The sequence below is a fragment of the Rutilus rutilus genome (genome assembly GCF_951802725.1).
Source record: "Rutilus rutilus genome assembly, chromosome: 7".
Lineage (NCBI taxonomy): Eukaryota > Metazoa > Chordata > Actinopteri > Cypriniformes > Leuciscidae > Rutilus > Rutilus rutilus.
The window spans coordinates 6869059-6940279 of record NC_140221.1 but is presented as its reverse complement, the minus strand read 5'-3'; the positions used below and the strand labels follow the sequence as shown (position 1 = coordinate 6940279).

Below are 71221 nucleotides of genomic sequence, written 5' to 3'. Positions count from 1 at the left end.
AGTACCTGGTAATGTGGGAATGATTCTGTCATTTGCGTCAATGTCTCCTGCCTCAATAGGGAACATTTCCTTTATCGTTTTCTGTAAAGGAAATTTTTTTGTCAAAAAAACAAACTTTTGCATTCAATTTTATCTATTGTTGCAGACTGATTACATGTTGCAGAAAAACATTCAGTAAAAGTTTACAATAAAGTTCCATTTGTTAATTAGTTAACATGAACAAACAATGAAAAATGCTTTTATTAATCTTAGTTATTGTTAATTGCAAATATTTCCTAATACATTTTTTAAACCAAAAGTTGTTTATTTAAAGGGATACTCATACACTCACCCTCATGTTGTTTCAATCCTTTATGAATTTCTTTCTTCTGCTGAACAGAAAGGAAGATATTTAGAAGAATATCAGTAACCAGACAGTTTCTGGTCTCATTGACTTCCATAGTATATTTTTTTCCTATTATGGAAACCAATGAGACCAGAAACTGTCTGGTTACTGACATTCTTCTAAATATCTTCCTTTCTGTTCAGCAGAAGAAAGAAATTCATAAAGGATTGAAACAACATGAGGGTGAGTATATATGATGGCAGAATTGACATTTTTTTGAGTATCCCTTTAATGGTTTGGACCTAATAATGAATAGTTTGTATTACTGTATAATACTGTAACAAATGTATTGCTCATTGTTAACTAATGTTAGTTAATGTCCTAATGGGTCCTTATTGTAAAGCGTTACCATACTTCTATATAAATGTGACAAAGCGCGACTACAAATACAGGAAATGCTTGCAGCAATGAAAATTAAATCAGTTAGGTAAAGGGAAATGTAACACTCTACCACCATACTTTCAATTGCAGAAAACTGAAAAAGAGACTTACATGAAATGTGTGGATTTCTGGATAGCGTCTGTACACCAGCTTTTCAGACTGATCACTCCATTTAACCAGGAGCATGTACACCTTTAGAAGAAAAAATATATATATATTTTGTCTTATAGAAAAAATACTCTGTGATAATTGTAATCATCATAGCACTTGTTTATTATGTATAGCGTACAGTGTCAATGCACCACAATAATGTGTAAAATATGAAATATCATATGTGAAATGCTGATTTTGGAGTAGTTTACTTACATAGTGCTGGCTAGGATAGAATCTTTTCTCAAAGCCCAACAGCTCCACATGTCGCACATAAGATTCAGCCATCCTGCAGAACAGAGTTATGATCTGAGCTGTTATGATCTGAGCTGTTATGATCTGATCACCGCTGGGGTTTATAGAGTTATATGGACTATGACTGTGGGAGGGGCGACCTGCACCAAATACTTCCTCCTTCCACAAACCCTGATGAGGAAATACACATCGAAAATTCCAGAAATAGTTATGTGTTTAACATTTTACAGTAAGTGTAGTTAACGTTATGTATGATAATGAACAAATGATGAATATGATACGATGTACCCTGCACACTATAATACAAAATAGTATGTAATGCATGCGCAATGGAAAATAGTAAATCACATTTAATCAGAATCAGAATCAGAATCAGAATCAGAATCAGAAAGAGCTTTATTGCCAAGTGTGCTTGCACCCACAAGGAATTTTTCTTGGTACTGAAGCTTCCAGTGCACATATACAAATACAAATACAACAAGAACATAGTAATACAAATTCTAAGAATGAAAATATATAAAAAATAAATAAAAATAGTATAGAAGTAAAAAAGTAGGGTCACAGTTGGGTTTAGTCTGAATAAACATTTACAGATTATGAACATATTTACAGTATTTTGAGTAGTATGAATAATATAAATATCACCTGAATTAGAGAATATTACACTAGACAGTGGGAGTCTAGCGCATGTTACAGATTATAAACATATTTACAGTATTTTGAGTAGTATGAATAATAAGATATAAATATCACCTGAGTTTATTGCACTAGACAGTGGGAGTATTGCACTTACAGGCATATGCTTTGGGGGGCATGTTAAGTGTTCAGAAGGGAAATGGCCTGTGGAAAGAAACTGTTCCTGTGCCTGGAAGTTCTTGTGGCCAGTGATCTGTGTCGCCGTCCTGACGGTAACAGTTCAAACAGGGGGTGTCCAGGGTGAGTGGAGTCTGTGATGATTTTACCTGCTCTCTTCCTCACTCTGGAAGAGTACAGGTCCTGGAGGGTTGGCAGGGGGGCACCAATAATCCTCTCTGCAGTCCGGACTGTCCGTTGTAGTCTCCTGATGTCCGATTTGGTAGCTGAACCAAACCAGACAGTGATGGAAGTGCTTAAGACAGACTCAATGACGGCTGAGTAGAACTGGATCAGCAGCTCCTGTGGCAGATTGAACTTCTTCAGCTGGCGAAGGAAGTACAGTCTCTGCTGGGCCTTTTTCACAATGGAGTCAATGTGATTTGCCCACTTCAGGTCCTGGGAGATGGTAGAGCCCAGGAACCTGAATGACTCCACTGCTTCCACAGAGCTGTTCATGATGGTGAGAGGAGGGAGTGCTGGGGGTTTTCTCCTGAAGTCCACGATCATCTCCACTGTTTTGAGTGTGTTCAGCTCAAGGTTGTTATAGCTGCACCAGACAGCCAGCTGTTCAACCCCCAGTCTGTAAGCAGACTCGTCACCATTTTGGATGAGACCGTTGACAGTGGTGTCGTCTGCAAATTTCAGGAGCTTGACAGAGGGGTCTTTAGAAGTGCAGTCATTAGTGTACAGGGAGAAGAGCAGTGGGGAGAGAACGCACCCTTGGGGGGCGCCAGTGCTGATGGTGAGGGTCCTGGATGTGAGTTTCCCCAGTCTCACTAGCTGCTGCCGGTCCGTCAGGAAGCTGGAGATCCACTGACAGATTGTGGATGGCATGGAGAGCTGAGTCAGTTTGGCTGTGAGAAGATCAGGGATGATGGTATTGAAGGCCGAACTGAAGTCCACAAATAAGATCCGTGCATAAGTCCCAGGTCTGTCAAGATGTTGCAGGATATAGTGCAGTCCCATGTTGACTGCATCATCCACAGACCTGTTTGCTCTGTAAGCAAACTGAAGGGGATCCATCAGGGGTCCGGTGATGTCCTTCAGATAGGCCAACACCAGTCTTTCAAACGACTTCATGACCACAGACGTGAGAGCGACAGGTCTGTAGTCATTAAGTCCAGTGATTTTAGTTTTTTTGGGAACCGGAATGATAGTGGAGCGTTTGAAGCAGCAGGGAACTTCACACTGCTCCAATGATCTGTTGAAGATCTGCGTGAAGACTGGGGCCAGTTGGTCAGCACAGGCTTTTAGACAAGCAGATGAGATGCCGTCTGGGCCTGAAGCTTTCCTAGTCTTCTGTTTTTTGAAGACTCTGCTCACGTCCTCCACACAGACCTTAAGCTCAGGTTGGATGGCAGAAGGGGGGAGGAGAGGAGTTGCAGGAGGTGATGGTGGATGTGTGAAGTGCACATCAGGGCGGGTGTGAGGTGTGAGTCTGGGCTTCTCAAACCTGCAATAGAATGCATTGAGAGTGTCAGCCAGTTGTTGATTCTCCACAGATGGGGGGGATGGTGATTTGTAGTTGGTGATGTTCCTCAGGCCTCTCCAGACTGATGCCGGGTCGTTGGCTGAAAACTGGTTTTTCAGCTTTTCAGAGTAGCTTCTTTTAGCAACTCTGATCTCCTTTGTCAGTTTGTTTCTGGCCTGGTTATACAAGATTGTATCCCCACTTCTGTAAGCATCCTCTTTGGCATGACGAAGCTGTTTGAGTTTCCCAGTAAACCATGGTTTATCATTAGTGAATGATAAGAATGTCCTGGTAGGAATGCATGTATCCTCACAGAAACTGATATATGATGTTACAGTATCTGTGAGCTCATCCAGATCGGTGGCTGCAGCTTCAAAAACAGTCCAATCAGTGCAATCGAAGCAGGCCTGTAGATCCTGCTCTGCTTCGTTGGTCCATCTTTTTACAGTCCTTAATACAGGTTTAGCTGATTTCAGTTTCTGCCTGTAGGTCGGTATAAGATGAACCAAACAGTGATCAGAGAGCCCCAAAGCTGCCCGTGGGACGGAGTGATACGCATTCTTTATCGTGGTGTAACAGTGGTCCAATATATTACTGTCTCTGGTAGGACATGTAACATGCTGTCTGTATTTTGGCAGTTCACGGGAGAGATTTGCTTTGTTAAAATCCCCAAGAATGATTAAAAGAGAGTCTGGGTACCTTTGTTCCATTTCAGCTATATGTTCAGCCAGCTGTTGTAGCGCCGCGCTCACACACGCGTCTGGAGGAAATCATGAAAGGAATCATGAAAGGAAAGAAAGAAAGAAAAGGTAAAGATCTCCACAACATTATCGGGTGACAAATGTGCACCTAAAAGGTGCTATTTTTAAATGCAGGAACATTTAGGAACATAGAAGGAAACCAAACAATTACAATATTGTTCAAGGATTCAGCTTTTTATGATTAAACAACTTTAATTCCTAATTAAAATGACTGTATTGGTCTTTCTTTTTGCTAATTACTTACAAAGCACTAAATGGGACATTCTACCAGACACGTACATTATCTGTCCTTGGATTGTTTCAGTGAATAAAAAAGTATTTCATCCAAAAATTTCTAAAACTGGCTCATAGTTGATTTCTGTGAGTTGTTCTGTAAAGGAATATGTCATTCATTAGGTTCTCAGATATTTTTTTCTTTTGAAAATTACAAATCCTGTCCATGCCCTTGTCCTCAGCCAAATTGGAGCTACAGCCTTCATAGTTTTGTTATGCTACAAACTGTTATTTAGAAAAAAAAACTCATCAATAACAAGTTTAAGCTGTTATCATTTACATCAACTGATCAAAAACATAAAATTATATATAAATTCTACAAATAAATTCTATTTTACAACTGTCCCCATGTTTTGGTCAGTCCTGTCACGTTTACATAAAACTCTACATAAAATGTGTGAAATACGCCTTTAAGGGTATCACTCAGAGGAAGTGACATCATTTGACCCAGGTGAAGCTTACATTGATTAAGGCTGAATTCTTTCATTGAATTGTATGATTTTAAGCTTGTTTTTGTATGTTTTTTTTAGGAAGACGAGCTAAAGGGTCAGGCCCTGTCACGGTTAAACATTCCAGAAAATAATGAAGATGTTTTAAATCCAAAACATGTCTAAAAAGGTTACTGAAATTCCTTGCTTGCATGTTAACAGTTTTTATGCTAGCATACTAGCAGGCTGAGTAATGGCAGTTTACAATGGCCAACCGTCAGGCCCTGTCACATCAGGCCCTGTCACATTCCTGTGTGACACGGCCTTACAAATGAATGTTATTGTTCTTTTTTATAACATTTATTGCATATGTTATGTATTTAACGCATGCAATAGTAAAATGAAGGCCAAGGTGCTTGATTTTTATACATCTGTGGCCATGGAAGCGATTTAAACACCTGAATTCAATTATTTGGAGGGCTGTCCCAATACTTTTAGCAATATTATGTATGTCCTTGGCTGAATTTTACCATAGTCTAATATTACTTTAACATTAAAATTATAATAATAATTTAAAAAAGAAATGGCAATCAAAACTTAAATAAAGAACACAAAACATAACTTTTTCTGCATCATCAAAATCCATAAAGTCAGTCCTGTCACAGTATCGTCAGTCCTGTCACGCCATGGTCAGTCCTGTCACACAGGAAATATGACAAAAGTGTACTATTTGAGGAAATATTAATTAATTAATCTCTTTAACTGTGTAGATGAAGGTGGGGGTATATATCCACTACTATGTTTTTATAAAAATCTCCTATGTAAAGGTAGTTATTTTACAACTATATGAGTGCCTGGCGGGTATTCTGTGATTTTGTGTACTACAGTTGACCGAAAAGTTACTTATATTTCTTAAAGGAATTATAAAACCATGTTAGATACAATCAGGGACATGTGATCAATAAGAAAATGCTATCTGTATCAAAGAAATTCATTAGGAAACCATTCTAACATATACAAATTTGTCTGTGACAGGGCCTGACATTTTAGGGATGAAATGCGTATAAAAATGTATTTTATTTCATCATAAAAACATGCTGAGATGGGATGATATGTGTTTCGACTCAACGTTCAGATTTAAGAAAAATATATTTTTTTCCCCAAGATTTTTTAAAGTGGAAATGTACGTTTCTGGTAGAATGTCCCATATGGTTTATCTCCGCAGTGCTTGAGCGAGCTCGTAACTCATTATAGTCCTTCACGTCTATTGCGATCTCAAAATTCCGGCAAGTTTAATACCTAGAATATCAAAATCGACTACTGGCGGTAGATCCTTTTCCTATTTACCACCAAAACTCTGGAACAGTCTTCCTAACATTGTCCCGGAAGCAGACACACTCTGTCAGTTCAAATCTAGACTAAAAACACATCTCTTTGACCTAGCATTCACATAACACATTATAGACTTCTATAATTCAATGTTAGGCTGCATATAGGTCAGCTGGAACCGGGAACACTTCCCATAAATCCTGATGTACTCATTACATCATAAGAAGGATGGCGTCTACGTTAATATTAGTCTCTCTGTTTATCCCGAGGTTTACCGCAGTCCGCCGGATCCAGGCCGTATCCAGATCTGATGAAGGACCTGCGCCTGGACATGACGACAACGCAGTCCTGAAGTGTCAGCTAGTCTCTCCCCTATGAAGGCCTCATTCCCTTCCCTTTACCTCTGTACAGATAAAAAGTTGTCGGGATAATTCCGTAATATGCATGTGCACACCGTCAGCGTTCTCACAGGTTCGCGTTTTCCTAAGTTAATAACTAATGATCGTTGCGACGGAAGTGAATCAATCGAAACTAACTTTAGCTGGACAATAACTTTATTCTAGAGCTGCTGTAAAGCCAAAACAATCTCTGTTACTTTAATTTCCTATTATCTAAGCTGCTTTGAAACAATCTATATTGTTAAAAGCGCTATATAAATGAAGGTGACTTGACTTGACTTTCTTGACAGATGCTATCGGACAATGTGGAGAATGGTAAATTATAATCAATCCAACTAAGAGTAAATAGACATGCATTATCTAACAGATGTGTTAGAGATATAAATTGAATGTGTTAGAGTTATAATCAGAGTAAGTTACTTTTAAAAGTAATGCATTACAATATAGCATTACTCCCTTAAAAAAAGTAACTTATTGTGGTACATAGTTACTTTTTATGGAAAGTAATAGTTTATGAATTGTGTTACTTTTCCTTACCAGGGATGTGCTTGCTTGTTTGTTTTTTAATAACCACAAAAAAAAAAGAGTTCTATTTTTGGCAAATTAATAGTCATTTTCACACTAAAAGTGACATGATCGTTCGATGATCCAGCACACACGCCTCTGCACCTTCCTCCCAATTATGGGGACATAAGATGTGTCAGTCAGAAAACTAAGTAACTTGAATTACTTATTTGAAAAAGTAACTTAAATATTTTGTTGTAAATTTAAAAGTAATGCGTTACTCTACCAGTTACTTTTAAAAAGTAATCTGATTATGTAACTCGTGTTTTTTGTAATGCATCACCCCAACACTGGTTATAACAATATAGAGAAATATAAATTTCTCTACAGTCATTGATAGTTGATGCTATTGTTGGCTTACAGTTAATGGCGGCATACTCGATGAGCAGTTCCTCACGTTCACATCTGTGTCTTTTAGAGGTCCTTATTTACCGAAAAAGAGAAGTAAGCGATTGTAAAAACAGAATCTCTTTCAAGTGGTCAATGCCTTTTATGGCTTGTTTCTCTTTTTTTATTATCATATTTCTTTATAGTCAGATATCATTGAATAGTTGGAAACAGACATGACTCATATGTTGCTGAAATATTACACTGCTTCAGAAGACATTTTATAAAAGCCTTAGAATCATTTTCACATTATTTTACCACAGTGACAGCATTTCTCAAGCTAGAAGATTTCACAGGGGATTTTGGAAGATTTATGAAGAAATATGTAACCACAAACCTCCCCACATAGCATCCTTAAACATGTAAAATGCTTACAATACAATATTTGAATTACATCTCAACTACCGAAAAATGGACAGGTTAAAATGAAATATAATATATTTGATGTTGAAAACCGTAAAAATACATAATAAAAAATACTATTGTATGTGTGTGTTTGTGTGTAGTATTGTTTATGGTTGTTAAATGTAACTGTAAAAATGCTTTGGAATGATATTTATTGTAAAAAAAAAAAAAAGTGCTACATAGATAAATTGGGATTAAACTTAAAAAGTTTCTCTTCTCCTGTGTTATTTATATAATAAAGGGTAGAAAAAGATACATTTTAATACAAAGTCAGTGTTTTAAACCACGGGGAACCACGATATCCTGGACTTCTCCAGAAAGTTTTTTCATCTTGCCCTCAGCAGTTCCCTGGAGGATGAAACCCTCAGGACCCTGTTCCGGATCGGGATCACATTCCATCGCCCCCTCGACCTCCCAGACACCACCGGACTATCTTGGAGAGAGACTGTGTTCCGGTGTCTGGTGAGTGTTGCGTCCCGGTCCGGAACGCCACTGTCTCCAGCCATCTTCGCCACGCCATCCATCCTCATCCATAGTCCAGCCGAGCCTGCACTCCACGCCAGTCCAGCCGAGCCTGCACTTCATGCCAGATCTGCCGAGCCCAAGGCAGTATGCGTCATGCCCGCCGCCCCTGAGACTGTGAGCGTCATGCCCGCCGCGCCTGTGACAGTGAGCGTCATGCCCGCCGAGCTAGAGACTGACAGCGTCATGCCCGCAGAGCTAATGTTTTCTTTTATCCCGCCGAGCTTGAAGCTCCCTTCGCCGCTGGTCCCGTCCAGCTCAGAGCCCTCTTCGCCACTGGTTCCGCCCAGCTCAGAGCCCTCTTCGCCACTGGTCCCCTCCAGCTCAGAGCCCTCTTCGCCGCTGGTCCCGTCCAGCTCAAAGCCCTCTTCGCCGCTGGTCCCCTCCAGCTCAAAGCCCTCTTCGCCGCTGGTCCCCTCCAGCTCAGAGCCCTCTTCGCCGCTGGTTCCGCCCAGCTCAGAGCCCTCTTCGCTGCTGGTCCTGTCCAGCTCAGACCCCTCTTCGCCGCTGGTCCTGTCCAGCTCAGACCCCTCTTCGCCGCTGGTCCCGTCCAGCACAGAGCCTTCACCGCTGGTCCTGTCCAGCTCAGAGCCCTCTTCGCCGCTGGTCCTGCCCAGCTCAAAGCCCTCTTCGCCACTGGTCTTGTCCAGCCCAGAGCCGCCTTCGCCGCTGGTCCAGTCCAGTCCAGACCCGTCTTCGCCGCTGGTCCTGTCCAGTCCTGACCTGCCCTCGCCACTGGTCTCGTCCAGCCCTGACACGCCTTCGCCGCTGGACTTCTCCTACCCGGAGCCTAAGCCCATTAACCTCCCCAAGAAAATTTTGGGGGGGGGCAATAAGTCCTCTGGGGGGACTTCCCAGTGCTGCCTGGGATGCCGTTTCAGCCTGCTCCTCCTAGGCCGCCCGAGGGTCTGTCTCCGCCATGGCCACCCGAAGGGTCCTCTCCGCCATGGCCACCCGAAGGGTCCTCTCCGCCATGGCCACCTCCTCAGCCTGCTTCACCATGACCACCTCCTCAGCCTGCACCGCCTGGACCATCCTGGAGTCCGTCCAGCTGCACCCGGTCCGCCTTCCCGTCACGGACTCCAGGATGCCCTCCCCCCCTCCCCCCAAACTATTAATAATTCAAACCATTTTAATAGTTTGTAAATAATAATAATAATAAATATAGCAATTTTAAGCAGACATGTTCAGCTTTTGATGTGAATTTATATCAATACTCCCGTTCATGAATACGATTCCTTGTGTACCTTGCTAAACAAAATTACCACATTAACAATATTTAAAAATTAAAACAAAAAGTAAATATTTGTCTCTGAGTCATTATTGAAGTTACATAAAATGTGGAAGAAGTGAAGAAACGTGTGAAAGACTCGTGGTCTGGGTGACTTCTTCGTGGATTTTCTTCACCCACACAAGACTTACTCCCTATGTAAACACACACACACATCTTTTCCTTTTTTTGACTGATGTCTGCTATGATGTCACATAACTCTGTGTGATATTTATAACATCTCGTTTTAATAAGAAAAATGCGAAAATGCGATTGATTTTATGTCAACTCCTCAATCTTCCTGCATTTACACAGTCTCCTCTGATATAATGTTGGCTTTTATTAAACAAGAAAACAGACTGAGAGATCATCAGTGTTTCCTGATACTGTCTCCAGACACTGCTTGCGTCACTACTTTTCATGCATTTCTATGAAGAATGACTAATAACATCGAAGAACTGTATTTTTTGGGCTATTTATTGTGCTTTAACGACAAAAATCCAAGAAAGCTGTCTGTTACCCAATTGTTTCCTAAAAGGACACTTTCCGAATCGCCAAACCACTGTTTATTTATTACTCACCATAGCACAAGGAGTTGTAAAATGTATGAGTCATATGTTGAGATCAGTAGGTCATGAGGACACGTTGGAACAAGAGCCTTCCATGTCACGACTGAACAATAAGGTTTACACAGGTTCACACTTTCTCTATTATCTATGTATATGTTTAATTGAACAAGCATGAAAAACGTTGTTTAAATATTTTCCAATAAGGATCTGTAAAGCTTATTTGGATTTATTTTACAAAATTATGTTTAGAATACAGTATCCTGACAAAGGGACGTTTCTTTTTTTACTTAGTTTATGTTTAGTATTTGTAATAGAGAAAATGTGTTGGGCCAAACAGGAAATAATTAAATGTAAATCTGAATATATACATTTAAATCTGAATATATTATAAGCCTGAATATGTAAATCTGAATATAATCATAACTATATATTCAGACTTACATTTATATATTCAGACTATACATTTATATATATTCAGGCTTATACACTATATATTCAGATTTGCATTCATATTTTCAGGCTTATAAACTATGTATTCAGATTTACATTTATATAGTCAGACTTACATTTATATATTCAGGCTTATAAACTATATTCAAATTTACATTAATATATTCAGACTTATAAACTATATATTCAGATTTACATTTATATATTCAGATTTATATTCTTATTTTCAGATTTACATTTATATATTCAGGCTTTTAAACTTATTCAGATTTGCATTCATATTTTCAGATTTATATTCATATTTTCAGACTTGCATTTATGTATTCAGATTTGCATTAATATATTCAGACTTATAAACTATATATTCACATTTACATTTATATATTCAGATTTATATTCATATTTTCAGACTTGCATTTATATATTCAGACTTACATTTATATATTCAGACTTACATTTATATATTCAGGCTTATAAACTACATGTATATATTCAGATTTGCATTTATCAAGCTTATAAACTATATATTGGGATTTACATTTATACTGTATATACAGATTTACATTTATATAACCATTTATATATTTAGATTTGTATATTCAGAGCTAGCCTATACAGTGAGGAAAATAAGTATTTGAACACCCTGCTATTTTGCAAGTTCTCCCACTTAGAAATCATGGAGGGGTCTGAAATTGTCATCGTAGGTGCTAAAAAAAAAAATCCAGAAATCACAATGTATGATTTTTTAACTATTTATTTGTATGATACAGCTGCAAATAAGTATTTGAACACCTGAGAAAATCAATGTTAATATTTGGTACAGTAGCCTTTGTTTGCAATTACAGAGGTCAAACGTTTCCTGTAGTTTTTCCCCAGGTTTGCACACACTGCAGGAGGGATTTTGGCCCACTCCTCCACACAGATCTTCTCTAGATCAGTCAGGTTTCTGGGCTGTCGCTGAGAAACACGGAGTTTGAGCTCTCTCCAAAGATTCTCTATTGGGTTTAGGTCTGGAGACTGGCTAGGCCACGCCAGAACCTTGATATGCTTCTTACAGAGCCACTCCTTGGTTATCCTGGCTGTGTGCTTCGGGTCATTGTCATGTTGGAAGACCCAGCCTCGACCCATCTTCAATGCTCTAACTGAGGGAAGGAGGTTGTTCCCCAAAATCTCGCAATACATGGCCCTGGTCATCCTCTCCTTAATACAGTGCAGTCACCCTGTCCCATGTGCAGAAAAACACCCCCAAAGCATGATGCTACCACCCCCATGCTTCACAGTAGGGATGGTACTCATCATTCTTCTTCCTCCAAACACGTTTAGTGGAATTATGACCAAAAAGTTCTATTTTGGTCTCATCTGACCACATGACTTTCTCCCATGACTCCTCTGGATCATCCAAATGGTCATTGGCAAACTTAAGACGGGCCTTGACGTGCTGGTTTAAGCAGGGGAACCTTCCGTGCCATGCATGATTTCAAACCATGACGTCTTAGTGTATTACCAACAGTAACCTTGGAAACGGTGGTCCCAGCTCTTTTCAGGTCATTGACCAGCTCCTCCCGTGTAGTTCTGGGCTGATTTCTCACCTTTCTTAGGATCATTGAGACCCCACGAGGTGAGATCTTGCATGGAGCCCCAGTCCGAGGGAGATTGACAGTCATGTTTAGCTTCTTCCATTTTCTAATGATTGCTCCAACAGTGGACCTTTTTTCACCAAGCTGCTTGGCAATTTCCCCGTAGCCCTTTCCAGCCTTGTGGAGGTGTACAATTTTGTCTCTAGTGTCTTTGGACAGCTCTTTGGTCTTGACCATGTTAGTAGTTGGATTCTTACTGATTGTATGGGGTGGACAGGTGTCTTTATGCAGCTAACGACCTCAAACAGGTGCATCTAATTTAGGATAATAAATGGAGTAGAGGTGGACATTTTAAAGGCAGACTAACAGGTCTTTGAGGGTCAGAATTCTAGCTGATATACAGGTGTTCAAATACTTATTTGCAGCTGTATCATACAAATAAATAGTTAAAAAATCATACATTGTGATTTCTGGATTTTTTTTTTTAGATTATGTCTCTCACAGTGGACATGCACCTACGATGACAATTTCAGACCCCTCCATGATTTCCAAGTGGGAGAACTTGCAAAATAGCAGGGTGTTCAAATACTTATTTTCCTATTACCTTATAGCCTATTCTCATATTGTCAGCGTTGCAGAAATGAAACAGAATCAAAGTGCAGCAGTCTCTATTTCCATATAAACTCCAATATTCACAAAACAGAATCTTAAGAACAGGAACAAGGACCAGGAAAAGAACAATCACATAAAACGACGTAGAATTGACAGCTTGAACCAAACACAGGGTTTAAATACACAGGGACTACTAATCAAATAAACGAGACAGCTGACATGATAACGAGATAGTAGATGAACAGGTGATAGGAATACAGACACACAGGGAAACATGAACTGACCACAGTAAAACTAGAAACAGGAAGGAACAGAACAGATCAAAAACTAACTCTAAACGTAAACAAACAAACACAAAATGCGACACATATAATCATGGTATAGCCTACATAAATATGGTAAATAAATAAATATCACTGCAGTAGGGTGTGAATGAATTATTGATCCATTTAAAATTTGTTTGATTGTTGCACAACCATGAAATTCTGCATATTTTTTGAATTACAGGTATGTTAAACAAATTGAAAATATAAAAAGTACGAAGAAATGTGCAAAGGAAGTAGGCCTACAAAGTCGAAAAGAAAACATTAGGTTTATTTTCAAACCATTTCCACTTGTGATAAAAAGAATCTTAAAAAAACACAAATGTTTAATACATTTACTATAAAAATAAGGTTGACATCTTTATTAGCCTTTATTGAGCGTCAGTATACTTTTCATCAGTAATTGATTTACGGCTTATCACTGCCCCCCAGCGGTCTTCACACAACACTGATTGGTCGTGTGTGAAACTGGCGTAGTGCGCATGCGCAGTGCAGTGTGCGTCCATTAGCAGGAGGAACGCTGCTGGGTTTCAAACAGGATGAACGCGCCACCAGCATTCGAGTCCTTTTTACTATTCGAGGGAGAAAAGAAGTAAGTGCAGTGAAACGCAATCTCTACTATTAAGTGATACTAATGGATAGTTGCCTATAATGAAACAAACAGTCAGCTGGAATACAGGAGGTAGCTTGCAAAGTGTTTAGCTTGTTGGCTAACGACAGATATTGTGAGCCCATCTGTAAAAAATAAAATTAATTAATAAAAAAAATTTAAAAACCAGTATTGCGCTTTTAAGCAGACATGTTCCACTTTTGGGGTGCCAGACAAGGCAAAATAAATAAATAAAATTATATATATATATAGAGAGAGAGAGAGAGAGAGAGAGAGAGAGAGAGAGAGAAACCATATAAACTGGAAAAAGGGTGTTCATGAAACTTACTAAACGTAGTCACATTTTCAAAAAGTACGGCATTAACAATTAAAAAAAAGTAAATATTGGCTCTGAGCCATTACTGAAGGACAGGTGGTAAGTCCTTGTATGTTTGTATGTATGTACACCACCTATATATTAAAGTTTTTGGATATTCTTTAGAATACCATGGTACATGTATGTGGTATTTAACCAATACTGTAGTATTTATCAAAGTATCACAATTATTGCCATCATTTTACCATGGTACCGCCACAGTACTCTTTGTAAATGAGTAAGAAAAAAAATATAGAAGCAATTGTCTAATATTCCTGCTCAACTTCCTTTTCCAGAATCACAATAGTTAAAGACACCAAGGTGCCGAATGCATGTCTGTTCACACTGAATAAAGAGGATCACACGCTGGGGAACATCATCCGCTCGTAAGTCTCTGATGGCCATACGTGTTTGAGTCGTTACTGGGACACTCTGCTGGTTTGTGTAATCGACCTGTGACATGTTTCCACAAGGCAACTGCTGAAGGACCCTCAGGTGCTGTTTGCTGGGTATAAGGTTCCTCATCCTCTAGAACACAAGATCGTGATCCGCGTTCAGACGACACCAGACTACAGTCCCCAGGAAGCCTTCACTAATGCCATCACGGATCTGATCAGTGAGCTGTCCCTGTTGGAGGAGCGATTCAGGGTATGTGTCGTGTGCATTGCATAACAGCTTTAAACTAACAAACAATCAATAATAAGTTATCAAATATACGATATGTTTAAATTCTTGTAGCAGTTCTGTTCCCCATGTACATATTATGTACTTATTATTGTTATTACAAGAACTGAGTTCTGAACTTTCAGTTGTATTTTTATTTGCTAACTTCTTATTGTATTACTGACTGCATACTTGTCTTTTATAATGTTTGAAATTTAAGCTAGTTTATTAGTTAGTTGTTCTTTAGGCTGTTCATGTTGCTCAGCTGCAGCAGAACGTTTTGATATCTAAATGTTTGACTGGAGGTTTATTTTTTTAACATATTGGAATCGAAAGTTAGCCTGGAAATCCAGACCTAAATCTGAAAGATTAATGGTCTGGCATCGAGTAATGAAAATCGGCCAGCTCGAGGGGCGGCACCAAGCATGCATTTGAAAATCTCACTGCACGCAATTGGATAACACTACGACCAATCACAACAAGCCCCATACCTTAGCTACCAGCGGAGCTAACTCGTAGATTAGACTCTTGCCGTATCCAGTCGGCAAAACAGCAAAAACGCCCTTCTTGCAAAGGAACGATTCGAGCGGCGTCTTCTGTTCCTCTTTTAGATAAAAAGCCAAGTCTAACTCGTTCATTGTAGCGGCCAAAGCCGTTTCAAACAACTGAGGGTTGTTCCATAAAACAAGATTAGAATACAAGCCAGGCTTATTTTGGTTAGTCAGACTTATTGTCGGTTGATTCTGTTTCATAAAGCCAACTTAAAATAGTTCGCACTCAGTTACTCTGGCAACATATGCTGGGAAACTAGCCTGGTCCAGGGCAGGCTAACTGTCAGGCTAAGCCTCAGTTGTTACACAGATCCTCTAACACTGACCAATAAGAACACAATGACTGACATTCTCTCATACCATTATTTGACTTAACCATTATCAGTCCAAAAATAAATATACAGTAAAGAAAATCAACTTAAATAAGGCTACAATGATAAATGAGACAATATAGACATAACAAACGTGTTAAATTGTATATTAAATGTTTGTTAATGTTGTTAAAATATATATATATATATATATATATATATTTTTTTTTACATAAACAATTGATAGTATACAATATAATTTAACGCGTTTGTAGGTCTATAGTGTCTCATTTATCATTGTAGCCTATATATATATATTATCCAGCTTTTATTTTTGTTTTGTGCCCAAGATTTAATTAGATAGTTTTAAAGATTTATGAATTCATTTCTCTCTGGTTTTATTTGGCAGCTGTAGTACATTTTTATGGTTATTAGAAGAACATTATAACATTACAATCTAAAAAAAAAAAGCTTATTAAAGCAGAAGTTAAAATCACAAATGTTTTACTGGTAAGATGAATCTGAGCTTAGTAATTGGCTATATTGCTTTATTTTATGGAATATTCTTTCATTTTAGAGTTGCACATATCTTTTAAAAATGTATACTTTTGCTCTTAATTTCACATTATCCTCTCCATAATGTACTGTATAAACTAAATCTAACCAAACATTCTTGCTTTCTCCAAAAAAACTATTATTGCTTTAAAAGCTGTAATTCTCAGCATTCTGAATAAGCATATATGTCATCTTTAAGTAGCTTAGGTCCTAAACCCAAAACTATATTTTGTATCTTTATTATATTTGGTTTCTTAAAAAATTCTTACCTGAATTACTTCTGTTCAATTTTTTTTTTTACATTATTTTAAGTATAAAATATATGAGTGTAATGAGCTATAAGTTCACTGCAACTTATCCTAAAGATAAATTATTATAATTAGAAGATATTTCTGGTGTTATAAAATATCGCATAGCCTATTAATTTATATCAGATACAACGATGTGATTGGTGCAGCTCGAATACAAGGCCATATTTAATGAGCATCATTACTCGACGCCAGAGTAAACTCACTGAGCAAACTCAACTTGTGCTCTCGCAAGAACTCTGGATTTCCAGGGTAATCGAAACATTTCGAATAGTAGACCCCAAAAACAAAATCAAGACTTTGTAAAAGGGCTCTTTAAGTGTCCCAAACTAAGCAAGCCAACGGTGACAGTGTCAGGGAACCTAAACTCCATCAGGTGACTGAAATGGAGGAAAAAAAACCTTGGGCGAATCCAGTTCTCCTCTGGTCAGTGAGGGCTGATGTGATTTGATTTTGCAGTACTCTGCATATCAGTCATGTTTACTAATTTACCTTTTTTCTTTTAGGTTGCCATCAAAGACAAGCAGGAGGGAATAGAATGAAGAACTGGATGACAACAACTTATACTCAACTAACTGAATTGCTACAATACTCCCATTTATTTATTTAATTTTTTTAAATTAGGGCTGTGAAACGATTTTTTGTTTACATAATATATGTGTGTGTACCGTGTATAATTATTTTGTATAAATAAAAATACACACATGCATGTATATTTTTAAGAAAAATGTGTTAGTTATATTTAAATGATATATAAATACATGCAAACATTTCTTAAATACATTCATGCGTGTGTGTATTTTTATATTTAAAAAAACAATTCTACACAGTACACACGCATATATTATGTGAACTCAAACTTTTATTTTGGATGCGATTAATCGTTTCACAGCCCTAATTTAAAAATGACAGCTGACAAGCTCTCAGGATAAATAATATAAGATCTTTAACAGCCTCTAACAACATTGAGGTTAAGATCTTTGGAGTTCCTCTTCCAATATTGTTTTTCTAACGAAGCATACTGGTATAATAAATCTTGGAACATTCTTTGAAAATGTTTCATTGCACATCAAGGAAAATTCCTCTTCAGCGCCCCACTTAATTGTGATGTACTTTATTTTTTGTTGTTAATAAATTGCCTTTTTTAATGAAATGCATTGATTTGTGATTTACGTGAGTCTTACTATTGTCGCATTGTTTCATGGGTTTGTGATACATGTGGCTTTTCGGGATGGGAACTGATAGGCCTTCAGTTGTTTTTGAGGGGACACATTAAAGTGATGCACAAACGTTGCTTGATGGCTGCCGGGTATTTTCCGAGTATAAATAACTGTGGTTGTAAAGGAATAAGAACATGTCTGAGGTGTGAGGCACAGAAGTCTGAACAACATTTACTGCAGAAGAATGACCTGGTAAGTCAACAACATTACGTTCAAAAGAGATTGCCTTGACGGCTGTAGTTTGCGCACAAATGAGCCGAAGTTGCACTCAGTCACAGTCAGCATTGAGTTCAACCGGATCCTCCATTTAATAAAATTCAGATTGTTCTACCTTGACTCTCAAAATTGTGTTACTAAGCTTTTCAAACTGTTCAAAGGTTTGAGCTCGGTAAGATTTTTTGCTTTGTTTTGTTATTTTAAGCAAAAGTCTCTTTTAAAGTAAATCAATAATACTGTAAAATATTATTAAGAAGTTAAATAACTCGTTTCTATTTGAATATTTTAAAATGTAAAGCTGAGTTTTCAGCATCATTACTCCAGTCTTCAGTCAGTATCACATGTTCCTTTTTAAATCATTCTAATTTGGTGCTCAAGAAACATTTCTTATTAATATCTATGTTGAAAACAGTTGTGCTGTTTAATATTTGTGTCAAAACCATGATGCATTTTTTCATAATTTTTTAAGATGAGACACTACATTCTATAACACTTTTTTTCATATATCTGTCAATTTTAGGATTTTTGGCTTTTCATAAAGTGTTTTTTTTTTAGACGAGTGGAAAGAAAACTTATTAAAAAATTATTCCTAAATCCAAAATCTCCAATGTAAAAACGTTTGACTGTAATTACATCAAAATTAAACAATTGGCTTTGAACCTGGCTTCATTTAATGTTCAGATTTTTGTACTAGAAGTTTATGCAAATTAGGTCATATTTAATTAGATATGCAAATAAAGCATTAGCCTATTTAAACATTTCAGAAAACTTGTAATACAATGTAATCAATTGCCTGGGGAAGTATGGTGATATCTATTAGTTTTTTTTTTCATCTGGGGTTAATAAAAAATTCGAAAGAACAGCATTTAATTAATCTTTTTTAACATTACATTGTAATCCCCCCCCCCAAAAAAAATCGTACTGCCCCAAAACTTTTGAACACCAAATGAAGTGTATATATATATATTCTATTGCAGATCCAATATGATTTCACCTATGATCCCGTGTCAAAGACAGCGGTCCGAGAGGAGGAGAGTGGCTCTCGACAGTCCTACGTGTTTCCTGGAATATTTTTGTGGGAGGATTTTGTGTCAGAAGATGAAGAGAGAGAGCTGATCGCCAGAATGGATCAAGACGTCTGGAGAGAATCTCAGTCAGGCCGGCGGAAACAGGTGAATAAGGGGAAAACACTGACACGGTGTACTAAGAAATAAATTCCTTCCACTTTTTATTCATCAGCACAGCAGCACATAATTTATGTAGTAAACATTGTATATAAGAATATATGATTTAAAGTTAAACCATTCATAAATCTGTCACAGAAAATTTTATAATTCAACCGTCATAACTGGTCACCGTTTTTTTTTTTTTATTCTAGTTTGAGGATTTGTTCAGTTTATTACAACAGTGCTGGTGTGTGAGATGCATTTTTAAAGAGGACCTATTATGCCCTTTCACAAAGTCTTGATTTTGTTTTTGGGCTCTGCTAGAATAGGATTTCATGCTTGAACGTTCAAAAACACATCATTTTTCTCATATTTGACATTGTTGCAGCACCTCTCTTCCCAGTCTGTCTGTAACACTCTATTCAGTTCCTGTCTCTTTGAAGCCCCTCCTTCTGAAAAGCACAGTGTGCTCTGATTGGTTGGCTGGACCAATGTGTTGTGATTGGTCAACCGCTGTAGAGCTTGTTTTGGAAATGTCACTCCCCTTACCATAACCATGAGTTTCGACATTACTAACGCAACTCAACCAAGCCTTGACCCCCTTTTTTTTTCTTTTTTTTCGTATGCCTTGAACGGGAATTATTTACATGAGAAATATTGTGATGTGTTCATTCCTTAAAGAAAACTCAAGACTACAATGGAGGCGTTTCAGGGATTTCAGAAACAGTGACACTGTACATTTACTGTAAAAGTTGAAAATGTAACAAAAAAAACATAATAGGTCCCCCTTAAAAGTTCAGAATTTCTATGTAATTTCTAAATTTAATATTAGGTTATAAAAGTTGTAAAACGGTACTATTGTAATAACATCCAAATAACAGTATATTTATATCCAAAGGACTTTGGGCCAAAGGTGAACTTCAAAAAACGGCGTGTCCGTGTGGGAGACTTCACTGGCCTGCCTGCTATCAGTCGCCCCCTGGTGGACAGGATGTCACAGGCTCCTCAGTTGGCCTCCTTCAAACCAGTAGAGCAGTGCAACCTAGACTATGATCCCGTCAGAGGCTCTGCTATTGACCCTCACTTGGATGACAGCTGGCTGTGGGGAGAGCACCTGGTCACCATTAACCTGCTCTCGGACACTGTCCTCATGATGAGTTTAGATGGAGGCTGGGGAGACATGGAGCACGGGGAGGTGAGAGTGGCTGTGCATTTACCACGCAGATCATTGGTCGTACTCTACGGAGAGGCACGTCACCGCTGGAAACATGCCATCCACAGAAAAGACATTCACGGGCGCAGAGTGTGCAGCACCTTCCGGGAACTGTCTGCTGAGTTTCTACAGGGAGGAGAGCAGGAGAAACTGGGCTCAGAGTTGTTAGATAAAGCACTGAGCTTCAAGGGTGCACCTCTATAAGCTTAGATAAGTGAATGTAGCTTCAGTTTTCCTTGCACACAACTGTAAAGTGATTCTTAATTTAAATAAAGGCATATTCTTTTTACTCACTGTTATGTTATTTTGTGAAAGAATAATGGTTATGAGCTGCAATTATTTCTAACTAATTTAATGATTCCCTTATATGTTTAGAGCAATCTAAATCATATTTTTTGGGTGTGTTTCAAACTCATGATTATGAAAACATTTCCTGCATAAAGTAATCCAAAAAGTTGTCCTGAAACGGAAGATTTCAGTGTAGGGCGGGACTTGATTTTGTTCATCAGGAATTGATTGGATGGTTGTGGTTTGCTATCGCTGTGATGTCATGTGAGTGACAGGTTGTCCCGCCCTCGAGCCAGTAAACGCATCATCAGAGAAGAGAGGAGATGAAGGTGGAAGAAGGAGGGGAAGTTACTTTTAGTCATGATTGTGAGGGCACATAAATATAAAAAAATAATGATGTGCATGAATAAATCATTTATAATAAACAAATTCTCCATTTTGATTTTATTGTGACTTTAAATGTTTTAGCAAAGCTGCACTATTAGGGATATTGTGATGTGTTCGTTCCCTAAAGAAAACTCAAGACTACAATGGAGGCGTTTCAGGGAGTTCAGAAACAGTGACAGAATTCAGTAATATGTGAGTTTAAACTTCACATTAAAAGATTAATTTATGTAGTTTGACATTTCTTTTGGGAATTGTAAAAAGCCTTTACATTAAATTGATAACTTTTAAGAAATATTTTTGATTTGGTTATTATATCAGTGGTTCTCAACCTTTTTTACTCCAAGGCACTCCTTTGTCTGAGACAATATTTGAAGACCCTCCTATCTAAGCTGATATGTACCTTTGGTACTACTATTGTAATAAATACAAATAACAGTTTAATGTTGTACATCTTTTAGTTTCTAAAAGAGTTTTAATTAAGATTATATTAACTTATTGGGGCCCTTGGAAGTTTGCCCACTGGTTGAGATTCACTGGTTTATATTTATGTTCTAAGTGTGCTTGAAATGTTACTCTCTTTTTTTTTCAGTTATAATTGCACGTTCAGGTTTTCTGACTACAATGCCACACTCAATATGGCGGAATGATGACGCCAAAACCAACTTGTACGTCACAGCTGGTCAAAGGTCATTTGTATTTTCCCGGGAAAACGATCTGACGTTCTAATCCACATGACCTCGTGTGTATTTACATTTAACTCAGATTTCTGGCCCCGCGTGTACGTGAGAGGTAAGCTGTGTAAATCGCTTTGAGCACCAATAAAATATTTTTTACTCTAACGTCTGTAAAACACAACGTTTATTTAACACAACTAAACTCAACAACACAATAAACATGCAAAAAAACGCAGAAAGGAGTTGAGCAGTCATAATCAGTTAACAAATACGTAATAACTGATGCACAATATATGCAGCATCGTATTTATGATTTCAAAGTTGCCTTTCAAAGTTGATTTTTACCAACAATATTGCTTTGTGTGAGTAATATGTGATTTTAAACTTCACATTAAAATTAATGCAAGTTTTGATTGATTTATATATTTTGACATTTATATTTGGGAATTATAATGACATATTTTTCTTTGTTTACTTCGCATTTTCCAGTATTTGCGGAATGTAAATGATGTTGCTCTCTAGTCTCTACAAAGGTTTCACTGCAATCTCCTGTGTTCAGAGCCCTCATAGGGTGTGAATAGACCACTTGTCCTGTGTCATTACATATCAATGCAAGTTTCTGACACCTAAACGCCCAATAGCTAGAGATTTACAAAGTGTCTGAAACCTGCAATCATTCCAGCCCACCTTTATAAGGTCTGATTAAACACAATACCCACACTTTCACTGTGTGCAGCCATGGAGAAGATAACAGAGAAGATACTGCTGGAGAAAAGCTCTCCAAAGGCCAACAAACTGGACCAGATCAAGACCCTCAAGTAAGAGTTTGTGATTTCAAGGCACACTATGATGTGTTTTGGTCTGTCAGTCAAAAGTTATTTTTTAATAATAATTACAATGTTTTTGTCTAATGCTCACCAAGGCTGTGTTTATTTGAGCAAAAATACAGTAAAACAGTAATATTGTGAAATGTATTCCTGTGACGTCACTACTCCAGTCTTCAGTGTCACATGATCCTTCAGAAATCATTCTAATATGCTGATTTGCTGCTCAAGAAACATTATTATTATCAGTGTTGAAACTTTGGAAACTTACAATATACTACCTTTTAAAAGTTTAAGTTAATAAATTAATACTTTTATTCAGCAAGTGTCTGTTAAATTGATTCAAGTGACAGTAAAGCCATTTATAATGTTACAAAAGATTGCTATTTCAAATGCTGTTCTTTGAACTTTCTATTAATCAAAGAATCTGGAAAAAACATATCAGAGTTTCCAGAAAAGTATTAAGCAGCAAAACAGTTTTTTTTTTCAACATTGATATCAATAAGAGCCATTATTAATAATTGAGCACAAATAATAATTGATAATAACTGCGGAGTAATTCAGCATATTATACTGAGTAATGATGCTGGAAATTCAACTTTGCCATCACAGGAATAAATGACATTTTAAATTATATATAAAATGGAAAACACATGTGTTAAAATGTAATAATATTACTGTTTTTACTGTATTTTTGATCCAATAAATTCAGCCTTGGTGAGCAGAAAAGACTGAGCTATCAAAAAAAACATTAATAAATCTTAATTTGACTGCCAGTGTATTAAAAGAATAAAAACATTTGAATGTCCATAGGTTTGTAAAATATATGATCTGATATATGCGTGTATTCTCTGCTCAGTCTCTCACGCATGGGTCTGAGGAGCGAGGATCTGCCTGTGCCTCTGCTGTCTAAACTCTGTAGTCTAGAGCAGTTGGATTTGTCCGGGAACATGTTGCAGGAGATTCCCAAAGGCCTCTGTCTACCCTGCCTGAAGATCCTGAACTGCTCAAACAACGAAATGGAGGATGTGACATCACTGGAAGCCCTGAGAAACATCGAAGAGCTTAGACTAGAGGACAACCTCTACCTCACAGTGAGAATCACACTTTCAACCCTCATATTTATTTGAAATCAGAGCATCATCAGTGGCGTTTGTTGACACTATCAATCTTGCTGTCTCTATAAATTGTTTACTTTTTTTTTTAAGGTCAATGATGAACACAAAGTGATCTTCCTGTTGCCTAGACTGAGGATGTTCAATGGGAAGGATATCAGCTCTACGGCACATCACATTCGCCATGGCAGCACTGAGATCCTCAGGAAGAGGGTGAGAACTAACTTTTACACGTATTCATATCATTGTCACCCGTTGCCCTGTTTACACCTGGTGCTAAGATGTGTTTTTGTCGATCGAATCATAAGTAGACGAGGGAGACACATTCCCGTTTACACCTGGGGCCAGTTGCATAAACATAGCCATTATGTTAAGACTGTGTCTTAAGAACTAGTATGATCAACTAGAAGTTAGTTAGGGGTAATCAGTCTTACTGTTCGGTGTCAAATTAGACCAATCTACGTTTTTTATGTTACTGACTTTAAAAAGTTATAAAATTGGATGGCTAACTTGTAAGACTAGTCTTAACAGTTTATGCAACTGGCCACTGGTGTTTTAATCTGTCTCTTTTGTCCACTTTCAACTACTTCTGTCCTGATTTCTTCGAGGGGAAGGTCTATGGGCGGGTAAATGTATGAGTTTTTTCAGATCTTTCGATTTAATGGACAAAATACTGTAAGCTTGTGCAATTTACACGTCGGAGACGACGGAAAAACATGCTCTGACAGCCGAAAGACCAGCCAAACGCTGTGAGTGTGTGTTAGAAATCAGGAATGGTGAGAGAACATTGTGCTTGGTACGTTTTTCGTCTTCAAACCAAACTTGGGTCTCCAGCCGACAAAGTTTAAATCCAGTCTCGCTAGTGCGCTTCCCATAATCGTTACACATTAGGTCAGTAGGCGGAGAGTAGACGGCCTTTTGTGGCTATTTGAACACATGAGCGTTTACACTACGAAATCAGTCCAGTCTTTTGCATTTTCGACTACCTCTGGAAGTGGTTAAAAGTGGACAAGCTTAAAACATTTTAGACCCCGTTTACACCTGTATTTAGTGTCGCCCACTTGTGATCCAAACGCCAAAACGCATCTTAATACCAGGTGTAAACAGGGCTTTGTTACTTGTAATTTCAGTTAGTTTGTATATTTTTAAAGATCCCATGAAACTGCTATATTATTTCCTCATTGTTTTTTGTCCACCCTCAGGTGATTGGTTTGTGGGAACGAAGCTTCAGTCTCCCTGATCCCGTCACGGCACAGAGTCTGGCTGCTGTGGAGAAGAGTTTTGTCAATGCTGCCTACAGCGAAATCAAATACGGCCCCAGTTCCTTGAGCGATTACACAAAGTTTAGGGTCGGTACTCTTGTGTGTTTATTGCGTTCACTGGGTCCTCCTGACGCAGATCTTTGCGTTAATAGAGCCTCTATATTGCTGTGTCTCTGTGGTTGCATTTTAACTCATTTTGTTTTTGCTTTTTAAGCTTGAAATTATTGCAAAGGAATATTTGAAGTCACTGACCTGCAGTGAAGAAGGAAGCAAAGTCCAAGACGTCACTCCAACAAAGGAGAATGAGGTAAAGACAGTGGCCTAATTTTTTCGATTTAAAACCAAATCAAATCAAAATATTAATGGTACAGTTTAATGAACCTTTTGACAAAATATAATCACACACACACGTTTCTTACCTCGTCACATTCAGTTTTGAATGACATCATTATTTAAATGATAGCATATTTTCAATTCAAAATGGTGAAATTACAATGAAAAAGAGGTGCATCACTGTATGTTACTGTGGGTCATTAAACATATCCATCTTATCACGCACGCACTCTTTCACTGTGAAAACTAAAACCATATGCTAATAAAGTATGAACTATCAATCAGACGACAGAAGGCATGTAGTAGATTGTGTACAAGTTTTTCAGCAAATTTTGATCATGTTGATCATTTAGAGGCTTTAGAAATTTGCGTATGAAATATAATACTATAGGCTTTATAGAGATAAAATGTTTTTTTTCCATCCCAGGTGATAATTGGATAGAAGTTAAAGAACATATATATTTCATTGTTTTACACAACACAGACTCCTACAGAGAGAAAGACTCGTGATCTTGGTGGTAACAGTATCACAAGTCCTCAGAAAAGAACCCGAAACATCACCGAGGTGTCTGCAGAGGCCAGTCCACGAAAGTCAAGTCGCTTGGCCAGTGCAGCTCCGGTTGAGGCTAGTCCACGAAAATCCACTCGAGTGCTGAGCACTCCACAGAAAACTGACCCTGGATTGTCCAGCCCCAGAAAGCGTGCCAGAATGACCAGCACGGACTCTCCTGAGGGAAGTCCGAGGAAATCAAGCCGCCTGGAAAATATTTCTCAGAAAGTTGTTAGCAAAACTGAAAGCCCCAGAAAAGCTTCAAAGAGGCCAGACATCTCTACGCCCACATCAAGGCCGGCCAAACGCGAGAGTCCGATGAAAACGGCTAAAGATCAGACTACAGCTCAACAAAGCAAACAGAACACTGCCAACACTCCTCGGAAAACTACCAGAATCAAACTCCATGTTCCTCAGGTGGGTCAAAGACATGGCGCTTTTTTTTTTTCTTTGTTTTTGGGATCTACTGGAATGGGTTTTTATGCTTGAATGTTCAGAAAACACATCATTTTTTCACATATTTTACATTATTGCAGCATCTCTCTTCCCAGTCTGTCAGGAACGCTCAGTTTAGTTAATAGGATAGTTAATAGTTAAAGGATACATTAACAATGACTTGAAGTGTGTAAAACACACTTTTAATCATCTATGATGAGAAATTAAAAAAACGTGCTGAATTCTAATAAAAAAAAGTCAAGGTCTTCAGATTATCATTAGAAGAATACAATTCTTGAAAACCGTAAGTAGTTTTAAGTATATTTCAGCATGTATTACTATTTGTTTTAAAACAAAAGCATTTTTTTTAAACATTTGGTTAAAATTTACATTTATAACTTTTTATGCCAAATTAAAGTCATGTGGTGTGACCAACATGCAGAGAAAAAATGCAGATAATTTGACCTTTTTTGTGACAAGGTAAGGTTGGGTTAGGTTGTAAAACATCACGTGGCTTAACCCCCCATTTAATGATATTTATTTATACATAAATAAATAATTTCTGATATTTGTAAAATACCTTGAAAATAGTTGTTGAAAATATTTAGTCATAGTTTTAAGGTGTAATGAAAATTTGGCATTACAGTTACTTTTTACTTAGACCACATGACATTTTTAGAGTCATCAAATGAAAACATGAATACAAAACATGTATTGTAACAATTATTTTTTATCTCAGACACTCCTATTTGTTGTTTTTTAACTTTAATCAGCTTTCTGACCATGGTTTTGGTCTAAACAATTTCCTTATTGCTCCAGATTATTTTTATTTGCATATCTATTGCCACTGAATCACTCAGTTGTGCTTTCCTATTATTGCTTTTACTGTATTTGTATTCCGTTTACTGTTGATTGCTCATCACACAGTCATTAGCGCATCATTAATGTGCGTCTCTCTCCCCTGCCGTTCCAGGAGCCGGTGCGTCTGCAGCCGTTCCACGTCCTGCAGTGTCACAGTCGACAGGACAGTCCAGACGACTTCAGCACGCAGCTTTGGGCCTGTGCGTTTGAGCCCGCGCAGGAATGCAGTGGTGGTGGTGGTGGTGAGCAAGGTCAAGTCATTCAATGAAATGAAATCAGCTGTGCTGTATGCTTGAATGCGTTATTGATCTGATACGTCTGCCATTGCTTTTAATCTGTTAGATATCAGAGATGTGTCTCGGACAGTTGCCACATGTGGAGGGGAAACTTTGTGTGTGATTGACTGTGAGTCAGGACATGTGCTGAAGAAATACAAGGTTCCTGGTGAGGTTAGTGCAAAGAAGTTCTGTACAATACCGTCTCTTTCCACCAGGTGGCTGTGGTGTCGGCCAATCAGTTAGAGTTCTCAACGGGCCTGAAAATAACGACCCGACCCGACCCGGCCCGTGGCTTTTAAAGCCCGGACCCGATGTAACACGACACATCAACATGAATTATCTGCCCGAACCCGGCCCGCGGCCCGACGCCCCGTCGGATTTTTTTTTTCTCATACACGTATTATCATGACCAGCAGACGGAAATTCAAATCAACCTTTAATGTTCACGCCTTTTAACAATACAAACAACTGAAACAATAAACTTTAAATATATAAATAGGCTGTAGTAGCGACGGTGAATTCACCTGAGGCAAGTTTACTTTTTACCAACTCCATCTTCTTCTCCAGGCTAAAGGCGTGCACGCAGCGGCGTCAGGTCTGCCCCCGCCCCTCTCCGTGATGCGCTTGCACGCAGCAGCCAGACTTTCTTTACGGTGAACAGCAGCGATGATTAATAATTTTTTTTTTTTTTTTTTTTTTTCACTGACTGGAAAAGATTAAGCCCGAGGTCCGACCCGACCCGAGTCATTTGATTATATTTTCGACCCGAACCCGGCCCGAACCCGCGGGTCCCGTCGGGTTTGTCGGGCCGACCCGACCCGTTGAGAACTCTACAATCAGTTTTCTATTTCACATAAATGAGACACGGAATACACTGGCTATTCAGACAATCATATCTCAGTTCTGCTGTCTGCATTATACAGTATGTGCATGTGCACAGTATGCAAATATTCCATATGCATTGAATACCTGAGTTCAGTTCAGTATTCAACAGAGCAGACTTTGAGAAATGTTTTTCCCACAATGCAATGCACACAACTTGATGGTCCATTTGTAGTGAATATACTAGGGATTTTTTTCATAACCAATACTGATTATTTGAATGTTTATGTAATATTTAACTTTTTTTTTTAATTCGTATCACAACCAAAAAACAACAAAAAAGCACAAAAACAACAATAACGATCAAATTAACAACAGGCTAAATAAATCTAATGTTTTCAAGGGAGTTGATCAGCTTTACATAATTATTATCATTCAGTTTAAAATATAGTTTACACTTAGGCTATAGAATAAAGACAACTAGTTCACTGGAATACATTTTCAGGAAAGCAACGATCAAAACAGTAAATATTAAATAAATTACATTTGAGTCTTAAGAATGGCATGTTAACAGAACAAAATATTATATAATATTATAAATGGCAGTTTTGCATGCAATTCTTGAAATGTTTATTGATGGATCCATATTACCAAATCAATATCTGATAAAGGATGCTTAAAAATGCTGGTGGGATGTTGGTAAAACCAATCTCTCAAGCATACTGGAAGTTATTAAGTTATTACTGAAATTTATGCTTACTGATCCCATATACTTTTTTTTTTTTAATACACAGTGTATACAGTACTGTATACCATTGTGAGCAGCCACTGACAAACTATTTCCATTTTCTTTGGTTTGATCTCACAGAATCCAACCTAGCCTGTCTGCATCCAGTGCCTTTAAATTCAGTGTTGCATTCCCTGTTGTCTTGCAGGAGTTCTTCTCACTAGCATGGTCCACGGTGCTGATGTCCAGGACAGGAGGCTCTTCCCGACCCTGTAATATCCTGGCTGCTGGGGGAAAGAGGGGTCTTGTAAAGCTCATCCATCCCAGAGTCAACCTGGCGTTCGGAGAGTTTCGCGCCAGTCGTCGTGCCATTTCCATTATGCGCTTCAGTCCACGCAACGCTAGCTTTCTCTTCAGTGAGTGAAACAAACCGTTAATACAATAGGGGCTTTCACCGGTGGAACGTTTTCATAGTTCCTATAACTATTGGCGGAAGTACACACTTTTTGGCATGTTCGCACTGCAGGAACTGGGAATGATTTTAGTTATAGGAACGCCTTTTGGGGGAACTAAATTAGCTCCTACTTCAGATTAGGGTCTAACTAGCACTATAGGAACTACCAGCGATGTAAGTGTACGTTGATTGGCCGACGTATACCATATGAAACACCAGCACATGCCATTTAAAAAAAAAAACATATAAACACTGTTTACATATACCATGGCGGGAGGAGCAAACGACAGACACAGTGGGTGTGGCCTCCCTCCAATAAGGGAAAGAAGTGTCCAATGGGAAAAAGTGCCTCCCTCTTCATTCTGGGATGTGAGGGGCGGCAGCTCTCTTCTGTAGCAGCTCAGTTTCCCTGGGACCGCAGCGTTTAAGGGGCAGGGCCCTCTCTCACACCCACTACAGTCGGGAACCTGGCGAAGGCCGGCAATTTAAGGATTGCCGGAGTCCAGGCACTTCACAACCTTAACGCTAAGGAGTTGTTGACATTGTTAAATATTGCGCTTAAATGATGTAGCTGTCGACCGGCTTAAGTCGCTTCAAAGTTCCTACTGGCGGTGCGAATGCAACCATGAAAATGGCCCTAGGGGAACACATTGCCACCAATGGTCTCTATGATCAATTTAGGCTTACAGTGCTTTTGGGAAACCGCACCCCTGATGGCTAGTTCCTATAACTGAGTTTCTAACTACCTGGTGCAAAAGCCCCTATGAGACTAATTGAATTACAACTTATTTGAGCTATATAGACATAACTAAAAATCACTTTGTTTCTATTTACAGCTGGAACGTATGAAAATAAGATCTTTTTGTGGGACATTGGTGGACTGGATCGTGATTACAACTTTAAAATCAGGTTATTTATTATTTATTTTCCTGTAATTTGTGTGCTGCATTTATGTTCAAAAGCATTTACATTTCATTTTTAAACTCTACCGCACTTGTCCATAACTGTTGTATTTCTTCTATTACCCACAGTAAGCTGTTGGTCCTGGAGACGTGCTCCACTCCTCTGCATGTCTCTCTGCTCCCCGCGTCTCCAGACACACACCTTCTCTCGGCCTGTGATGACGGGCTGTATGTGTTTGACATCCAGCTCAGTAAAAACACACAGAAGAGGTTTGAGATTTCCATCAGTTCAGATATTATCATCCCTCTGCAGATTAATCTGTGTGGCAAAGAAAAAAAGTTTCTTTATTGAAATTCACTTTGCTTTTTTTTTTTTTCAGAAATGAGGAGATGGAGGTTGTGTTTCCAATCTACAAGAAAAACGACAAGAAAAACACATACCGGACTATTGACGGACTGAGCTTCCTCTCAGATGATATAGTGGGTGAGTAAATAAGAAGAAAAGTACAGGACTAGTTGACCAAAGAATACATTTAATATATAATGTATATTTTAGGTGGATTATTATTGATGAATCATTATTATTACTTTAATACTTGGTATATAATTCTATATTTAAATGATTAATAATTGTTATTACTGATGTTGTTGTTGTTACTATTATTCACTAAATATATCATTTTAAACATATTTGTAAAAATAATTTCAAGGTCGTCATTTTTTTTCTGGACATTTTGTACCTGTACATTTTCCATTTACAATTGTGCCTAGTATAAGGCTAGGCATATTATCTTTGAAAGTGACTCTTAAAGGGATAGTTCACCCAAAAATGAAAATTCTGTCATTAATTACTCAAGACTTTCGTTCATCTTCGAAACTCTAAGATATTTTGATGAAATCTGAGCGCTTTCTGTCCCTCCACTGACAGTTATGCAACTACCACCCTGATGCTTTAAAGGGGTGATGAACTGAGAAATCAAAATTTACTTGAGCTTTTGACATATAAGAGATCATCATACTATAATAATATCCTGTAAGTTTCAGAACTGAAAACTACCTTGTTAGTCCAATAAAAGCTTTTATAGACATCAGGCTCAGCAAACGACTCGTTTTTCAAAGTGGGGAACTATGACGTCAAAGAGGATAAAACACCGCCTCCACAAAAGAAGATCAACGCCTACTTCAACACGGCCTGTTTAGCCCCGCCCACTGATTCGCCCAAACATGCTAAATAACATAGGACGACATGATGATTGCTTACCGGATCGAGCTACTTCCAAGCAATAAACCAATAAACATGCTGTTTACTAAATATTGTGCAGTGCCTGGTTGTGGAAGAAGACAGTCTGCATAAGCTTCCTTCGGATTCCAGCATGGTTAAACTTTATTAAATCAGTCAATCACAATTTCCCGACACGGATCTGCCAGCAACATGTAAGTAACCATGTGTACTCTATAATGCCTGATCTGCGATCAGTGGTTTCTGTGTAATTATTCAAGTTCAGATTCTCTTAAAATCGTTCAATACTGTTTATGCATCAGTGACTAAATGATCAACTTCACATAATTTCTCGTAGTATTATGAAAATAATCCTTTTTAAACTGTTATTAAATTAGATTAAATCAGAAAGCGATCAAAGAACGATCCCTTTCCATTCGCCCAAGCTGTCAATCAAACAGCACAGCGCGAGCCGCGAGAGCTTATCTGGACACTTACCAAACAAAATAATGACACTGTTACACTACACAACGAAGCTCTTACTGTGTATTCACATCGTGTTTGCATTGTGATTTGGTGTAAGCATTTGTGAGAGTGCAAAAATTGCGTTGCAATGATAAGATCTTTATTCACGCGATCAACAGACTGTCTGTCATCTGCTCAGTCAAAGCTCATCATGCTGCAACCTTTCATGTGATGGAATAGATTTAAATATAATGCTTTAAACGATACTTTTCACGATTTGTTAATCTCGATAGCTGTAATAGTAAAAACGTAGTAACAGTTTTCGAGAGAGTTCATGTAATACTAGCTATTTCATATGCAAGCATGTCAGCCAATCACAGCAGTGGGCGATTGCACTGCAGTCTCACAGCAGACACGCCCCTTAAAACGGAGCGTTCAAATCTGAGCCTGAAATCAGGCTTGGAAAAATGGCTTTTATTTATAAATTATGACAATTTTTGATGTAAAAATCATACTAACATTATAAGGGCACCCCAGGAAACATTATAAAATAATAAAACAATCCAGTTCATGACCCCTTTAAAATGTCATAAAGAGATCGTAAAACTAATCCATATGAATTGAACGGTTTAGTGCAAATTTTCTAAAGAGACTCAGATGACTTTATGACACACATCAGTTGTGGTAAACGTAAGCTCAAGTTTGTTCGCTTGACGTGCGAGAACCAGTGAGGTTCATTCTCGTGTTACGCAGCATGTTTGAGCTTCCGCAAGAACCAATGAATAAATGTCAATAAAAGCCTAAATTCAATCTGTTCATCATATCAAGCGATTGTGTCTCTTCAAAAATATTGGACTAGTTTTATGATCTCTTTATGAACCTTTTGAAGCAACAAAGTGACTGTGAATGGAGGGATAGAAATCTATCAGATTTCATTAAAAATATCTTTATTTGTGTTCTGAAAATGAATGAAAGTCTTACAGGTATGGAACGACATGAGATTTTTAAATGACTCGATTAATGTGGATTTTTTTACAATTTCCTTATAAACATTTAGAATTTTCATTTTTGGGTGAACTATCCCTTTAAAACGTTTTGTGGCCTTTATATTGAAGGCAGTAATGATGGTTGTCATTTCTCCTCCCAGCGTCCAAGAGCCACATGCAGGGCTCTATCTACCTGTGGAGCTGGAGAGCTACACGGGCATCTTGGAATGGCAGAAAGAAAGAGGTGGCAGCTGTTGTTCTGGCAGAGCTGCAGTGGTCCAGCACTGAGATCCCATACCTGTCTCTAGGCACCTGTCCAGGTATTCATGTTCTGTCTATATAAATGTCATATGGTCAAATATATATAAAAAAAAAAAAAAAAAGTGAGTATAAATATGCAGAATCTGTCTGGGCAGTGCTCAATAATAATGTACCAATCACGGGTGAGATTTGTATGCATATATGCAGAAAATCTGAAGGCAAAACTGATGTGTGATTGTTTTTTCTTGTAGGTTATGGTTATGTGGTGTGTGGGGATGATCAAGGCAGACTATGGATGTACCATATCACAGACACCATGATGGAAAACTTCAAGAGTGGAAAAACGATTTCAGCCACTGAGGTAAGTTAACCATTGCTGGGTTAGCGATACGGTACGGATTTAATGATAATATGTAGGGCATGCACTGAAAAAAAAGGGGAAAAAAAACTATAAATAATAACGTCCTACTGAACTGGTTTTATTCAAGTCAAAAATATTATACAATATTGCTGAATCAACCTAAATGCATTATTTTATACCAACAAAATTAATTTTTATGGGTTAAATCAAGTAAGCAATAGCCACCACTTTTTGGTGTTTTGTTTGTCAAGTTTTCTCTAAATAAAACTAAATCATTTAAGAAAGTGTCAACATGTCAACTCTAGAGGAGTGATTGTTGTCTATGGTTGTATACAGAGCTCCTGGATCTCATCTTCCTCTTTTGCTTGTGTTATTTCAGGTGCTGGAGTGGCCGTCACCGGTTCGAGCTGGAATGGGTTCATTAGAGGGGCCTTCTATCAACAGCATTGCCATGGATCCTGATCTACATTACTTAGTTGCCCTTACTGACAAGAATATGGCTGTGGTTTGGAAGAGAGAGAATCACTGAGGAAAAAGAGATGTTCAGTTGCTGGCAGTATTTCACCTTATTCTGAACTCGACTTGAATTGAGATCATGATTGTTTGAGGAGAGCAGGAGTTAAAAAGAAAATGAAGACTTCACCTGTTTTTAAGACTTATTGTCTCAAAGAGACAGAGAAAGACTAATTTAGCCATCGTGTAAATTGTTCCTTTTCCACTTTTACTAGTTTTAGTAGGTAGAAGGCAATTGTAATTGCAAACTCATTCATAATTTTTTCAAAACAAATATTAAAGGGGACCTATTATGCCATTTTTCAAAGTCTTAATTTTGTTTTTGGGGTCTACTAGAATAGTTTTTCATGATTGAATGTAAAAAAAAAAGAATTGCGCTTCTCAAAAGCAACGTAAGCCTAGGAAGATCGTAGAATCTTACGATCTCTACGATCAACTTAGCTTACGATGCTTTTGAGAAGCGCAGCCCTGTTTAGTTCCTGTCTCTATGAAGTCCCTCCTTCCGAAAAGCACAGTGTGCTCTGATTGGTCGGCTGGACCAGTGTGTTGTGATTAGTCATCCACTTCGAGTGTGTTTCAGAAATGTCACGCCTCTTAATGTAACCGCACATATGCCTTGGGTGGGAATTATTTAAATGAGAAATACTGTCATGTGTTCGTTCCCGAAAGAAAACTCAAGACTACAATGAAGTGTTTCAGGGAGTTCAGTAACAGTGCGCACTGATATAGAGAATAACTCCCTTTGGAGTGACTTTGAGCTTTGTATCTTTGCAGATCTTTTTCATGCGCAAACAGCAACAATACACACTAAAGAAAGATAAAAATGTACAAAAGCATAATAGGACCCCTTTAATTTCAGAGAAAAGATTGTCAGAAAATAATGACAAAACAGGACTTTTTATATTTTTGTTTTAATGAATAAACTGGTGTCATACACCATTTTCTTATTTACATGACTCTCATTCATGCTTCACACTTCATGTTCATAGGACATGTTCACAATCTGACTAGTTGCTAAACTGATGCAGAGATACACACGTTGCTGAAGCAGGAACTATGTGTAACATAAAAGTGACTGATTTCTGCCTCTACAGCTCTCAATTTGGTGCGCTGCATTTCCATATTTCACCATAGATATACAATAGAAAAATGTGAGGTGCTGTTGAGTTTGGGAAGGTGTCTCTGCCCTCCATTACATACTGTAGCGTAGCCTATCTGCCTGCTCAAACCATATGCTAAATGTTTTATTTCCAACTCACTTTATATCTTAAAATAGACTCTGAAAAATGTTCTATCATATTTGTTAAAAGTTTATATAGAGGTCTATCTTTTCAAGTGGATGAATATTTTGGTTTGGGCAAATAACCAAACCAAAGCAACTGGAGCAGATAACTCTACTCAACTCATGCTAGAGCTCACCATCCCTTTTTTGGGTGGAGTATCTCTGACTGGTTTATTGAACAAAAGCAGAATTAGACTTTGGAATGGGATTAGTACGGTATTCATTTTTTTACTTCACTTATTCCCTAGTGATTCAACTCAGCCCTTAAAACATTATGTGAGGCAAATTGTTAAGGCAAAGTGTTTTTTTTTTTTTTTTAGAAGTGCTATTTCTATGGTCCTGTGATATAGATGTCTTCTTTTAAGTTCAGTTTGGAATATTGATTTTACTTAGGCCTATATTTTTTTCTTATTTCTTCTTACTTCAACTAAAAGTGATGATTCACCCCCCAAAATTACTCGCCATAATGTTTATGTTGTAGGATCTATTTGCTTTAGTGTAACACAAAAGGAGATGTTAAACAGAATGACAGTGACTGACAGCCTGTCACTATTCACTTTCATTGCATCTCCAGCTCATGCATCCTTGCATCTCTGATTCATTGCAATCCATACAATAAAAGTAAGTTGTGATTGAGATGAGCGTTCCGTTCCACAGAAGTAATAAACCAGCACAGTTTAGATCACCAAGGGAGTAAGTAAAAGAAGAAATTGCTTTTATTGGGGGTGAACTATCTCTTTAAGGAAAACATGACACAATTCACCCCACTCTCGCTTAATGGGTGTTGGTCATTTAAAAAGAAACTTTATACATATATAAAGTAGTCCTGCTTATTAAATGTCGCTTTCTCTTCAAAGCGAATTACACAATAAAATTCTGATTATATCATCTGCGAATATATGTAGTGTAGTCAAAGGAAGTGCGCGCTGCTGTGTGTGTCTGTCTCATTGTCCTTGTGCTGCGCCATGACTCGTTGGCTTTCCGTTGCTGAGGTCGTGATGACCCAAAAGCCCCGCCTCCTCTGATCGCTGATTGGCTGATCACAAGTGTCTTCAGATAAACACCACCAGAGACGGCATTTTTCACATCTAGTGATGTGATGGTGCTAGAGGCATGCAGCCTTTGTGCACACATACACTAGCTTTTTGGATGGCGAGGTAGAAAGGTTTTAACTTACGGACAAGGGATTGTTTTTTTTTAGTTTGTTATTTGGGTTATCAGAGTGTGAAAATGCGCGGACGCATGACAGGCCAGGCCATGGAGCTGCTGGGCAGCGGCGGCTCCAGGATCAGCGTGACCAGGTTCTTTCTATCCCCGTCAGCCAAAGCCTCCGCTCCGCAGTCGACCGGAGTAACGTTACACGGCATCGACAAAAGATTTCGATCTACATCGTCCATGTCCAGTTACTCTGAGCTGGCTCGGGAGCGGTCCAAAACCGTTACGTCTTTTTACAACCAGTCTGCCATCGACGCATCTGCCGAGAAGGTCAGTCACCATTTCCCGATGTTTTTGCATCAACTCCTGTCTCTTTAATCCCTCGATAATGGAGGTCGATACGCTTTGGTCTCCATCCATGATTTGGATGGCCTAATTAACCCACTTTTGACGGTTACTCGTGATGTCATCTAACTGACCGAGAGCCTCAAATAACGTTACTTTGCTTCTAGTTAGCCTCAAATTTTTCATTTCAGTGGTAAAATGGGTAAGGTAACATTTACTACCACATATGAGATTGCTGTAGTCATCCGGTGAAATTCCATTTAGCTATTTAGCTGCTAATAATCTCTATCACGTAGCCTACACTGCTTCCAATAACCATAAAAAAGGAATGCCATATCCCCAAAATAATTTAAATTAATAATTTAAACACATATAATTGCGTCAAACTTAACTTTCTGAGACATTTTTACAATTATCAGGTAGTGACAAGGTGATATTAGTGGATGTGTGAAGTCAGTTACCAACCAGAACGTGTTCACCTACATTTTGTTTTTGGGGGAAAATGGTGATTAATAAGAACATAATTTGTTCTGCAATGTTTAAACGTTTTACTTTACCCCCGTTGCCGTTGTCCAATAATTTCCAATAACTGTGTCTTGATTGCTGGCAAATATCTTAGGTGTCAGCAGTTATACAGCCATGAGGTCTACACACACACTCACAGGTCTCACACACCAAGGGCAGTAGGCTTCAAAAAATCCCACAGCCATTTGACAAGTCAATTTTATTTGTTCTTACACTTAATGTTAAAAAACATGCGTCTGAATGTCCATCATGGTCTAAGTCGTGCTGGTTTGCACGGTATCCTTATGTAACCTGTCCTACTTTGAGCATCTCACTGGGACTGCGTTGGTGACTCAACAAAACCCAATGTGATTACTGTGCTCTGCCACTGCTCTTTTTGTACTAGTACAGGTTCATTATGTACATTTAAGTTAAGCAATTTAAAGCCAATTGAATAGTTTACTCAGAAATGGAGATTCTGTCATCATTTACTCACCCTCATGGAGCATTAAACAACCATGTAGGAAGAGGAAGACTCATCATGGCCATTTTCCAGGATGACAGTGAAGAATCATTGTCACACATGAATTGGCACCTCTGAATCCAGACCTTAAATTCATTGAGTCTTTGGGATGTGCTTGAGGAGACTTACTTGGATGCATGTGCATGGCGTAACCGTTTTCACAAACTTACATTTTTGTTGTTTACATGGAGACGATAATGGTATCATTTTCAAAAACTTGCACTTTGAAACCCGTTTTCAAAAGCTTGCATTTTCAGGCCCCCAAAATACAGTTGTCGTGTAAATGAGCGGCCAAAACGCTCAAAGTTTTCCGTTTTTAGTTAAAAACTGATGATTAAACGGCCCCTTGGTCACGATATCCTATAAAACGAAAATAGATTTGGAGACTAAATTATACTTTTACTAAACGGACTGAAACCTTGAATCATAGACAGTTCAAATGAGTGAATTTTCTGAAGAAAGACATCTAGTTATTCATTTAAGAGTCTCTCAGCACGTACATCATCAAATCAAGCACGGCTATATTTAAAGTATATGCTATTTTTAACAGCAATGTTCTCTTCACAGCCTTCTGTCAGACTGACACCAGCCACAATGCTATATGTAGGGAAGTCTCCTGATGGACAACATATCCTGGTAATTACACACTCCTTTCCACTGTCCTGCATTTATCCCAACCCACATTGGTGCTGGTCTTCTAAAAAGTAGTAGTTTTTCAGCCATTTGTCAGCACACAAACTTGTATTTCATCATTATTGCATTGGAGATCACCAATCCTCTATATGTGTACTGTAGACTCCTAGATGATGCAGTGGTGGTATCATATGATATGAGCATATTAATATACTATACTGTTCATCTTGTTAATATCCTGTTAGTGTTGGAGAAAATGCTTCAGCTTTTTATTCTGTATGTCATTTGATTCCATGCAGAGCAGTGCCAAGTATCTGCACAAAGAGCTGCCTGTCCGTATCGCACATCGCATTAAGGGCTTCCGCAGCCTGCCCTTCATTATCGGCTGCAACCCAACCATTCTCCAAGTGGTGAGTTCCCCTACGTCTCTGTAGCCTAGGTTTTCTCTGTTATCATTCGTTCTGAGTGAAGGCTAGGGTTACCGTCTCTCTTACAAGTTGGTTTGTTGGAGAAGCTCCACCCTTGATACTCTCAGAGGGCATATTAGGTGATGAGGAGCTGGGGTTGGTTAACTTTGGCACAGTGATGGAGAATTGAACTATCCATGTTTGATTCAATGTCAGTGTTGGATCAAAAGCCCTAGTGTTCTGCAGTGACGTCTTGCTGCCTGCTTGAGTCCTGGTATTGATTTGGGATGGATGGAAAGTGCTTTATCGATACATGCAGTGGGTTTACTTTATTCAGTGCATTAAGTTTGGTGAAATCCATCAGACCATGCAACTTTCCTCAGAAAAATCCACTTAGCCTACCTTTCAAAAGTTTGATGTCAGCAAGATTTTTAAATAAATTACTACTTTTATTTATGCTAAGAACGCATTAAATTGATCAAAAGTGACAGTAAAGGCATTTATAATGTTGTTAAATATTTCTGTTTGACATAAATGCTGTTCTTTTGACAAATTTGAATACTAAAAAGAATTTGAGGTCGACCGATTAATCTGCACCGATAACCGTATTACGAAGAAACATATTAACAAATCAGAAACGCGTCCGATTTCTGTTCTTTTATTATCGTCACTGTAATACATATTTTGATATTTTGATTAGATAATCATCAAGTCTTCTAATAAGAAGCAAATAAAGCGAGAGTAATATACACGTGTCTAATTTCAATGCTATGGCCTTTGCCCCTTGTGTAGATATTTAAAGATGGCCGTCTTTAAGCATGACGTTTTGGATTTGTATGAAATGGTAACACTTTACAGTAAGAGTCCATTTGTAAAATGAACTAAGGTTAATAAAAGGATTAATTTGTTAATTTCAACATTTACTAATACATTTGCATTTTAAAGTTGTATCTCTTAACATTAGTTAATGCACAAGGAACTAACATGTCATGAATGATCAAGGTATAATTCATATATACATTTTTATATTTAAAAAGTAAAGTACATTTTCATGGTTCAGTACTGTTTATATATTAAAGTTCAGCACTATTTTATGTGTTATGTTTGTTTTCATTCAGTATCCATTTTAAAAACTATCGGTTATCGGCCAGTGTGGGCCGACCTGGTTATCGTCTTCTGTAAAATCCACTATCGGTCGACCTCTAAAAATGATGATCACGGTTTCCCCCAAAATATGAAGAATATCACAGAAATAAATTACATTTTAAAATGTATTAAAACAGATACCTAAATTGTAATAATATTTCACAATAATGACTGTTTTGACTGTTTTTGATCAAATAAATGCAGCCTTGGTAAAGATTTCTTTCAATAGCATTAAAAAGAAATCGTAGCGACCCCAAATGTGTTGAACGGTAGTGTATCTTTTAGCACTCTTTCACTAAATAATTTTATGTTGACGGGTATTTGATAACATGTTCTGAAACCATGTTATTTTTAATGAATGTCTTCTGTGGTTCTGTTCTCCATGTTGACTGTAAACTGGGCTTACTGACTGAATGGTTAGACACCTGCTCTCATGTTTTGTTTATAGTGCAAACTCCAGATAAAATCATGTTTTAAGAACATAAGGCACTCGAATTATGTTGAAAAAAGTTTAAAAGCCTTTGTTATTCATGGCTTACACATCTATGCGTTGTGTAGTCTCCATGTCTTCGTCAGGGTGTGTGTAAAATCATGTTTTATTTGTGCACTGTATTATTCCAACATTTGACCACAGTGGGGGCCACTACCACTAGTGATAAGGCTTCTGTTTTCCTTTTTTTATAATTTAATTATGATATTATTTATTACAATATTATTATTTTTGCTTCAATGACAGCAGAACTCACGCTGCACAAACTCCACAAGTTTTTTTTTATTAATCCAGAATCATTCTCTAGAATATTTTCAGGTTTAGATTAGATTTCAGTGTGGACTTTTGGACACCACTATATGTCATGTTATGATGTCCTGGTCTGTGAGCTGTTCCTTTCTTCAAGACAAAAACATAAATAACAAAAAGGACCATCACAGTCAATCCTCATTTTCATGGTCCAGACAAACAAAACGACAATCGGCAAGTAATAAAGCCGAAAGAGGATCCATGTCCCTCCCCTTTCTCCTCCTTGTTTACTTCCTTCTGCGAGTCGTCGTCCTCCTCCTGTGACCTTTTACCCACATCTGCCTAAAGACAGTCTCGTCTACAGCTTGTTTTGTTTTCTCTGAGGGAGATGACCTCACCTAGGGTTTAGTATCGTTTGAATTTTAATCATTCTGATTCTGCTTATCGATTCCTAATTTCGATTCAAAGAAGGTTAAAAAAGAAACCTTGGAAATCATTCACTTTTATTCTAAGTCAAAACATTTCATTGTTGCTGAATACCACGAACAAAAATCAACAGGCTAAAGAACACTTACACGAGGAACTTTTTTTTTTCTTTCTATGGTTTAAAAATACAATTAGCCTAATATAAATTTCAAGCATTATTAGATGCAAGTAAACACTCAATAAAAAAAAATTGACAAATTAGCAATTGCACAAATAAATACTACTGAACAAAGATATGATAAAGACAAAGAAGAGATGAAGTGTTTTATGATTTTCAGGTATTTAGGTACCGAATCCCCGGTTTTTGGTTCTAAAATGGAACCGGTTCTCGAGACCCAGCGCTAGAACTCACCAGTTCAGTCCAGAGATGTTCAGAACAATTCAATCAGCAATCTTTAAACTTAAATACTGCAGTTTATTAATCAGTATTTTCCCTGTAGAAGTATTATTAACGCACACTACCATTCAAAAGTTTGGGGTCAGTAATATTAAAAAAATAAAATAGAAATAGAATCCTTTTATTCAGCAGTTGATCAAAAGAAACAGTGAAGACAAGAATGATTTCTGAAGAATCATGTGACACTGAAGACTGGAGCAGTGTTATTTTGTTATCATTGACATACTGTTATCGTTCCTATTAATATTTTGAATTGGTGTTTATTTAATATTTTGAATGAGTTGAACTTGTACTTCATTAAACTAAATGAAAATGAGAAATTTTGCATTGGGTTTAGGTTTAAGATTAGTTTATTTTTTCTCAAGGGACTTTTTTTTTTTTTGATGGTTTTTGTTTGTTTCAGATAACTATAATATTCCTGCGTAAATAATTTACATTACATTTTAAATTGACTTCTTTTTTTTTTTTTTATGTAAGTACAATTTAAACAATTTTAAATTGTTATAAAATCCCACAGTATTACTGTTTTTGCTGGGGTTTTTTTGTAATTTTTTTTTTTTGATAAACTAACATTTTGCATATAAACATTTGTTAGGTAAGCATAAAATACATTGTTCAAAAACATTACAAAATCTTACCAAACCCAGTCTTTTGAAAAGTAATGGATTCCATTTCCGATTATCAAATATATTTACCTCTATCGTTTTACTAGGAAACAGGAAAAAATACTGATTAAAAAATTATTTTATAGGCTATAATCGCGACATGCAAACCATTAAAAGTGAAAACTGGCAAAAGTCAGTTGTCTTCTCTGTAGGGGTGTAACAATATCGTGTCACAAAATATTTGCAATACAAAAATGCAACAAGATGTATCGTAAGAAGTTTTCAGAGTTTGAGTGTCAGTACTACATTAAACTACTAGGCTATATATAATGTTGAATATAATTTATAATAATCCAATGGGGGGATATTTGCGGGTCCTGATAATGCCAAATGTCTTATGTTACCAGTAAAAAGTGGCCTACATTATTTTAAATATATCTAATCAGTGAATGAGTGCAAGCATATTCGTCTGAAATAATTCTGTATTTTCAGATTCAGAATTTTTATTTTTGTTCTGGTGTCACCACTGTCCAGTGCATTGCGTTACCAGCACCAAGTCCAAGCCTATTCGTTTACACCCATAATGTAAAATCAAATTTAGGATTTTAATCAACAGTACTTTTTTTTTTTTTTGTTAACTTTTTATCATGTGTCTTGGAGTATCGCAATATCGTATTTTGATATGCATCAAATAATGACATGAGGGTATTGTTACACCCCTACTTCTCTGTTAAGATCATTCAGGACCTTTAGCACGTTTTTGTGTTTTCCAATCACTCCTCCTGTCTTCTTATTGACATTTGTTCCTCGAATCCATAGAAGAATGTAAGCCATGTGCTCGTGGAGGGTTGGTGAGGGGCCAGGAATGGGGTTCAGGGAAGGATGAAGCACACAGGCCTCTGGGAACACCAGCTCCAGGAACCGCACCACTGCACATTTGTTACCCATATATTGTACTTATCCATTCTCTCTCTCTCTCTCTCTCTCTCTCTCTCTCTCTCTCTCTCTCTCTCTCCACAGCACGAGCTTTATATCAGGGCCTACCACATGCTGAGCGACTTCCCAGCTGTAAGTTTAAGTTGACCTGTACATATGAATTCATACACAGCTTAGTCATTTGTTGACCAGCTTGCACATTTCTTTAAGTAATTCTGTAACCTGAGAAGCCTGTGAGTTTAGTGTACTGATTCAGCCGTTGTGGAGTCTCGACTCTCACCAGTGAAACATTAGTCTTTGTTGACTGACTCACCGACTACGTAGAATGCTGACTCATGAATGTCAAATGCAAGTTTGTTTATGGGCAAATTAAAAATCCCCATTTTGCACAATATCTGCTAACTGGAAAGATGAGGCAACTGAAGGGATTACTCTAGTTATTTTGGTGGCTTGTGCATTATGAGTCAAAAATTTTGACACAACTAATCATTTTTTGTTACTATTGGCACTTTTTTCCCCCCTTATTTTAGAGAAATAGTAAAGTCATCCAAAATATGACATGACACAAATGAACACTGCAGTTCAAAATGTTGTTGTCTTTATAAATGTTATATTGAAGGAGCTCTCTATTCTCTGAAATGCATTATCCAAACCATCCATTTCAAAAACTGAATTAATAAAAAAAATATATATATTTTTTGTAAGGAAATTTGTTGAAGTGCTTTCAAGCATTTAAGTACAAACTTTAGATAAAAAGATCATGAGAAACAAATTAATTCAAATGTGTCCAACCATTTTCCACTAGAGTAACTAGATCAGTTTATTAGTTTGGGATGAAGCCACATAAGCGGAATAACGGTTAAGACCGATCACCACTCCCAGGGTTTATTTAGCTATAATGACTGTAAATTGTCTATTATATTTGAAAAAATACCATTTAATATTATTTTGCTAACCTTTCCACCAATGTTTTTATCTTCAGATTAAAGACCAGGAGACTGAGGCTCGCTATAGCAAACTTGTAAAACAGCTTCTTGATGATCACAAAGATGTTGTCACCATGTTAGCCGAAGGATTCAGGGAATGTCGTAAACACATTGTGGTAAGATTTCTAAAACCCCTAGGGTTTTGTTCACCCTCAACAGAATAATCTTACTGTAGCATCTTTCTGCCTGGTTCATATACACATTAATATTGGTAATAATCAGTGAACCTTACCATAACTTTGTTTTGTTTTTTTCATTGTTTGTTCAGGACGAGACTCTGGTTCGCAATTTCTTGGACACAACGTTGACGTCTCGTCTGGGCATTCGCATGTTGGCCACGCACCACATTGCCCTGCATGAGGAGAACGTACGTCTCTGGCTTACAATTATAGCACCTCATTTTCAGTTTCTTACTCAAGTCAAGTCTAGTGACCTTTGTTTATATAGCGCTTACAGTGAAAACAGGAAAATGGGGCATTTCAGCTGTTGTTCAGCTGAAGACAGTTCAGTGTTGATTCAGTTCTGCTGTAAAGATCATCAATTAATAAATTAGTTCATTTCATCTATAAAGCAGTTCTGCAAAATATGATGTCATCGTCTAGCTCAGTTCAGTTCTTATATAGCAGCGCAAGTACAGTCAAATCCCGAACAAGGCCAGGAAGACTGTTCCAGAGTTCGGGTGCTAATTAAAAGGATAATGTTGATTGATAGATGGTTTTACTCTACGTAATAATGGATGTTTCTGATAATCAGCAATGGATCTTAAAATCGTTTGCATTAGACAAATGAAAATGTGCTGTGAACAGTATATCTATATTAGGAAACTTTCCAGTTCTCTTTAAAATACCCACGAGCACATGGACAGGACATCGCAGCAGTAAGAGCAGTGCAGTCTTCAGCCGTTTGCCCTGTGACATAAGTGTCTCGTACAGGCAGCCAAGTGGGCCAACAATATTTTTGCATGACCCACGTGCACAGACTAAATATACAAATGCACACTCATCTGCGATCTTCTGTAGATTAATAGTTCAGCTCAGACATTTTTGCCTGAGCTGTTATGCTGCGTTCACGCCATGTCGTAATTATGAGATGACGACACCAGGGCTCCAGACTAACTTTTTTCACCTCCGTCCTGGAACCGTCCTGAAAAACGATTTGAACCGTCCTAAAGTTAATGTCAACCGTCCCAAAATAAACATGTTGTTTCTGTACTTTGTTATTAACATCTATAGTTGTTAGCTTTTAGTCACATAATAAAAACACCATTAAAATGTTTATGATATATATTACTATATTTATTTAGCTCCATTCAAAGTAGTTATCTGTAAACAAGTAAAAAACAGATTTAATAAAAAATAACAGGAGTTAAATGCTTTTTTGTATTCATGCAGAACAAATCTTTTTTTTTTTTCTTTTTTTTTTACATATACGAAAATTAAGATAAAAATACATACAGCTCAAAAGTTTTTGAGTAAGTTGGATTAAAAAAATAACAAATAAATACTGGTGACTAGCCTACATCTCAAAAATATCATCATTCTTTATTCTTTCAAGCAGCAGACATTTATTTGTATGAATTAAATATAATGAATCATTATTAAAGCTATTAACGAGCAGTGAATGCTTTTCTCTTTTTCTTTTGTTGCTTGATCAATATTAAGGACACAGACCGCATTAGGTTTATTACCCACTGTCACTTTAAGACATCGGATCATGTCCAATGACATGCGGATCCAATTGCACTGATGCACATCCGATACACTCAAAACTGTTTAAGACATAACCAACATAGTTTACGTGAATACTCTCCAAAACGGACATTTCGACATAATGTTGTGTGTATTTGTCCATTCAGACACGAAAGAGAACTCAATTCAGTACTCGCGCGCTGTATACAGTATAACGTTAGGTGTCTATGTGCATGGTTGCACGCTTCGGGTCGGGTGTGTGCGCACAGAAAACCGTACCGAATAGAGCTCTTTTTTGCGTCGTCACTCTTATTCAGATATGTCTGCTCTACTCATTCTCCCAGATGTTAAATTTTTTTAACGTTTTATGAGACATGCAGCGCATGTCAACTCGTGTGCCACTGGGTAGATCAGCACGTTACAGTACAAATGTGCGCATCTACCACAAACGCAGGACATCAGTTCTGACTGGATCGCTTCCCAAATCGTGACTATCTAACATTTTTGTCTAGTTTTTAGTTGACGAAAATATCAATAGATTTTCGTCATGGTTTTTGTCATTCAAAACTAGTTTTTATTTAGTTATCGTCTCGTTTTCGTCTGTGAAAATAAGCCATGTGATAGATGTACCGCGAAACAAGTCTCCGGGTGAGTAGCCGGCCAGTGATAGTAACTATAGTAACAGCATGAGAAGACGCGCTCCGTTGTAGTCAGCGCTTGGTCGGTTAGTTTTGACATTTTCTAAGTAAGATTACCCTAATAGTAATAAATGAGAACACATACAAAAATGTCTTTCGTCCAGTAGGCGTCCTGGAGAATATTTCTGTTCGTCCTAAACACATTTTCTGACGTCCCCAGGACGATAGGACGCCGTTAGTCTCGAGCCCTGGACGACACGTGACATTTTACTCGGAGCTGTTCACGTCTTTGGACTATGAATTATGTGTTTTTATGGGTACACTGTCAACGGTAAAGTTCTCAGAAAATTCTGAGTTTACAATTACGAGTTGTAATTACGAGTTCAACGAGGATGTGGTCTCGTAATTACGGTCATTCCGACGTGACACGAACACACCTTTAAGTTTGACTCAAAACAGCTATACGTTATAAATAAATAATACAATTCCACGTTTGAAGCCGTCATAAAATAGTACTTGGCGTTGTGATGATACGTTGATACAGTTGTGATGTTGCTTGAATTACTGTATTGATATCAGGCATGGTGTATGACATGCCATAAATTGCTAAATCGTCTAAATTGCTCCTATCATAAACGGAGCTGTCTACAACAGATTTTCTTTTTTAAATCACACTAGATACTTACAGTATAAACATTCTCTCTTCCTGTGTTGTAGCACTGTTTATATATAGTCACCAAGCCCTATTATGGATGCTTACTGTATGATTTTTGTGTCAATTTTCAATTTTCTCTGCTCTATTTCAGGCTGACTTTGTTGGCATTATATGCCGCCGCCTGTCGCCTAAAAAGATCATCGAGAAGTGGGTTGACTTTGCTCGGTGAGTATGTCGTCCGTTCGTCTGTTTGCCATCCGCTTTTCATCCTGCCGTCTGTTTACATATGTGAGTGCTTAAGACTCCAGGACTATTTTAAGAGGTTATTGAAAAGCTTTTTGTTCTGTTATCAGTGCAGTCAGCTCCGTTTACAGCAGCGTGTGTGTGTGTGTGCGCGCGCTCGCGCTCCGTTTGTCCAAGAAAAGGATCAAAGCCCAGATCTCATTTGTGATTTACCAAGATAAGTGTTAAAGGTCACTGTCAAGCTACTGTCTAACATTGGCTGTGTGGGAGCAAAACGCGTATTTACTTATTCTACATGAGTTTAATGTGTCAACAGTCCAGTAATGATTTGCAGTGCATGTAAACACTTTACTCCGGTTATAAATTTATAGAGGCATAATTTCAAGCTATTATTCCAAAGAGTAAAACGATTTACAAGATTTTTTTTTATATATATAGATAGATAGATAGATAGATAGATATAGAATACTTAGTTTTAATAAATGATTAATAAGTTTTTCTGGTGCATGTAGATACAGTATGATATTGTAAAACTGGGCCAGCAGAAATAATCCTTATTGTTGACATTCAAAGTTTTCATAATAAAACTGAAACCGGACCTTGCGTTTTCATAATGTTGCTGCCCATGTCCTGAGGATGGCTGTATGAAACAACTCAAACACTGATGTCTTATGTGTTGTAAATTGTTGGGGTCATGTCCCACCGACCCCCTTGTGCAAATTCCGCCTGTCTCACATATTTTCCTCCTATAAATCTCTGTTGAGAAGAATCAGGTCACAATGCAGGCTGTGTACAGTATGTAGTCACAGGTTTCATGCTCGAGCCCTTGAGGAATGTGCAGTTGCTAAAGCTTCATGCGCCTGCACCGTCACCCTTATTTTACTTCACTGCGGATTCCCAACCAATTGCTTTGTCCCAATTCACATACTATCTCTCCTAAATATTATTTAAGATTAGAATTAGTGTGTCCAAAATCATAGTATGATGAAATGAGTATTACAAATATACCAGAATGGTCGTCTGTTTCTGGTTAGAATTGCAGATCTGTGCACACTCTTAACGGCTAATATTTCCCACAACCCATTGCGCATTAGACGAGGATTCGATTAGAACTACAAACGCTAATAAAAAGTGTTACAAACCACTAAAAACATGGCAGATGTGTGAGATGTTTAAGTAGATAGGTTTTGACTCATGGTTAATCATTTGGTCATTAACTTTTAAATGGGTCATTAAACACTTAAGGAGAGTCTCTGCATGAAAGATCCACGACTGGCAGATCAACGCTCTACTACATTTCCCTCTGTTATGGTTAAAAAATGAAACGAACCTGAATGTGGAGGGGTTTAACTGTGACGACTCACGAGATGATGGACGGCAGTTTAAAGGATGATAGGATGCACGTGAATAAGCAACAGAGCTGTCCGTTAAAGACGCAGTCATTTAAAGTACGTCATTTTAGTGCCTAGTATAAGTAGGCGAATTGGGACGCAGCAGTTCAACTTGATCTTTCATCCTGGAAATGGACAGAGTATGTCTATATTCTCATTCCGATCGAAGATCAGTTTCTCCTTGTTTATACAAAACACACTTTCGACATAGTCTGGTCCTGTTTGCAGCATGTTCTGGCCAGTAATAGTGTATTCAGTCTCCCTTTTCAGGGAGGATTGAACTGAAATAATGATCTACTTTCATTATCAATTAGTTGTGTCAGTCCTAACAAAAGCGCTCTCCTGGTCTTATAGGAGTGAAGGCCAGGCTGCTCTGCTCGTGCTTGTCTCATGATTAAGAGATGCTGCGTCAGCAAAACTGGCCTGTTCCTCTTCACACTGGGATGATCAAAGCGTTCCCTCAAAGACCGGACCGAAACCAGAATTTACTGGCTATAAATGAGACGCCCTCATTAATTAGTGTCAATATTATTTCTGAAATGGCTTTAAATGAAATGGCAGGCAGTCATTCAGTATATCCACAGCAGCACTTGCAGGACCTGTTGAGGCAGAGCCAGTAGCCTGTGCTTAGTTTTCTCTGTATGCTATTTTGTTTGATTTATTTACAATGTCATATGTTTAAAAACAACTGAATTCGTTTTTTAATGAATTTTAAAAACATTTTGATCGAAAAGCTTATGATGAAATGTGTGAAATAGTTTTTTTGGGGGGGAAATCATTTCTTTACAAGACTGACATTCTAATTGACATTTTATTTGTTGTTTGTTTGAATGCTAGTACAGAATTAATAAGTGTTAAATTGAGTCTCCAGGTCAGAAATATTAGATCCGACGCCGGATCCTGTCAGAAGATAACCGTTTTATCTGCTATCTAAAACCTGTCAACAGCAAGTCTTTTCTGGTGCCCTAAATCAGTGTTTGGTATCCAAAAATTGTATTAAAGGGGTCCTATTATGCTTCTTTTTTTTCTACTTTCGTTTTACTTTTTTCTTTTAGTTTAATGTTGCTGAAAAAGCATGAAAAAGGTTTGCAAAGTCACTCCAAAGGGAGTTATTCTCCATATCAATTTGCACTGTTTCTGAACTCTCTAAAACGTTGACCAATCACAACACACTGGTCCAGCCCACCAATCAGAGCACAATACGTTTACGCTGCAATAATGTAAAATATGTGAAATAATGTAGTGTTTTTTATTTTATTTTGAACATTCAGGCAAAGTCAAGGCTTTGAAAATAGGGCATAATTGGTCCCCCAGTCTTCTATCAGCCTAAGAGGTTGACTGAGAAAGATGATCTGTCCAAACTTGACTGGAAGTGTAAATGTCTCAATGCCTGTGTTCCCTGCAGACGGCTCTGTGAGCATCAGTATGGGAATTCTCCACGTGTTCGCATCAACGGCCATGTGGCGGCCCGCTTTCCCTTCATTCCACTGCCTCTGGACTACATCCTGCCTGAGCTGCTGAAGAACGCCATGAGGTAACGTTCCCGTCACATACAGGTCAACGACGACACACCTCCTGTTCTACTATGCTGTCTTAACTATCTAATCCTGGTGTGACAGTCAGATTTGCTGTTAATGCAGTTGTAGTATTTGGACCTGTAGCAAGTTGTTGTTGTCTTAGCAGCCACTCATATAGACAACACTGAACCATTATTACTGTGTATAACAGTTGCTGCAGTAACTATGACCCAAATATATGTGTGAGCAATTTTGCCTGTCCGTCAGTGCATGAAGGAGTTATTGTATTGTGACCTTGTGTGAACACAATAGCCTTCGGTGAAACGCCAGGAAAAACAAGTCATTTACATTTCAGGGATGTTATGCAGGAAGCCTGGGAATTTGAAACTTTTCCTGGTTGTTGATTGTTGGCCGTTTGCTGTTCAATCTGGCGCAGTTATGGCAAGCATGGCTCATTGAGACCCAACCGTCCGGCACACTGAAGTTATGAAATGATCATTTAAATGAAAAAAGAGAAATCTAAGGCACTGAAGAAAAGTCTTTATCATACAAGGCTTATAATGTCTTCAAATATTTAATATAGTGCCAGATATTATAGTGAGATTAAACTAGGAAACAGCAATAAGGAATGCAAAAAATTACATAATTTGTCATGTTTCATTGCATTATCACAAAGCAAGTGAGCAAAACTACACACTATGCTTACAAAATCTTTAATAATTTTACAAATCTTTAACACATTTTTAATAATATTTGAATAAAGGGTGAATATATCAATTTTCCTAGACTGGACATCACTTTTGGCCACTACTGTGTACATATAAATCTTTAAAATTAAGGATTGTACTAGGATAATAATTTAAAAAAAAATTTTTATGAAGAATGTTAAGGTTATTTGAAAGATTGCCAGATAATTTTGCAGGTTTTTTTTTAAGCAACAACTCTGAAATGTGGATTTATTAGTTATTGGCATTTTTCTCATCTAGTAAATGCATCTTGATTTAATAATTTTTGGAGTGGAAACAAGACAAAAATACTAAGTAAGAAAAGCATTTTTTTTGCGGTGTGGTGTTAAACTCATTTTGAAGCGACTTGATTGGTAATTATTGATTTAGTCAGTTATTTTGCTAATACTATCCTTTCAGGTCTTCTAAGGTATTATTTGAGCTTGCTTAGACAAGAATCATTGCTAATTTTTTCACCTGCTGAATAATGAATAACTGGTGAAAGTATCCCATAGATACCAGTACCACGTAACAGTGCCCTTGCAACCACCCAGGATACCCTAATAACCATATAGCAACGCACTAAAATCCAACCACAGCACCCTATCTTTGTGGCATTGAGGTCTGCATGTGCAAACAACACCTTGAAAGCTGAATTTCCGGTTATGGGACCTTTTCTAGTACACCACACACACACACACACACACACACACACACACACACACACACACACACACACACACACACACACTGGATATTTTGCAGTTTTAGCAACATTCTTATAAGTTCACCCATCTGTTGATACTGGTGTTGCTGACACTGGCTGCCGGCCAAGTTCAGTCCAAGTTCAACGTTACGATACAGGTTTTCTATGATAATCCCAAAATTCTTCAATTAAAGTCTCTCAATATAACACAGTCTGCTGAAACCAACTTGTATATTTTACCATATATAAATCTCCATACCTGCATGATAATCAATGCGGAGCGGTCTGGAGGTCTACAGTTATCTTTTTATATATTTAACAAATGAGGTAGAAACCTTAAATCCGAAACAGCCTCACGTTGTTCACAGATGTCAAAAACAAAATGATGTCGTCGTTTATGGTGAAAAATAAGTCTGACTCGTTCCTCCACTTTTAAAATGAAAAACAAAATGTTTGCATTTAACTCTCTTGCAAAAGAAGTCTAGTATAGAGAAAACATTGCATTGGCCACAAGATTTAAACCTAACATGAGACTAATGTAAAAAAAAAAAAAAAATTATATGTTTATAAAGCCATTAAACTCTTGACTTTCACACAATAGGATCACGTGTGGAATGGACTGTTTGAATAGAACATGTTTCTGATCTTGTTCTCGTGGTTCTTTACACTTGGATCAGATGCCTCTTCAGGCAGTCATTAGAGAACAGCATGTTCCTGGCAGAAGGGCAAGTCACAGTTGGTTTACAACAGTACAGTTCCTACTACCGAGAGTGTCCAGAGACACAGACTGTGATCCTCATCACATCCCATTTGATTTCTGTATTCACTTTATTTAAAATGGGTAGGGACAGTGGCACCTGACAGTGGCACCTTCAAAACATCGAAAAAGTTTTGCTTTTAACATTTATTTGGTTATATTCAATTCAATTATGACAACTCTCTATATAGATTTAGCATGTTATTGAATATGGCAATGTTAATGTATTTGGACGTGGAGGACTTGATCTGCTACGCTGTGTGATGGAAAATTCTTAAATCTGACTATCCAAAATAAAACGGTTGCGTCTACTGTCGACACAGAGCGTCTACTAATCGACACTTAATAAATAAAACTGTTGCGTCTACTCATCGACACAGAGCGTCTACAAATCGACACTCTTGCGTCTTCAATGGACAACTGGCCGAGTCTACTAACCTAACTTCTTTGCTGCGCAGCATAAAAACAAATGAGACAGACTTCAGTAAATGTCCCTCAGATGGTTTATTCAAAACGGCCGGGAGTTCTCGAGCAATACTCAGAGATTCATAAAAATCTCTCAAAAAAATTCAAAAAAAAAACCATAAAAATACAATAGGCTTTATAGGGTAAAGCCAGACATATCAAAATAGAATCATCATGACTAACATGTCATGCGCTACCAATATGATTGGTTGAATTGTTTAAAGCAAGCCCCCCCCTGTCATTACCCTTTGTTAGCTACATCAGCAAAATATCAAAAACATTGTAAGGGGTTAATATTTCAGTCAATCATTTCACAATACAGTCAAAATAAACAGAACATTGAGTCCTTTCTAAAAGTTCCATTCGACCCAGGTTACATTGAGTCAAAAGTTTGTTAGAAGGTTAGATCATATCGAAAGTTCGTCTGGTGGCTACATCCTAAATAAAAGGAAGTAAAAGTTATCCTGTTTTATTGTTAGATCTGGAATGGAAAGTTAGTCACCATCAGACATAGAAAATAGGAAGTGTAATAAAAAGCTTATCATAAGATGAAAATCTAAGTTCAGATTTTCATGGTTAGTAACATAATTAATCTTATCTAATTAATTCCACTGCAGCTGCTGCTCTTGATTATTGCTGGTGCTTAAAGGAGCAGGTATGGACTTGTTACTGCTAGCAGATACTCAGACACACTGCTGTGAGCATGTAAGATATGATGCTGCTGCATGAATATAAATCACATAGTAGATCTAGGCAGGTGGAGCTGGGGGAGGGTTTCAGGACTAGGGTCGGGTACCGAAACCCAGCGCCAATGTGTAACCGTTAGTAACTGGACCGAATCAAAACGCAGATTTCGGTGCCTCATTGTTCTGTGCCACTTAAATTCCTAAGCTGTCAATTAAAAAATATTTAACGACGTAACACCATCATCACCGCACGTAATCGCTAGTTAACCCTTTGACAGGAACGATCGTTCTCACCGGTGTGATTAGAACGTTCAGATCGTGTGATCATCAACTGCTAAATTCAAATTGGGCGTTGGCTGGCGCTGAGCCAAAGACAGATGCGCTCAGCGCTGTCATATATCACAACTATTCAGTGTTTTCAACCACATAAGGTTTATTTTAGGTTTCAGACATTTAAATACACATAAGTACTAGCAAAACAATACAAGAGATTACTCATGAAAGGTTTCTTTTTGATCCTCAGGGCCACCATGGAGAGTCACTTGGACACCCCTTACAATGTGCCTGATGTGGGGGTCACAATTGCCAACAATGAGACGGACTTTGTCATAAGGTGAGTCTGTAAACTATTCTAATGCCATTGAACCACGTCACACACAATCTGTATACATTATACATTAATGTATGAGGTTACATACACATGAGTTGGGAATAACAAAAAACATGTTCCAAACTGACCATTCACACTAAAACATACAGATTTATCAAATAAAAAAAGGCTTTTAAAGGAGTTTTTGTGCTGTTTGGAGTTCAAAAATAAAGAGATCTGAGTCAGGTGTGCCAAAACTATCTTGATTGTTGGCTGTCTGAACAAAGCCTGACACATGAACACTTAGGATTTTAGGTGTGGTTGTTCTGCTTTGAACTCAGAAGAATAGAATTAACGCTTTTTCCTGGAAATGCTGAATAATTTGTTGAGACGGTAGCATCCATAGTGAAGCATTTAGTTGTCAAATATTTGCACAGAGACCTCATCATGTGGAGTGCTGCCTTTATAACCATGTGCATTATCTTGCTGTGCACACTCAGCAGTGCGCTTAAAACCTCTGTCGACACTGAGCAAATTTACCCATGGGCAATGTTTATTTTAACATAAACTCGTCTTATTGAAAGCATGAACCTCAATGCTTCGCACTGACTGTGTTTCAGTGGCATTTAATGGACGTCTGAAATGAGGAAGCAAAGTCCTCTGTTTTTGGTCCAATCCATTTGCCATTTGATGTGTACACAGTTTAGAAAGTTAAAGGCTTCATTTACCTTGTGCCGGGTTCAGACTACATGATGTCAGCTCGATTTTGGCAAGGAAAGAACAAGACCCTTATCTGACAAAATTATTTGACAAAAAATGACAACATAATCCCTTATTATTATTATTATTATTATTTCGTTGGTTCTCTGTTTTTGCATGTGTTAATAATTTCTTTGTTTGAAAGCCTTGCCAAAAATTGTGTGTGCACAATTGGGCATGTTTCATTGCGTTATCACAAATAAAATTCTTGACTCTATAAGCACGACTACACAATATGCTTACAAATCTTCAACAAATTGTTAATATTTGAATAAAGGGCGATGTCAGGTTTCCTAGCCCGGGTATCTACTGTATACACACACACCCCAAACTTCTGAATGGTAGTGTAGAGGTAATAATCTTTGCAACTTTGCTTCAAAAATATGAAAAATATAGTTGGAGCTGATAGCCTTGTGGGCAGCGCTCTGACATGAATTGGTCGACCTGAGAATGAATCACGACTCGATGACCAATCCTGATTCTTCTCTCTCTCTTCACCTTTCATTTAACCACACTAAATGAAACCACTCGCTCGCTCACAGATAATTTCAAGCTCATTTTGATTCAGAAAGCTGTGATGTTCGAGTTTTTAACTCTGTTAGTCCATTCACCTCCACTAGTTTGACTGCTGATGGCTGATTTTCGTTGTAACTTTTTTTTATTTTATACAAATTGTTTGAGGAACCATTTTTGCAAATGATTTATATGCATTACGCAAGCTAATGAAACTGGAAACTAAGCAAAGTGATGTTGAACTGATTTTGTAGGATCTCCGACCGTGGTGGTGGCATTCCTCACAGCATTCTGGATAAGGTGATGGATTACCACTTCAGCACAGCTGAGCAGAGCACACAGGATCCTCGCATGAGCAACCTTTTCGACAGCATAACCAACAGCGGCCCCCAGTCCGGACCCATGCATGGGTAAGAGCAGATCTAAATCTGTACCAAAACAAGCAGCTTTAAAATGTTGGTGCTTTGGTTGATTTTTACGTAAATGATTGATGTGCTGTTTGGGAACATGTTTCTCTTTTGCATCTGCAAAATGCTTTTCACCTCTTTGCATGTAAATATTTACATCTTGTCCACATGCGGCAGCTGACTTTGCAAGATTCTTTGCATTCTTGCAAGACCAGAGTAATAGCTAAAGTGGTCTGCACATGATCCAGATTCAGCCAGTTCTTTCTGGATCTGCAAATCTTTGGAGTATAGTGTCACACCGCCCTCTGAAGAACAGATGCCAACTGTTAGGTGTAGGCGATATGACCAAAATCTTATAACATGATATGAGATTTTTATTTCTCGATAATATGTCACAATATAGTAGGGGTGCGGGAATTTTTTTTTTTTATATATATATATATGAATCGCGATTCAATCTTCTACCGATTTGCATCGATTCACAAATTTCAAACATCGATTTTCTAAAGTGTCACACTTAGTTAACTTCGTGGTACTACTTAAAGGGATAGTTCACCCAAAAGTGAAAATTCTGTCAGTAATTACTCACCCTCATGTTGTTTCAACCCCGTAAGCTTTCGTTCATCTTCAGAACACAATTTAAGATATTTTTGATGAAATCTGAGAGCTGGCTCGCTCCTTCAAAGGCTTCTTAGTAATTTCATTCTGCCGGCCCAGAAAAGTTAATAAAGACGTTGTTAAAATAGTCCAGGTGACTACAGTGGCTCAACCTTAAAGGAGCCATATGTAAGATTGTGGCCAAAACTGGTACTGCAATCACTTTCAAATTACTGTAGAGCGGTGTATCCCCTCCCCCTCCCCCCTGACTCGAGGTTGCCAGATAGGCTGCAGGATCCAGCAGGAACGTAGGCTGCTACGTAGCTGTGGTAACTAGAGCAGAGCTGGCAACCCCGATGCCGAAACACTACTGACTTCGTGATTGGTAGATAGGTGGAGGGTGGCGCTTCAGGCCAAAACACAACATGACAACATTAACATCAGTTGAGGGCTGCAACTTCACTTTTTAAATGACAATATCCTGGCCGGACTACTGTTGTCAGTGATATAAGTATTTGAAATGAACATGATTTCTTAATGTCTAGTGACATATCAGGGTCATTTTATGATTAATTGAAATACATTTCTTACATACAGCTCCTTTAAGTTACTTATTTGTACTTATTTAATACTTTTCGCCTCACATGCATGCAATCTCGAATTCAGTTCTCTTTCACAACTACACACACAATTATGTAAAAATGCACATCGTGTGGACTGTGGAGCACTGATCTATGTAGAATGTCATTATATAGATCAGTGCTGTGGAGTATTCAATGTAAACGGAGTCTGTCATGTCCTACATGAAAACAAATGGGAGAAAATTAGATGTGTAACTGTATCCGTGCATTCATTCTTAAAGGCTCATAAACGTTTCATTAATGTTAATAAAAAATAAAAAAACACTCACTAGTTATGACTGAATCACTTTTTTATCTTTAATATGAATCAATTTATATTTAATTTATACAGTGTTTGTGAAAAAGATCACGTCATGCGCATGTGTATTGTGTTCAGTCTATAGGGACGTAGTGTTTCTTTACAGTGACATCGCCAACTACTGGCCTAGCAGCAGAATACATTGTTTTTAGTCGTTTTCTCCCAGATCCGTGTGAACGGGATCGTTTTGACAGCGTTGTCGTCTCTGTACGCAAAAAAAGCAAAGTTTTGATTACATCGTTGTCGTGTAAACATCCCCTTATGGCGCTTTTTCACTGCATGGTACGGCTCAACTGTGTCAACTGGAAGTCTTGTCTAATTAAAAGTTTGTTTTCCTGTTTAGTGTTGTTTATTCAGTAATTAAGCTAAGTTTAAGGTTTATTTGAGGTAACCGAAGAACATCTCAATAATGCCGCTTGTTTTCTCCTCCAGGTTTGGCTTTGGCCTGCCCACATCCCGAGCGTACGCCGAATACTTAGGAGGTTCTTTGGCCATCCAGTCGATGCAGGGCATCGGCACAGACGTCTACCTGCGCCTCCGGCACATTGATGGCAAAGGAGAAAGCTTCAGAGTTTGATGTCATGGTCTCTTCATAGAGCTTGTGGTCCGTCACCATGTTGAAGATATTAAGGGGCGCAGTTGAACCAAAACCAGGACGTTCAACAGTTAGCCTTTCGCTCGTATTACTCATCCTCATTCACTGCGTCACATTTCGGATCACGTTTTTAGCAGATTATAGGTGTCATGCTCAGGATTCACATTGCATTTTGTTTGTGTCGTTCACTGTGATTTAAAAAAAAAAAAAAAAAAAAACTTTCAGCCTTAAGATTGCTAAGCGATTTCATGATTAAAATCCAGCATGTTACTGTCCAGCGTGGGACGAGTCCTTACATTTCAGACTCTTGCAGAAGGTGCTCTCCAGACAGCCGTGTCCTGGTTTCCTTCAGAAACATGAGTGAATTGTTCGAACTCTTTAAAGATACAGTGTTCACTCCAGCGGTGAATGCAGAAGCTCAGAAAGGCTGTTAGTAATCTTCTATGAACTCTTGACTAGAGGTCAACTGCCTTACGAAAAAAAAAAATGGTTAGTCTTTCTTCACACCAGTCTGTTCAGTTTTGACATTTCATATTGATCACATGAGCTTCAGAATTTGTTGTAGATTTCATGCTTGAAATGGTTTGCAAAAAAGTCTTTTGGGGTTAGCGTAGCGCAAAATATTTTTGTTTTTGTTTTTGTCTTGTCATTCTCTCCAGCAAACAGTGTTTATAGAGATGTTCATATTTGAATGGGTGTTTTTACACTCTACCTAGTTGCACATGTGGTCTCTTTGATGGGTTTTTAAGTTCATGTTCTGAAAGGATTCTAACATGTTTGAGATTTGTTTACCAGAATGGATTCGAAATTGTCCCCAAATTGAAATGCTTATCTAACGGCTCAGTTCACACAGTAAAAGTAATCCGTAACATATTTTGTCTTGTAATGTTGTGCCTGTGTTTTCTTTTCTGTCCTTTTTTTTTTAAATGACTTGCAAGAAAAGGAGCCTGTGTGTATTGAGCTCATCTGTTCTCAAGTGCTACAGATTTGTTGCCCATGTTTGCCCCCTACTGGTGGAATTTGAAAAGTATTGACTTTGACTTCAAAAACATGGACATACTGATGATGATGATTTAGTGTAAAGAATAATGTACTGTAGGTTTTGGCTGATTAAGAATGAAAATAACATGCACATATTAACATATTCCTTTGTTTATATAAAAGGCCAAATTGTGGCATGATGCACCCAGAATGAAATCTAGTATGGGATCATCTTTTCCTTTTAATGTTGAGTTTGCGTTATATAGATGCCAAATACGCATAGTTTTTGGGCATTATAAAATTATGGATGAGAACATTTGTGTCTTTTTCCTTTTCTCAGTTCTTTGTTAGATTTATTTATATACACACTGATAAAAAAAAAGTATTGTGAATTTTGACAGGAGTGAACTTAACAGAAACTGACTTAATTTACCAAAAAAAGGAAAAATAGTAGTAGTTACAAAAAATGTATAATGGTGCTTTAGCAACACTTTAATATAAGGTGATGTAGTTGTACATTACTTCATGTACCTTCGATATTAATGATTGTAAATTATGCATAATTGCAAGTAACTAACCCTAAACCAAACCCTAACCGTATAAAGTGCAACCAATAGCCTATTTTTCTTTCTAATTACTTGTAATAATTGTCAAATTCCACGGAATTACTACAGACTGTACTATTTAAAATCTAACTGCTGTCAGCTAGAGAAAAAAATCTATTTTTAGATGGGATCCTCAGCAAACACCTAAGTGCAAGGCTCTGTGAACAGCACAAGGAGTAGTAAGGGGCTGGCCCATGTACTAAACTGGCCAATCAGAGAACGTTTTCAGAAGTTAGCAAAATGAATGCAATTAAACAAAAACGTTAATTTTTTTTAATTTTTTTTATTGCGACGTAAAAACAAAACTTCCAGCTGGGATATAACAGGCACACCCTCATCACGTGATATACAACTTAGTAGAGATCACGTGACTTAGGTCTGAATCGTCTACGCGAACCGGTTCTTTTGAATCTTTCGTTTCAAAGAACCGGTTCAAGCAACTGATTCAGTATTGGCATGGCATCCCATTCTTGTCATAACGTTATACAATAAAGTCATATGTAAACAGGTCCGTATTGCTGTTAAACTGGGTTTATGTGGTTTTAAAAATATTGGTATTTCATGTGTCCTCTTCAGGTTGCTCAGCCACGCTTTAGCTCCAAAAGTCTTTTAGAACCTCAATATATAGGCATATCTGTACATTAAACAGTAGTACAATTATTTTACATACCTTGGCTGAAGACTTTTTTTCACAGCTTTAATTAATTATTATATTAAAATATTACGGTAATTATTAATACATTTTAGTAATAAATATTAAGGTATTTATTAAAGCGAACTATTTTCTATGTGTGTTGATAAAACTCATACAGTAAAGTAATAAACATATTTCCAGTAGATTTTATTTGTAATATTTCTGCTATTCGGCTCATTGTGAGTCATATTAGTATGTCTATGGCGGAGACGATTCTCAGTTCAATGAATCGCTGACTCAAGAACCGCTCAGACTGATTCAATCCGATTCGTGAACGAAGCATTCAGGTCGTTTCGTGAACCCATTTTGTTCAACCGAAGAGCCGACTCAAAAGAACGATTCGCCCAGGAATCGGACATCGCTTGAGCGGAAAAGCATGTCCAGCTAGAGCTGTCAACGTCCATTTCTCTCCAGTATCCACTGTCAATCGGCCCTCATGTGGATGTGAACACAAAAGGTGACTGGCAGCAAATGTGAGTTGATATGTGAGCGTATATTGATGACTTCAGTACAGCTGTGCATGTTTGATCTGTGATGCTTTCTCATTGTGTGCTTCAGTGGACAGGAAAGGAAGTTGTGTGTGGTGAGAAACACATCTGTGGCCTGGCGTTCATTGTATACAGCTCAGGTTTGCAAAATAACCTCGGGTAGACGCTTATGTTAAGACCGAGACTGTTCACCTACACATATTTTTGTCCCAAGCGGATGCGTTTGACGTGGCGCTCATTTAAATAACCAGCACGACGCAGCTACTTTCATCTTTAAAAATAACCACATGCTTTTTTAGAATATCGAGGTATGTGGAAAGCATATTAAATGTTTTGTGGCTCCACTGTATGATCTGATATCTGACTATAATTGCAAATGTCCAAAAAGCTTTTTAAATGTGTCTGCTTCCTGTGTTAAATTAGTTGGCATATCTTAAAGGGATAGCTCACCCCAAAATGTAAATTTTGGCATTTACTCACCCTCATGTTGTTCCAAACCTGTATGAGTTACTTCCGTTGAACACAAAAGAAGATATTTTGTAGTATGTTGGTAACCAGACAGTTGATGGCACCCATTGACTTCCATAGTATTTTTTTATTTATTTATTTATTCCTACTGTGGAAGTCAATGGGTGCCATCAACTGTCTGGTTAACAACATACTACAAAATATATTTTGTGTTCAACGGAAGTAACTCATACAGGTTTGGAACAACATGAGAGTGAGTAAGTAATGACAACATTTTCATTTTTGGGTGAACTATCCCAATATTCTTGTTATTCTCTGATAGTACTTTTATACTTGGTTTTATATTTTTAATGATACTTGTATATTGATACAAATCGTTCAGCGTTATCACTAGGTGGCTTAGTAGTGATTCGGCCTTATTTTTATTTATTTTTATTAACAGTTTTAAAGTTGTATTAACAGACACAAAAGCATAAAACAGTCAGGACAACAAAAGACACATTGACACACAACGAAAAAAAAAAAAAAATGTCTGGATTGCCTAGTCAGCAAAATAATTATTGAGAAAATAAACATGAATTACAATATTCACAATTGTTTTATAATTCAGTTAATTCACCAAAGGAGAAGAAAATAAATGTTAAACTTCCACAAGCCTGAAGAGAGGTCCCCATGTGTTCGGCCTTATTTTTAATGCAAAGGAATCAGAAGCTAATAAGTAACCAACAACCACAGTAGATCGAGCGCAAACCTCTATGTTCAGATGGTTAACCGTTTTTAAAATAACAAATAGAACATCATGTGGCTCCCTAGTATTGTTTCCGCTCCATTAGCTGCAGCCCTAGACTTGCATGGAGTGAATCAGGAAGGATATCTCATATTTTACCAGGCTGTAGTAGAAAACGGTAAGATATAGATTAACTGGAACAGCTTGCAGTGCAATAATAAGTGTGAGTTGGTCTGGTGCGGATGCCAGTGTGAGGATTATGGGGGAAAAGTTAGTTCTGGGGTCAGCCTGTCGTGTGCGCTGTCAGGGAATGAAAAAGATATCAGATCTACATACAAAGTAGGAGTTGGTGGCCTCTGGTTGTACAGTTTACAGATGAAAACCGTTTTAAAGAAATCTTTTTTTAGATTAGGTATTAAGTCTGAAGGTGTTATTTTTATTGGTTTACAACATAATTTTACTGTTGCATATTTAACTTGGTTTTATTTGGTATTTTTCTTGTTTATATAATGATTTGAAGAGTACTGTGAATACTACAGTTCAAGACAAATACAGTCCAGTTTTTCCTTCAGTTTTGGGTTTTTATATTATTTATTTTTACTTTACATTTACTAATTCTTATTGTTTTATTCTGTAACACATTCATTTGTATTTTTTTTACTAGAGACGTGCAATGAAAACCAGTCCTAAAGCAGGGCAAGGTCATTCAGGTATGTTTCAGATTTATAAAATCATTTTTGCCATCCGATCATTATATCACACGGATATCTGAATGATTATCATATTTATATCTCATGGTATTTATAAGGTTCTTCAAAAAATACCATCAAACTATGATGCATATCCTGAAAAATTAACAAAAATCTGGACATTTCTATTGTATCATGTCCGGAAACACATATCTGGTACCTTTTTTGTTACTTACTGAGTGTTTGTTTAAATCTTGTAGTCTATTTAGTCTGTTTAAATCTTGTAGTCTATTTAGTCTGTTTAGTCTATAGTAGTGTTTTTATGTTTATGCAAATAAATTTTATGATGCCAGTTTGTAATATCAAGCAGAATAACAGACTGAAATAACTGGAAGCCTCACACATTCACGTTACAAATGGCCACACATGCTCTTACGTTAATAATAAGGCGTATACTGACATTGTGATTAAACGATTATTCACAGCTAATATGAGCAGTGAGCTCAATGTGCCGATGGGCTCCCCGGCTCCCGGTGGCTCAGACCGGCTGCAGGACGGTGGTGGGATGGACTACAGGGACTGGGTGCGCCGCAGTTATCTGGAGCTGGTCACCTCTAACCATCACTCGGTCCAGGCTCTCTCGTGGAGAAAACTCTACCTCAGCAGGGCCAAGCTCAAGGCCTCCAGCCGAACCTCAGCCCTGCTGTCTGGCTTTGCCATGGTCAGTATATTACACTCTGTGTGTGATCCTTCAAATGTGTGTGTGGCTCCTGGTACACAATGGCTGCGTTCGAAAGCTTAGGCAGCTGACTTGTTACATCACTGCTCGATCAGAAAAAAGGTTGATTTGGGACAGGCTTCTGAGGCAGCGTAACGGTTTAATGATCTACAGCAAAATAGAGTGAGCTTTGGTGATAACTAAGCGAATATTTAATTACCACGATAGTAGGGGTGTGACGGTTATTATATAACTGTAAGACCGACGGTTATAGTTGAACGCCGTCATTAGAACTCTATAACCGCCAAAACCGTGTTATTAAAATATTTTTTTACAAATATTTTTTATCATAGAGAATGTTTAAATACTAATTAAAAACAATTGTTAACAGTCTGTGTTATTAATGCTCTACGTCGTTGATTCTTTGCCAAGTACCCCCTGACCGACCGCCAATCATTTGAGATAGAAATAAAAGCTATGACTATGATATAGTGATGTGCCATCATTATGAGATTTATTAAACAAATGAAAAGCATTTGCAGCAATATTACCGATAACTGATCGTGCAGTTTAATTACCCCTTACTGGCCCCAAACATGTTTGATAAAAGAAACATATACAGTGTGTATATAGCCTATATGATGCGTATTACATTTTAGCTCAAAAAGATAGGATCATAAGATGCGCAATATATTGGGGTTTTACCACTTAATGAAGTTTTGTTTTGTAAATCGTCAGACATGATTTTTACCACTTCATTAAGTTTTGCTTTGTAGAAAGCCTTTCTTTAAAGCGAATTTCGTTTTGTACAAATTGTATCTTAATTTGAATAAATGTTTCATCAACCAAATAACCGTCATCACCCATTCTGAACCCGGCACACCCCTACACGATAGTAAGTTCTCGCTAGAAATAACATCAAAAGTGGGAAAAGTTGGTTCCTCTGAAGCATTTTTCATCTTACGGACGCAGCCTGTGAGACTTGTAGTCACTCACGGTGGATTGTAAAGCTTTTGCGTGCTGTTAAATTTCTTAGAAACATTAGATGGTTTGGAGATTGTCTGAAACATTGTCCTGTGAAACTTTGAACCACTTTTGGCCAAAATAGATCATAACAGTGACCACCCACATGACCGGAAGTATTTTTCACATTCATTTTCTCCATAGGGATTTCAAACATCCTTCAGCAAACAGTTATGCAAGCAACTAACTTCTGAGATGAATCGCATCATTATACACTTTGATTTCAAGCAAGCAAAAGTGTATGAAAAGACTGTAGCTAGTTCAATTATTATAATTCTATCTATTTTTATTTTATTTAAGGACCAAACAGAATCATTATATGTGTTTTTTTGTTATTGACGTAGATATAAAACAAATATTCAGACACACAAAGAAAGTGTAATCTGATCGACTTCCAATGATTCATGGGAGTGGGCGGCATTTGTTGAGCTACCGTAGTGACAACATCATCTCTAATAGAGAGCAACAGTCGGGTTCTGGAGGTAAAAACTCCATTCACTTTCTCCATAGGAAAATATTTTTTTTACAGTAACTTATTAACCTTTTAATAACAACCTTACAGTGAGCTACAAGGTTGTTAATCGATGGTATTTGCGTCTGTTGAAGACGTCAGCCTGCATTATTTCAACTTGGTTTTAAAATAATCGTGTTTAACAGGTGAATTTGTGGTGAAAAACCACATTACCCATTATGCTGATTACACTTTATGTATTTTTATATACATAATCAACATTTTTAAATGAATAGTTTTATATTTCTCCATCATTTTTAATTCGATTGTGTTCACAATGCTTCATGGGATTGTAGTTCTTTTCCTCACTAAAGCCGTTAAGGTCACAGTCTTGTACCTTTTTATAATTTTTGTCCGATTTTTAAATACTTTTTTGCTCCAAATCAAAAGTTTGTAATGTTGTGATTCACCTCATAGTGAGTTGACTTGGTTCATGGATTTAAACGCTTTAACAGACTTTTTTGAAATCCCTATGGGAGAAATGATTGGAAAAAAAATATTTCTGGAACCAACGTCGCTGGAAAAAAGGGTGGGAACTGTTGCACTCTATTTGTGGATTTTTCATCAGGATTATGGGTAATGTAGTTTTTTTTCCCAGGTTTTTTTTTTTTTTTTATTACACTGACTTGCATTAATGTTTTTGAAAGAAGTCTCTTCTGCTCACCAAGGCTGTATTTATTTGATCAAAAATATAGTAAAAACAGTAATATTGTAAAAATGTTTTCTGTTTGAATATATTTTAAAATGTAATTTATTCCTTTGTGGCAAAGCTGAATTTTCAGCATCATCACTCCAGTCTTCAGTGTCACATGATCCTTCAGAAATCATTCTAATATGCATTTATCATTAAAAAAATCTAATGGGATTTTTACTTTTAATGTCTATATATCAAAAAGCTTACATCAAAGTTTATATCAAAAAGCTGCTTTCAATTAGGGCTGTCACTTTTTATTCGATATTCGAATATGCACTCGAACATGACGGGAAATATCCGTAATCTAACTATAAATAAACGATTCGGTTTTTTAAAGTGGCACGTGTAGCGCATTTTTTACAGTCTATGATTAGACCGTTTGTTTTTTATTTGATTGTTTGCCATCACGTCCAGTAACGACACTCTAAACGTATTGTAGCGTTGGCCCATGACCAAATCAAGCGAATAATAGCCAATAGCCACCCTGTTTTGAAAATGGAAGAGAACGCACAGAACGGCCAGCCTGAGCGGTCAATTACGACCCCAACTCATCTAAAAAGTAGTGTCTGGGAATATTTTTTGTTCTACACCGTAGATGGTAAAGTAACCGTTAAAGATAAGGTAGTTTGCCGAATTAGCTAAAAACGGTTTACTTACGCATCCTCGACATCCAATCTTCACGCTCACCTGTCGAGTTACCATCCAAATGAGGCAAATGAGGCCATCCAACATCGTATGACTGCATACTTTCCTGCACAACCGGTCGGCACCTTCTTTTCCATGTAACGTTAACCTAATTTTGTGATTGGCTATGCATGTTGATAACCTGCTGTTTCAAACTTTAAGTCAAAAATAAATTTGCAGACAGGCTATGGCTTGAGTCCTGTTTATGACTGTTGTTAATAAATTTGTGATTGAATCTCCGTTACGGTGGGGTTTTTTGGGGGGAGGGGGGGGTATTCGAATACATTGCTTGATATTTGATACCCGTTCGAATTAGATTTTTCTCAAAAGTGACAGCCCTACTTTCAATTGAGTTATCATTTATGACAACCACTATAATTTCTTAATGTGGTCACGACCAGGTGGCCATGGTGGAGGTTCAGCTGGAGATGCAGTACAACTACCCACGTTTCCTGCTCATTGCCTTCAGCGTATGCACCACAGTGCTGGTGGCCGTCCACCTGTTCGCCCTCCTCATCAGCACCTGCATCCTTCCTAACGTGGAAGCCGTCAGCAACATCCACAATCTCAACTCCGTCTCCGAGTCTCCCCACGAGAGGATGCACCACTACATCGAGCTGGCCTGGGGCTTTTCCACCGCTCTAGGGATCATTCTGTTCCTGGCCGAGGTGGTGCTCCTCTGCTGGATTAAGTTCTTGCCGGTAGACTCTGGGACGCAATCCGCGGCAGTCCAGGCAGTCCTCAAGCAGCAGAACTGTAGCTCTCCTGAGGCTCAGCCCGGCCACAGTGGCTGGCAGGCGGCCTTGGCCTCCACCATCATCATGGTGCCGGTTGGATTGATCTTTGTGGTGTTCACCATTCACTTCTACCGGTCGCTGGTGCGACACAAAACAGAGCGGCACCATCAGGAGATCGAGGAACTGCACAAAATCAAGGTGCAGCTGGACGGCCATGAGCGAGGCTTGCAATCGGTGTGAGACCTAGCGATGCTTTTCGCTCCATTGCTAGACTCTTTAAGCTTTCAAGCACATCAAAACTCCTTAAGTCTTTCGGGCTTATTTTATTCTTAGAGGAAATGCCTTTTTGCCTGGTGAAAGGATTACTCGTGTAGAAACTGGGGAAGATTTACAGAAAAAAAAAGACGCACGTTTACAAGATTTCAAACAGAAGGGCTATTTATTTATATTTCTTTAGGCTTAAGGTCACTTTGAGTGCCATTTTCTGTTTCTATGCCTCTAAATACACTAAATGAATATCGCAGAGTGGCTTTCTTTAATATCAGTTGCCTACTTCTCTTCATTTTGCCATGCCATCCTGGATCGATAGTGAGACCAAATGATTTGGTCTTGGATCCATTTTTGATCAGAGCTGCCAGAGTCACTGCCAGAGTATCTTTGACTAAAATATCCAGCGTTTTCAGTGTACGTGCTTGTTTGAGCTTCAGTTTAAAGTGATTGTCCAGCCAAAAAATGAACATTCGGTCATCATTTACTCACCCTCAGGTCGTTCCAAACCTGTTTGACTTTCTTTCTTTCTTCAGAACACAAAAGAAGATATTTTGAAGAGTGTTTCAATGTTTTTGTACGTTCAGTAAAAGTCAATGGGGTCCAAAACAACATTGGATCACTGTATGGACCAAAAAAAACACAGACACTGTTTTAGCAGAGGAAAGAAAGTCATACAGGTTTGGGAATGACATGAGGGTGAGTAAAATGATGACTGAATGTTCATGCCTTTAAAAGTGATGCACCACATAGTTTTATCTATGTTTAATAGTGGATGTGTAATACTGTACTTTTCCAGCCTGCAGAATTGTCATGGCAAAAAATGATTCGTTTTAAAGCTGTTACAGAAGTATCGCTCATACTAGACCTATATGTAGTGCAGTATTTTTAGCTTGGGAGTGAAATCTAGACGCTTTAGTGCGCGCTTGTATTTCATCGAAGCTTTTGCATGTGTAATGTAATGCACTGTCACTTGTCAAGCACAAAGATGGAGTTATTATTCATATTTCACACGAGTCCAACTGAATGTTTTTCCTGTGGGCTACTAGAAGTTAACGCTGTCGATGTCTATAATCACACTCAAAGACGATTTGCTCCAAGAAATTACTTTTGATGGGGACAGTTAGTTATGAAACACTTCAGACAAAAAGGGGCTTGCGTCACGGGCCGAGCTGAAACCGTTTAATGTGAACCGAGATGGCGGTCCTGTCGTCAGGCTCAAAATAATGTCTGATAATCATGTAACGAGTCAATTTGAGGAAAACATTCCAGAGGGAAAAGAAGTCGGACCAATTTCTGCCTGCCTTAAATAACTAAACTGTCAAAAGTGCACTTGTAGTGTAGTCCATGGAAATGATGTGTCTGGTTTGTTTGCAGTATGCAGACTGATTTCAACTGCTGTAGGTCTTTCAGAATGCAGAGTTATAGTTTGCGGCTTTGTTTTATGCCTGAAGCATTAATTTTAATTTAATTTAATAGTACGTTCATGAGTCGACTCTGTAATTAGGCATAGTGAAGCGCTACTCTTGTCACAGTTGCTCAAACAAGGGAACTTGACCAAAATTGTGTACTCTGTTTTAAGGGGCTTTAAAAAAAAAAGCACCTTGCTTTGGTGTGTATCTGTGTGTGGAAAAATATTTTTTGTATCATTTTTTTGATACTTTTGTTGCATTGTGCCACACTATCAGTAGAGAAACTCAAGTGAATATCTAGTGTGAAACGTATTTTGCGTCCAGAACATGTAGCCGACTATTATCGTAAATGTTACGTTGAGCATGCCCTTTCACACTCTGTCTGTACTTGTATGTTAATTTATGTCAAATAAACAGCCTATTTTGTTTACTTCAAAACTGTGTCGTTTCTGTGTCCAATGGAAATTTGGCATGCCTCGGAGATCTATTCAAGAAAAAACCTGCTGTTTTTCCTTGTGACTTCTTTTATTGTTATTTTGTTTTAAGGAAATACTGATTCAGCAGACAAAGGGTGAATGTGCAAATGTCACTAAATTCTCAATTTCATTACTAGAATAAAAAACAATTGGTGCGTCCCAATTCGTGCACTATTCTACGCTGTTTTGTAGTGTTTAGTGCGAGTGATGTGTTCACACTGAAAATTCCTAATAGAAAAAGTGCACTTTAAATACCTGGATGACAAACTCAAATAACCGAAAAAACTAAGCCTGCGTCCGAATTGAGTAGGTACTTATTTAGAATAATTACTTCACGGACGCAAAAAAAAAAAAAGTTCTATATAGTGTGAGTTATGAATGTAATCTAGATGTACTACATTCGCCATGCTGTCATTATCATGTGAACTACCAGCGTCAGTTGCGTCGCTTTACTGCCGTTCATAAATCCTCTCCCGTGGCCTAAAAAAAGTGTCCATCGTATCCTTGTTTTTCGCCTACTATATAGTAGGGAAGTATGTGATTTTGGATGCAGCCGGTGTGAGAAATGTTGGACACTTCATGCACTCAACTGTCGCAGCTTTAGTTACATAGCGGAGGGGCTTTCAGACTCTGATGTTGAGTGATCAAATAACCTTAAAGGGGTGGTATAATGCCCTTTTCAAAAGATCTCTGATGTCCCCAGAGAGTGTATGTGAAGTTTTAGCTCAAAATACCCCACAGATATTTTTATATAGCATGTTAAAATTGTCACTTTTTGAGGGTGAGCAAAAACGCTCTGTTTTGTGTCTGTTCCTTTAAATGCAAATGAGCTGCTGCTTCCAGCACAGGGGGCGGAGCTTCAACAGGTTGCACTCACACAGACATGCACTGAAAATGTCTAAAACTTTTAACCTTTTATGTTCAAACCGGAGTCAGACAATGATGGAGAGACTCAAGAAGAAGTGACATGTAGAAAGCAACAAGACATTTCTGAATGGTTAGTTGATGAATTTATGCAGCTCATGTGGAGTTATCTTCTAGTCATTGATTAGCATATTTTGTCTTGATAATCTATAAATCGTGTTCCGGGGGCGGGGTTTATGTAAATTTTAGGGTAAGTGATGTCACTAACCCGGGAGGAATGTTGTGTAGTCCCTACCAGCCTTTTGTTGTAGTTCTTAAAAAGTGAATTCTTTAAAAGGAAATATCTCCCTTTGCTTTGAACTTTGAGCATTGTAATTTTGCAGATGTTGTTTATGCTCAACCAGCAACATTACACACTAACTAAAGTTAGAAAAGTGAAATCATGATCAACCACCCCTTTAAATTCATACACTGCACGGTTGTGTACATAGTGCATTAGTGTATCATTTGGGACGAAACTAATATCTTATTAAAATTACACTATGACAGTAAGAAAAATGGAAATTGATTGGGAAATGTGCTTAATTGTCTTACAAATGTTGTCACAATGCAAAATAAAAAAGGCACAAAAATGTTATTTCTTTTTCTTTTTTTCGTGTACAATATAATACCTGTTATTTTGACTTTGTGCTGAAATATGGCCCGGGCATGTTTGTGTGAGATTCATGTAGTGCTGCATTAGACTAATCCTGGTCATTAGTGTCTGCAGTTCACTGGATGGTCAGGTCAGGTTTCACGGCTGTGACTGGCAGGCGCACATGAACCAAGGCATGGCTGAAAGAAGCATTTCAAATTAGATTAAAGCATGGGTCTAGTTATAATGCATAGAAATTCTAAAGGTCTGATATGGCCAACCTTC

At 37.7% G+C, this 71221-nt stretch overlaps 6 protein-coding genes across 10 annotated transcripts in view; 5 read left to right on the top strand and 1 right to left on the bottom strand.

The window, feature by feature from the left end:
• The window catches only part of ncf1 (neutrophil cytosolic factor 1), a 5569-nt gene extending 4280 nt beyond the window's left edge, over positions 1-1289 (bottom strand). The window contains exons 1-3 of the mRNA XM_084413076.1: positions 1133-1289; positions 878-958; positions 6-81 (exon numbers count right to left, since the gene is read on the bottom strand). Of these exons, the coding sequence (XP_084269202.1) occupies positions 6-81; positions 878-958; positions 1133-1204 (229 nt within the window). The 5' untranslated portion in view covers positions 1205-1289. The remainder of the gene's footprint in view (positions 1-5; positions 82-877; positions 959-1132) is intronic.
• Positions 1290-13758: 12469 nt separating this feature from the next.
• On the top strand, positions 13759-17871 carry polr2j (RNA polymerase II subunit J). The gene is made up of 4 exons (XM_084414446.1): positions 13759-13957; positions 14627-14716; positions 14804-14978; positions 17225-17871. Exons 1-4 carry the CDS (start codon positions 13905-13907, stop codon positions 17258-17260), a joined length of 354 nt encoding a protein of 117 aa, XP_084270572.1. The 5' UTR covers positions 13759-13904; the 3' UTR covers positions 17261-17871.
• Positions 17872-17986: 115 nt separating this feature from the next.
• Positions 17987-20822, top strand: alkbh4 (alkB homolog 4, lysine demthylase). Its single transcript, XM_084412790.1, has 3 exons — positions 17987-18130; positions 19132-19326; positions 20219-20822. The coding sequence occupies exons 1-3, from the start codon at positions 17999-18001 to the stop codon at positions 20735-20737; spliced, it is 846 nt and encodes a 281-aa protein (XP_084268916.1). The 5' UTR covers positions 17987-17998; the 3' UTR covers positions 20738-20822.
• Positions 20823-21907: 1085 nt separating this feature from the next.
• Positions 21908-35201, top strand: lrwd1 (leucine-rich repeats and WD repeat domain containing 1). Of its 3 annotated transcripts, none has more exons than XM_084414116.1 (16): positions 21908-21997; positions 22619-22700; positions 23566-23800; positions 23915-24034; positions 25024-25170; positions 25298-25390; positions 25901-26383; positions 27375-27504; positions 27605-27711; positions 29298-29505; positions 30380-30452; positions 30575-30715; positions 30826-30929; positions 33277-33435; positions 33628-33737; positions 34117-35201. In XM_084414116.1, the coding sequence occupies exons 1-16, from the start codon at positions 21940-21942 to the stop codon at positions 34264-34266; spliced, it is 2400 nt and encodes a 799-aa protein (XP_084270242.1). In that variant the 5' UTR covers positions 21908-21939; the 3' UTR covers positions 34267-35201. The 3 variants fall into 3 exon arrangements, with proteins under 3 accessions (XP_084270242.1, XP_084270243.1, XP_084270241.1); XM_084414117.1 differs by having other exon boundaries at positions 21918-21997; positions 27375-27498; XM_084414115.1 differs by having other exon boundaries at positions 21918-21997; positions 27375-27513.
• A 1176-nt stretch (positions 35202-36377) lies between these two features.
• On the top strand, positions 36378-59561 carry bckdk (branched chain ketoacid dehydrogenase kinase). Its single transcript, XM_084414017.1, has 11 exons — positions 36378-37017; positions 38627-38695; positions 38992-39102; positions 43493-43540; positions 44391-44510; positions 44663-44761; positions 47527-47600; positions 50415-50543; positions 54389-54478; positions 55981-56136; positions 58102-59561. The coding sequence occupies exons 1-11, from the start codon at positions 36763-36765 to the stop codon at positions 58244-58246; spliced, it is 1296 nt and encodes a 431-aa protein (XP_084270143.1). The 5' UTR covers positions 36378-36762; the 3' UTR covers positions 58247-59561.
• Positions 59562-60870: 1309 nt separating this feature from the next.
• Positions 60871-69396, top strand: orai2 (ORAI calcium release-activated calcium modulator 2). Of its 3 annotated transcripts, none has more exons than XM_084415422.1 (4): positions 60871-61001; positions 62892-62937; positions 63402-63637; positions 66948-69396. In XM_084415422.1, the coding sequence occupies exons 2-4, from the start codon at positions 62901-62903 to the stop codon at positions 67521-67523; spliced, it is 849 nt and encodes a 282-aa protein (XP_084271548.1). In that variant the 5' UTR covers positions 60871-61001; positions 62892-62900; the 3' UTR covers positions 67524-69396. The 3 variants fall into 3 exon arrangements, with proteins under 3 accessions (XP_084271548.1, XP_084271547.1, XP_084271549.1); XM_084415421.1 differs by having other exon boundaries at positions 60872-61017; XM_084415423.1 differs by having other exon boundaries at positions 60972-61029.
• Positions 69397-71221: the final 1825 nt, after the last annotated feature.

Coding starts and splice junctions, on each gene's coding strand:
- polr2j (XM_084414446.1), top strand. CDS start 13,905: ATGAACGCGCCACCAGCATTCGAGTCCTTTTTACTATTCGAGGGAGAA. Junction 13,958..14,626: donor CTATTCGAGGGAGAAAAGAA/GTAAGTGCAGTG, acceptor TTCCTTTTCCAG/AATCACAATAGTTAAAGACA. Junction 14,717..14,803: donor CTGGGGAACATCATCCGCTC/GTAAGTCTCTGA, acceptor TGTTTCCACAAG/GCAACTGCTGAAGGACCCTC.
- bckdk (XM_084414017.1), top strand. CDS start 36,763: ATGCGCGGACGCATGACAGGCCAGGCCATGGAGCTGCTGGGCAGCGGC. Junction 39,103..43,492: donor ACCCAACCATTCTCCAAGTG/GTGAGTTCCCCT, acceptor CTCTCTCCACAG/CACGAGCTTTATATCAGGGC. Junction 47,601..50,414: donor AAGTGGGTTGACTTTGCTCG/GTGAGTATGTCG, acceptor TGTTCCCTGCAG/ACGGCTCTGTGAGCATCAGT.
- orai2 (XM_084415422.1), top strand. CDS start 62,901: ATGAAAACCAGTCCTAAAGCAGGGCAAGGTCATTCAG. Junction 62,938..63,401: donor AGCAGGGCAAGGTCATTCAG/GTATGTTTCAGA, acceptor GATTATTCACAG/CTAATATGAGCAGTGAGCTC. Junction 63,638..66,947: donor TGCTGTCTGGCTTTGCCATG/GTCAGTATATTA, acceptor GGTCACGACCAG/GTGGCCATGGTGGAGGTTCA.
- alkbh4 (XM_084412790.1), top strand. CDS start 17,999: ATGCACAAACGTTGCTTGATGGCTGCCGGGTATTTTCCGAGTATAAAT. Junction 18,131..19,131: donor TACTGCAGAAGAATGACCTG/GTAAGTCAACAA, acceptor ATTCTATTGCAG/ATCCAATATGATTTCACCTA. Junction 19,327..20,218: donor AGTCAGGCCGGCGGAAACAG/GTGAATAAGGGG, acceptor TTATATCCAAAG/GACTTTGGGCCAAAGGTGAA.
- lrwd1 (XM_084414115.1), top strand. CDS start 21,940: ATGACCTCGTGTGTATTTACATTTAACTCAGATTTCTGGCCCCGCGTG. Junction 27,514..27,604: donor TGGTGGTGGTGGTGAGCAAG/GTCAAGTCATTC, acceptor TTAATCTGTTAG/ATATCAGAGATGTGTCTCGG. Junction 30,453..30,574: donor GATTACAACTTTAAAATCAG/GTTATTTATTAT, acceptor TATTACCCACAG/TAAGCTGTTGGTCCTGGAGA.